This window comes from Bufo bufo, chromosome 7, assembly GCF_905171765.1.
Source record: "Bufo bufo chromosome 7, aBufBuf1.1, whole genome shotgun sequence".
Taxonomy (NCBI): Eukaryota; Metazoa; Chordata; class Amphibia; order Anura; family Bufonidae; genus Bufo; species Bufo bufo.
Window position 1 is genome coordinate 206,690,512 of NC_053395.1, and position 60,948 is coordinate 206,751,459.

The 60,948-nt window shown below is 45.7% G+C and overlaps 1 protein-coding gene across 1 annotated transcript; it reads right to left on the reverse strand.

The window, feature by feature from the left end:
• Positions 1 to 12,658: 12,658 nt before the first annotated feature.
• Positions 12,659 to 58,361, reverse strand: LYPD6B (LY6/PLAUR domain containing 6B). The gene is made up of 6 exons (XM_040441377.1): positions 58,358 to 58,361; positions 58,094 to 58,162; positions 17,468 to 17,629; positions 16,981 to 17,079; positions 15,472 to 15,602; positions 12,659 to 13,639 (listed from the first exon to the last, which is right to left on the reverse strand). The coding sequence occupies exons 3-6, from the start codon at positions 17,577 to 17,579 to the stop codon at positions 13,472 to 13,474; spliced, it is 510 nt and encodes a 169-aa protein (XP_040297311.1). The 5' UTR covers positions 17,580 to 17,629; positions 58,094 to 58,162; positions 58,358 to 58,361; the 3' UTR covers positions 12,659 to 13,471.
• Between the last annotated feature and the right edge of the window lie 2,587 nt (positions 58,362 to 60,948).

Consider the following 60,948-nt stretch of genomic DNA (forward strand, 5'->3'; position numbering starts at 1 on the left):
CCTTCTTAACAAGAATTGAACCTTTCCTTGAAGTTCTTGATGATCCTATAAATTGTTGATTGAGGTGCAATCTTAGTAGCCACAATATCCTTGCCTGTGAAGCCATTTTTATGCAACGCAATGATGGCTGCACGCGTTTCTTTGCAGGTCACCATGGTTAACAATGGAAGAACAATGATTTCAAGCATCACCCTCCTTTTAACATGTCCAGTCTGCCATTTTAACCCAATCAGCCTGACATAATGATCTCCAGCCTTGTGCTCGTCAACATTCTCACCTGAGTTAACAAGACAATTACTGAAATGATCTCAGCAGGTCCTTTAATGACAGCAATGAAATGCAGTGGAAAGGTTTTTTGGGGATTAAGTTAATTTTCATGGCAAAGAAGGACTATGCAATTCATCTGATCACTCTTCATAACATTCTAGATTATATGCAAATTGCTATTATAAAAACTTAAGCAGCAACTTTTCCAATTTCCAATATTTATATAATTCTCAAAACTTTTGGCCACGACTGTAGTTGGTTGCTATGGGCCAAAGACCTTGTGTCCTCTGCAAATTTTTACACAGATCTGCCCAGACCAAGACTGTCTCTCTATCGCTCAGTCTCTGTCTCTCTATCGCTCAGTCTCTGACTCTCTATCGCTCAGTCTCTGACTCTCTATCGCTCAGTCTCTGACTCTCTGTCTCTCAGTCTCTGTCTCTGTATCTCTCGTTCTCTGTCTCTCTATCTCTCGGTCTCTCTCTTTCTACCATCTTGAAATTTCAGACAGAACAACAACCACCCATCAGGCTGCCATTGTCCTCCATGACGAGTGAGCGACAGACATTACACATGGTGAAAGAGCGGAGGAGGTAGATGTCAGGACACAGGTCCCAGCATTCCTGCCTCTGCAAACAGTGCGCCGGTATAATACGTCCCTGTAGCTGCGCAGGTTGTATCCTGCCCGGCAGAGCTGACACATCCATTCCTCAATGTGATCCCCACTGTGTCTGTGCTCATGCTGGTGGACACTGATAGACAGACAGTATCATCTGAATTTAAAGGGGTTGTTCCATCACTGACACTGGTGGCTTATCGCTGGGATGTGCCACCAATGTCAGATAGGTGCAGGTCCCATCTCTGAGATCCACTCCTATCTGCAGAACAGGGCATCCATTCACTGCTACTGGAATTCCAAAACTAGCGAGCAACACTGGTTGGTTATTTTTGGAAGTTCCATAGCGGTGAATGGAGAGTGCACCGTGCAAGTGCAGCCACCTCTCCATTCACCTCTATGGGACTGGCAACATTTTTCTGAACTCCCATAGCAGTGAACAGAAGATAGCTGCACATACACAGCTGCTCTGCTTTTACTTTGGGGATCCATTCTGGAGATAGGTGGTGGCCTGTACCTATCTGACATTGATGGCATATTCTAGCAATGTCAGTAATGGGAATATGCCTTTAAATTTCTTAAATTAACTATTGACCCTCATTATCAATTGCATTTCCAACAGAGGCATATGTTAAGGCACCATTATTACTTAAAGGGATGGTTTTGGATTCTGCTCATACATTATACAGATAATGTATTAAAGGAATTGAACAGGATTAGAAAAAACCCTGGATGCCTTTTTTGCAGAAACAGCGCCACACTTGTTCATGGTTTGTGTCTGGTATTGCAGCCCATTTCCATTAAAGTGAGTTGCAATACCAGATGTAAGCCATGAATAGGTGTGGCGCTATTTCTGGTGGTTTATTCCAATCCAGTACAACCTCTTTTAGGCTTTGTTCACATCACCGTTCAGCCTTTCTGTTCTCCTGCTCCTGTCCATTCTCCTGTGTGGTGTAGTATAGAGGATCTGTCGGCTCTCCTGTGTGGTGTAGTATAGAGGATCTGTCAGCTCTCCTGTGTGGTGTAGTATAGAGGATCTGTCAGCTCTCCTGTGTGGTGTAGTATAGAGGATCTGTCAGCTCTCCTGTGTGGTGTAGTATAGAGGATCTGTCAGCTCTCCTGTGTGGTGTAGTATAGAGGATCTGTCGGCTCTCCTGTGTGGTGTAGTATAGAGGATCTGTCAGCTCTCCTGTGTGGTGTAGTATAGAGGCTCTGTCAGCTCTCCTGTGTAGTATAGAGGATCTGTCAGCTCTCCTGTGTGGTGTAGTATAGAGGATCTGTCGGTTCTCCTGTTCGGTGTAGTATAGAGGATCTGTCGGCTCTCCTGTGTGGTGTAGTATAGAGGATCTGTCAGCTCTCCTGTGTGGTGTAGTATACAGGCTCTGTCGGCTCTCCTGTGTGGTGTAGTATAGAGGATCTGTCAGCTCTCCTGTGTGGTGTAGTATAGAGGATCTGTCAGCTCTCCTGTGTGGTGTAGTATAGAGGATCTGTCAGCTCTCCTGTGTGGTGTAGTATAGAGGATCTGTCGGCTCTCCTGCGTGGTGTAGTATAGAGGATCTGTCAGCTCTCCTGTGTGGTGTAGTATAGAGGATCTGTCAGCTCTCCTGTGTGGTGTAGTATAGAGGATCTGTCGGCTCTCCTGTGTGGTGTAGTATAGAGGATCTGTCATCTCTCCTGTGTGGTGTAGTATAGAGGATCTGTCAGCTCTCCTGTGTGGTGTAGTATAGAGGATCTGTCGGCTCTCCTGTGTGGTGTAGTATAGAGGATCTGTCGGCTCTCCTGTGTGGTGTAGTATAGAGGATCTGTCAGCTCTCCTGTGTGGTGTAGTATAGAGGCTCTGTCAGCTCTCCTGTGTAGTATAGTATAGACGATCTGTCAGCTCTCCTGTGTGGTGTAGTAGAGGATCTGTCAGCTCTCCTGTGTGGTGTAGTATAGAGGATCTGTCAGCTCTCCTGTGTGGTGTAGTATAGAGGATCTGTCAGCTCTCCTGTGCGGTGTAGTATAGAGGATCTGTCGGCTCTCCTGTGTGGTGTAGTATAGAGGATCTGTCGGCTCTCCTGTGTGGTGTAGTATAGAGGATCTGTCGGCTCTCCTGTGTGGTGTAGTATAGAGGATCTGTCGGCTCTCCTGTGTGGTGTAGTATAGAGGATCTGTCGGCTCTCCTGTGTGGTGTAGTATAGAGGATCTGTCGGCTCTCCTGTGTGGTGTAGTATAGAGGATCTGTCAGCTTTCCTGTGTGGTGTAGTATAGAGGATCTGTCGGCTCTCCTGTGTGGTGTAGTATAGAGGATCTGTCAGCTCTCCTGTGTGGTGTAGTATAGAGGATCTGTCGGCTCTCCTGTGTGGTGTAGTATAGAGGATCTGTCGGCTCTCCTGTGTGGTGTAGTATAGAGGATCTGTCAGTTCTCCTGTTCGGTGTAGTATAGAGGATCTGTCGGCTCTCCTGTGTGGTGTAGTATAGAGGATCTGTCAGTTCTCCTGTTCGGTGTAGTATAGAGGATCTGTCAGCTCTGCTGTGTGGTGTAGTATAGAGGATCTGTCAGCTCTCCTGTGTGGTGTAGTATAGAGGATCTGTCGGCTCTCCTGTGTGGTGTAGTATAGAGGATCTGTCAGTTCTCCTGTTCGGTGTAGTATAGAGGATCTGTCGGCTCTCCTGTGTGGTGTAGTATAGAGGATCTGTCAGTTCTCCTGTTCGGTGTAGTATAGAGGATCTGTCAGCTCTGCTGTGTGGTGTAGTATAGAGGATCTGTCAGCTCTCCTGTGTGGTGTAGTATAGAGGATCTGTCGGCTCTCCTGTGTGGTGTAGTATAGAGGATCTGTCAGCTCTCCTGTGTGGTGTAGTATAGAGGATCTGTCAGCTCTCCTGTGTGGTGTAGTATAGAGGATCTGTCGGCTCTCCTGTGTGGTGTAGTATAGAGGATCTGTCATCTCTCCTGTGTGGTGTAGTATAGAGGCTCTGTTGGCTCTCCTGTGTGGTGTAGTATAGAGGATCTGTCGGCTCTCCTGTGTGGTGTAGTATAGAGGATCTGTCAGCTCTCCTGTGTGGTGTAGTATAGAGAATCTGTCGGCTCTCCTGTGTGGTGTAGTATAGAGGATCTGTCGGCTCTCCTGTGTGGTGTAGTATAGAGGCTCTGTCAGCTCTCCTGTGTGGTGTAGTATAGAGGATCTGTCAGCTCTCCTGTGTGGTGTAGTATAGAGAATCTGTCGGCTCTCCTGCATGGTGTAGTATAGAGGATCTGTCAGCTCTCCTGTGTGGTGTAGTATAGAGGATCTGTCGGCTCTCCTGTGTGGTGTAGTATAGAGGATCTGTCGGCTCTCCTGTGTGGTGTAGTATAGAGGCTCTGTCAGCTCTCCTGTGTAGTATAGAGGATCTGTCGGCTCTCCTGTGTGGTGTAGTATAGAGGCTCTGTTGGCTCTCCTGTGTGGTGTAGTAAAGAGGATCTGTCGGCTCTCCTGTGTGGTGTAGTATAGAGGATCTGTCGGCTCTCCTGTGTGGTGTAGTATAGAGGATCTGTCAGCTCTCCTGTGTGGTGTAGTATAGAGGATCTGTCAGCTCTCCTGTGTGGTGTAGTATAGAGGCTCTGTTGGCTCTCCTGTGTGGTGTAGTATAGAGGATCTGTCAGCTCTCCTGTGCGGTGTAGTATAGAGGATCTGTCAGCTCTCCTGTGTGGTGTAGTATAGAGGATCTGACGGCTCTCCTGTGTGGTGTAGTATAGAGGATCTGTCGGCTCTCCTGTGTGGTGTAGTATAGAGGATCTGTCAGCTCTCCTGTGTGGTGTAGTATAGAGAATCTGTCAGCTCTCCTGTGTGGTGTAGTATAGAGGCTCTGTCAGCTCTCCTGTGTAGTACAGGGAGTGCAGAATTATTAGGCAAGTTGTATTTTTGAGGATTAATTTTATTATTGAACAACAACCATGTTCTCAATGAACCCAAAAAACTCATTAATATCAAAGCTGAATATTTTTGGAAGTAGTTTTTAGTTTGTTTTTAGTTTTAGCTATTTTAGGAGGATATCTGTGTGTGCAGGTGACTATTACTGTGCATAATTATTAGGCAACTTAACAAAAAACAAATATATACCCATTTCAATTATTTATTTTTACCAGTGAAACCAATATAACATCTCAACATTCACAAATATACATTTCTGAGATTCAAAAACAAAACAAAAACAAATCAGTGACCAATATAGCCACCTTTCTTTGCAAGGACACTCAAAAGCCTGCCATCCATGGATTCTGTCAGTGTTTTGATCTGTTCACCATCAACATTGCGTGCAGCAGCAACCACAGCCTCCCAGACACTGTTCAGAGAGGTGTACTGTTTTCCCTCCTTGTAAATCTCACATTTGATGATGGACCACAGGTTCTCAATGGGGTTCAGATCAGGTGAACAAGGAGGCCATGTCATTAGATTTTCTTCTTTTATACCCTTTCTTGCCAGCCACGCTGTGGAGTACTTGGACGCGTGTGATGGAGCATTGTCCTGCATGAAAATCATGTTTTTCTTGAAGGATGCAGACTTCTTCCTGTACCACTGCTTGAAGAAGGTGTCTTCCAGAAACTGGCAGTAGGACTGGGAGTTGAGCTTGACTCCATCCTCAACCCAAAAAGGCCCCACAAGCTCATCTTTGATGATACCAGCCCAAACCAGTACTCCACCTCCACCTTGCTGGCGTCTGAGTCGGACTGGAGCCCTCTGCCCTTTACCAATCCAGCCACGGGCCCATCCATCTGGCCCATCAAGATTCACTCTCATTTCATCAGTCCATAAAACCTTAGAAAAATCAGTCTTGAGATATTTCTTGGCCCAGTCTTGATGTTTCAGCTTGTGTGTCTTGTTCAGTGGTGGTCGTCTTTCAGCCTTTCTTACCTTGGCCATGTCTCTGAGTATTGCACACCTTGTGCTTTTGGGCACTCCAGTGATGTTGCAGCTCTGAAATATGGCCAAACTGGTGGCAAGTGGCATCTTGGCAGCTGCACGCTTGACTTTTCTCAGTTCATGGGCAGTTATTTTGCGCCTTGGTTTTTCCACACACTTCTTGCGACCCTGTTGACTATTTTGAATGAAACGCTTGATTGTTCGATGATCACGCTTCAGAAGCTTTGCAATTTTAAGAGTGCTGCATCCCTCTGCAAGATATCTCACTATTTTTGACTTTTCTGAGCCTGTCAAGTCCTTCTTTTGACCCATTTTGCCAAAGGAAAGGAAGTTGCCTAATAATTATGCACACCTAATATAGGGTGTTGATGTCATTAGACCACACCCCTTCTCATTACAGAGATGCACATCACCTAATATGCTTAATTGGTAGTAGGCTTTCGAGCCTATACAGCTTGGAGTAAGACAACATGCATAAAGAGGATGATGTGGTCAAAATACTCATTTGCCTAATAATTCTGCACTCCCTGTATAGAGGATCTGTCGGCTCTCCTGTGTGGTGTAGTATAGAGGCTCTGTTGGCTCTGCTGTGTGGTGTAGTATAGAGGATCTGTCAGATCCTCTGTACTACACCACACAGGAGAGCCGACAGATTCTCTATTCTACACCACACAGGAGAGCTGACAGATCCTCTATACTACACCACACAGGAGAGCCGACAGATCCTCTATACTACACCACACAGGAGAGCCGACAGATCCTCTATACTACACCACACAGGAGAGCTGACAGATCCTCTATACTACACCACACAGGAGAACTGACAGATCCTCTATACTACACCACACAGGAGAGCCGACAGATCCTCTATACTACACCACACAGGAGAGCCGACAGATCCTCTATACTACACCACACAGGAGAGCTGACAGATCCTCTATACTACACCACACAGGAGAACTGACAGATCCTCTATACTACACCACACAGGAGAGCCGACAGATCCTCTATACTACACCACACAGGAGAGCTGACAGATCCTCTATACTACACCACACAGGAGAGCCGACAGATCCACTATAATACACCATGCAGGAGAGATGACAGATTCTCTATACTACACCATGCAGGAGAGCCGACAGAGCCTCTATACTACACCACACAGGATAGCTGACAGATCCTCTATACTACACCGCACAGGAGAGCTGACAGATCCTCTATACTATACCACACAGGAGAGCTGACAGATCCTCTATACTACACCATACAGGAGAGCTGACAGATCCTCTATACTACACCACACAGGAGAGCCGACAGATCCTCTATACTACACCACACAGGAGAGCTGACAGATCCTCTATACTACACCACACAGGAGAGCCGACAGATCCTCTATACTACACCACACAGGAGAGCCGACAGATCCTCTATACTACACCACACAGGAGAGCTGACAGATCCTCTATACTACACCACACAGGAGAGCCGACAGATCCTCTATACTACACCACACAGGAGAGCTGACAGATCCTCTATACTACACCACACAGGAGAGCTGACAGATCCTCTATACTACACCACACAGGAGAGCTGACAGATCCTCTATACTACACCACACAGGAGAGCTGACAGATCTTTTTTTCATGAGCATAATGCAATGATGTTGTGGGGACTAACACTATCTAAGAGAAGTATAACATCAAATTATTATACAGCTCACTGATGACGCAATATGAAGTGATTCTCCATCTTTTAACACCATGTTATTTTAGTTCCAAAATTCCCTGCCTTTGGACCTTTTTTTTTTTCCTCTCAGACAACCAATAATAAACTTTTTGACTACCTGCAGCCACTAGAGGGAGCCTTGAACAAAAATAATGCAGTAAGTTCCTAGGCTCCCTCTAGTGGTGGCTTCAAGTAGAAAAAAAAAAAGTTAAAAGCTTTGCAGAGGATTTGGAGTTCTGTATCAGGTCTAAACACTATACAGGTTTACTACAGAATTAATTGTTGCTGAATTTTTGCTCTATTAAGATATATAAAAATAGTTATTGTGGCTGGATATTAAGTAGTGTCCTCTTCTAGCGAATTTACAATACAGGCACCATCTATACCCCAAGGCTGTCTAGCTCAGCTCTTAATTATGCTTTTTATTATACTAATTACCTACCTAGCATGCAAACCTGTCTGTCCAAATAGCTACTTCTGGCTGCTTCCTGGTGCCATGGGGTACAAAGAGTAACCTATATATATCTGTTCATGGTTCTCCCCTAGATGTATTGCTTGTAGGGGAGAATAGCTTTGTAGATAGGGCACCTCATGATACCGGTATGGCAGCACAATAAGGCTACGTAGTTCCATACCAGGGAGCCATACACTGTCTAAAATCCCTAAGACAGTCTCTTAACAGTGGGAATATGTAAAAAAAAAAAATAATTATCATTAAATATTGCATGTCATTAAAAATGTTCTATCTGTATAGCGCCACCTGCTGTTTGTTCTTTTCTGTAGTGTTCAGTTTAAATCTTCCCCTGCCACCAGCCATGTGTTCTGTTAGAAGCTGTGGCAGTTAAAGGGAAAGAGCTGCCAGGCTTAAAGGGAACCTGTCACCGGGATTTTGTGTATAGAGCTGAGGACATGGGTTGCTAGATGGCTGCTAGCACATCCGCAATACCCAGTCCCCATAGCTCTGTGTGCTTTTATTGTGTAAAAAAATAATAATTTTATACATATGCAAATGAACCTGAGCTGAGTCCTGTATGTGAGATGAGTCAGGGAAAGGACTCATCTCAGGTAAATTTGCATATGTATCAAATAGTTTTTTTTACACAATAAAAGCACACAGAGCTATGGGGACTGGGTATTGCGGATGTGCTAGCGGCCATCTATGTCCTCAGCTCTATACACAAAATCCCGGTGACAGGTTCCCTTTAAGATAATCTAGCAGAGCAATTGGAGTAGTGAATGGTGATATATCCTTACACTATGTGGCGCTTATACGGAAGTACATGGAAATAATACAGAAACATGCATCACACACATGATGCCCTAGAGAACCTCAGAAGTGCAGTCTGTGCATCCATACAGCGCGCACAGATTTTGGATACGTTTTTTGTAACAAGCCCGATGAACAGACCACAAATGACCCATAACTTCATTGCCTGGAGGCTGTTTTATTCATATAAATAATATACAAAAATATAACAAAAGTGAGTTTAGATAAAGAAATCTGAACTCTGATTGGATGCTGTGGTTGATGAGGCCACTCCTTTTCTGCGAGGGGTTTAATACACAAGGACATGACTATCCATCGTACTTGCATCATACCAATTACTAAAATGGCAATAATCAATCTATAAGGGCTTATGCACACAAACGTATTTTCTTTCCGTATCCGTTTCCGGTTTTTCTGCGAACCGTATATGGAACCATTCATTTCAATGGGTCCGCAAAAAAAAAACTGAAGTTACTCCGTTCCGTGTGCATTCCGTTTCCGTATTTCCGTTTTGCAAAAAAATAGAACATGTCCTATTATTGTCCGCATTACGGACAAGGATAGTACCGTTCTATTAGGGGCCGGCTGTTGCGTAAAATACGGAATGTACACGGACGTCATCCGTATTTTTTGCGGACCGCAAAATACATATGGTCATGTGCATGAGGCCTAAGACTGATGTTTTCCTAGGAATGGAAGACAAATGACACCGTCCAGGAAATCTTACAGGGTATGTCCATCTTTAAAGGGAACCTGTCACCTCTACTCTGCTGTCCTCACCAAGAGCAGTCCAGTGACAAACCGGTCCGGCAGCGCTGTGAGAGAGATGAGTCTAATGAGACGCTGGTCTCCACCCTACTGCACTGTTACACATAGGAAATAAACCTGCCAGGCAATGGTAGGAGGCAGAGGAGGGCGGAGACAAGCGTCTCATTAGACTCATCTCTCTCACAGCGCTGTCCGTAATGTAAAAGTACTGAATACCAGCCCAGAAGTTAAGCAGGTCTGTCACTACACTATACTGTCCTCAGTGATGGCATTATAGTAGAGACGACAGGTTCCCTTTAAACACCCTTTTACATAGGATTATTGTTAATAAAAAGGTGATATTTGCTATTGCATTATGTTACTCATCTTGTACTGATCTGGTGCTACACCCTGTTTTAGGCTTCCGGCAAAATCTGAAAGAAATAGATATTAATAGCCGATATCTCCCACAAGCCTGTATTCTACTCAAGAGCTGTATTCACAATTCTGCAGGCTTCATATTATATATATATATTATATTCATATTATACTGCAGAGCTGCATTTACAGTTCTACAGGATTCAGAGGGCTGCTGGGTCAATGTCTGCACAGAGCACAGTCCAGTCTCTACTCTTGGCACATGCATCATAGGAGCACAGCCAAGTTTAGGTTTGATTGTCACAAGCTTGTTGATGGTTTCTACCAGCAACCAACAAGATTCTGAAAACAGGTCTGAACTAATATAATACTGGGTGAAACGCTGGCCATATCCATGAGATAATGACTGCAGTCGATCAGTCATCCATAGTATGAACAATCCCAACAGAAGGCTACTTTCACATATGCATTTTTGAGATCCGGCATAGGATCTGAAAACCACAGCAATAATACAACCGGCTGCATCTGTTCAGAACGGATCCAGTTGCATTATATCGAAAATGAACATGCCGGATCCGTCACTAAAACCATTTTAAGTCAATGGGCGCCAGATCCAGTGTCCGAAAAAAAACAACAAAAAAAAAAGAACTGATCCAGCACCATTGACTTACATGGTTTTTGGTGTCGGATCGGGCATGTTCATTTTTCCATGTCCGGTGCAAGGAACGCAACAAACCAGAATGGAATGCATTTTAGTGTACTCCGTTCCGGTTTGTTCAGTTTTTTATCCCCATTGACAATGAATGGTCACAAAACGGAAGTATTTTCCTCCAGTTTTAAGATCCTCTGCCGGATCTTAAAATCGGAAAGGAAAAAGCAGATGTGAAAGTAGCCTAAACTGGCTGACCAGGAGTCACTTTTACATAAAATGTGACTGCCACCTCCTTGGGCAAAATGGCACATGACTGGCAGAATACAGCTATACATGTTTAATCTTGGTCAAGAAGAGGTAACATTTTGAAATGTGACCAATGAGGCCGTGAAGCATGGCCGCCTTTACTCAAGATCAGTACAAGAGAAGTAACGCAATGTATTTGTAAGGTCAATATTCTATATACAGTAGATTAAGTGGACATGGCAGAGTTACACAGTAAGGGGTCTGTGGCCTGTAGCTGTCCAGGTGTTGTGAAACTACTACTCCCAACATGCCCCGACAACCAAAAGTTGCACATTTCTGCTATAAAGTGTGCAGGCCCTGGTGCCAGGAGGGAGGGCAAAGGCTCCTTAGTAACAAAAAATGACATCAGGATATCAAGTGGCGATATAAACGCGTGGGCCGCTCTCTCCCATTATGCAGATTAAAATGAATATGATTGTTAAGGATCAGGCACTGATGTTCACTGACATTTTGGGTCCGATAAGTGCATTTCTACAGGCACTACTGCTTACTGATATATAAAAAAAGAGTGCAATCAAAATGTGATGGGAAACTGTTGCTTTCGTCCAAAAACAGCGCCACCCCTGTCCACAGGATGTGAGTGGTATTGCAGCTCAACCCTGTTCAGGAACTGCTAGAACATGGGAAGTCTAGGTTAAAAACAAGTGAACAGGCTGGCAGAATTCTAAATGCAGCTTTGGATGTAACTTAAGAACAGTATAAGTGCTCATGCACACAACCCTTGGATGTTTTGCGGTCCACAAATTGCGGAACTGCAAAACACGTGAGCATTCTGTATTTTGTGCAACCGTGCTGCTGGCCCCTGATAGAACAGTCCTAACCTTGTCCGTAATGAGGACAATAATAGAACATGTTCTATTTTTTTACGGAAATGGAATGCATATGGAGTAATTTCAGTTTTTTGTGGCCCCATTGAAGTGAATGGTTCCGCAGGTGGGCCGCAAAAAAAGGAACGGACACGGAAAAATAAAAATAAAATCCCCTAAGACAGGGATCAGCAACCTCCGGCACGCCAGCTGTTCTGAAACTACAACTCCCACAATCCTCCTTTCACTCCTATGGTATTTACAAGAACCGCTGAGCAAGTGTGCATGCTGGGAGTTGTAGTTTCACAGCAGCTGGCGTGCTCAAAGTTGCTGATCCCTGGTATAAGAGAAGTAATGCTATTTCAATTTAAAGAGCATGTCCAGGATTAGAAACACAGGGGTGCAACCTGTCCATGGGGTGTAAGGGATACTGCAGCTCAGCCCCATTCACTTCAGGAGCTGCAATGCCAGACGCAACCAAGGATAGGAGTGGCGCTGTTTTAGAAGCAACCATACGGTTCTCTTTAAAAAAAAAAATTAACCAAGATAAAAAAAATAAAAAATAACTAAAAATTGTCCACCAGTTTCCTCCCCCCGAAAAAAAATTAAAATTCATAGGGGAGGCTGTTGCTTTGGAACAATCGCCTATTATTATCTCCTGGTTTTTGAAACCACTAAAATAGACAATCGTGTTAGGGTACTTTCACACTATCGGCAAGGAACTCCGGCAGGCTGTTCCGGCGGGTGAACAGCCTGTCGGATCTGTACTGCCGCTAGTGCACGCCTGCCCCCGGAATACCGCTCCGGCCCCATTGACTATAATAGGGGCGGGCCGGAGTTCTGGCAGCAGCACAGCAAGCATGCTGAGAGGTGGCCGGAATAAAACTACGACATGTGAAACTAGCCTTAGTTAAAGGAGCACTCTAGACAAAAATTATACACTATGCTATATCTAGTGCCGGCGTTCAAAGGACACCAGAGAACCGCTATCCGCAAAAAATATGGATAACGTCTGTGTTGCATCTACTGTAACAATGCCCATTCTTGTCCACCAAATGGAATATGTCATGTTCCATCTTTCTTGTGGGACTGCGGAACAGACATACGGATGTGGACTGCATTGCGGATCCATCGAAATGAAAGGGTCCACATCCAATCTGCAAAAAATGGGGGTCGAATGTGGACTAAAAATACGGTTGTGTGAATAGGGTCTAACACGGATACATTTTGCCTGGAGTGCTCCTTTAACATTTTAGATGACGGAGACACCACTGATGACATCGATCATTGGAATAATAAGAACCATGAGGTGATCCACTATAGAAGACGGGCATCAATCATCACAATAAATATAATAAAAAAAAACACAATTACCGTACACAAAATTATACAAAATTCTCTAAAATTGCATATTTTGATGCCAGTCCTCATTCGCTCCTGCATGTACACTCCCTTTTGCTACATAACATAGGCTGGAGCTTAACCGTCTCCGCTTTATCCTCCTAGGTCCGTGCTGGAAATGTTGCGGCCGACATTCGTCGTGGTGCATAATAAGTTGATTGCATAGGAACCACAATAACATGGCTGATTGTCCATATTTCCTGGGTCAGAATCCCAGGGGTTAACACATTCCCGTGAAAACACGGAAATCATTTCTGTCCGAAGGCGGCGCCTTTCGAAGGTCGGTTCGAGGTCATTCGACCAAAGTGTTACCTCCCGATCGTTCTGCCAATGAGAGGACTTCACCATCGTATCGGCATACGCCGCCCTCTGAGGAGTCGATGACTCCTGACTGCATGACTCCTGAATGACAGTATGAGCCCAATGATGCTAGAGGATCACCAGAATGAGTACGGCAGCTGCCACGGCAGGCGAGAAAGCCACCACCCTGTGGGCATCTGACTTCCGATGCGATCTCGTGAGGCTCAATACCGCGTTTGTGTGATTTGAGGGCACGTCCACGTTGCAGATCATCCCGTCACAGCAGGAAGTGCACTCCTGGAAGAAGGAAACACCATGTAAGTGGCAGGAAGAAGAAGAAGAGATCGCCATAGCCTTCTTCAAGGTACTGGAGGTAAGTGAGGGGAAGGGGCTGGACTAGAATGACTTCCAAATAGGAAAGAATATACACAAAGGGGGTCATTTATCAAACTGGTGTAAGGTAGAACTGGCTCAGTTGCCCATAGCAACCAATCAGATTCCACCTTTCATTTTCCAAAGGAGCTGTCAAAAATGAAAGGTGCAATCTGATTGGTTGCTATGGGCAACTAAGCCAATTCTACTTTACACCAGTGTGACAAATGACCCCCAAAATGTCCAGTTATCTGGCACCTGATAATCCAGAGCTGCAGCAGTAAAGGAATGGGACCGTCAGGAACGGAGCTTTCACTTCTTTACTTTTTTCACTAGTGAAATTCTTGTTTCGGAATGATTAGTGAATGGAAAGTCCTATAGTCCAGAATCACGGAGGTTGATGCTGAACTAAGGAGCTTCCCTCGAGTTCCCTGACTATATAAATTGTACTGTTTAAAGAACACTTAAAGGGGTAGCGCATGCAAATAGGCAGCGGGCCTTTATGGACAAGGCGGTCATGTGAGTACATCACGTGACCGCCGTGTCTATAACGCGGCATGGATGGCGTTTGGTGTGTCAGCAAGTGTTTCCGTGTTGTCTTGCTGCGCAGAGTGATTTCCTCACCTACTACAGGGGAGATTTATTAATACTGGCACACCACCAAAAGGGGGCGTCATTCTTCCTCACATGACCCAGGGTTAAAGGGGTTTTCCCACAGTGGACATCCACAGGATGGGCGATAAAGGTCTGGTCAATGGAGGCCCCAGATATCACGTTCTCAGGGAGGAGGCACACAAAGTCTATGGGGAACAGCCGAGTACCGTGCTCTACAGTGAATGGGGCGCCAGGGTCTACACCCGTCCACATTCAGTGAGGAACAACTGGGGGAACTCAGGACCACCATTCTAGTGATTAGTGGGGGTCCTAATGTTGAAATATCTGCCCCATCACTTATTATTTGGCAATTTATTGTTAACTGGCCGACCCCAAAAATGACCAGGGCTTTCCAAAGCTTTCCGATTGCTGGGGTCCGGTCAGTAGACCCCCTGCAATGAGCTGGTACTGGTCCACTTTACTGCAGGACGTGAAGTATTACAGAGGGCTTAAAAGGGTTTTCTGACATTTTACTACTGATGACCTATCCTCTGTATCTGTTCAGTGGGGTCCGACAGCCAGGACCCCCACCCATCAGCTGTTTGCGAAGGCAACCAGTGCTTGGTATTCACTTCAATGGGACTGAAAATTAGGAAAAGCTGGAGAAGGCCGCGGCGCTACTGTGAGCGCCACTAGCTTCTCGAACAGCTGATCGGCGGGGGTCCTGGGGGTCCCCCCCCCCCCGATCAGATACTGATAACCTATCCAGAGGATAGGTCATCAATAGTAAAATCTTGGAAAACCCCTTTAAGTCTCCATAGAAATGAATGGAGACACTTGACGCCGCTCATCCATTCCTATTGACTGGGACCCGTGGCAGTCCAGTGGAGCAGCAGTCACACTTCATCACTGTCGACTGAAGGAACTGGATTTAGATAGATAGATAGATAGATAGATAGATATAGGATGGATAGATATAGGATGGATAGAGAGATACGAGATAGATAGATATAAGATAGATAGATAGATAGATAGATAGATAGATAGATAGATAGATAGATAGATATAGGATAGATAGATAGATATAGGATAGATAGATATAGGATAGATAGATTAGGTCTATGGTGAGTGCAGCGTCCGTAGTCAGCATGGGACCTCCTTACCGTATGACCCGAGTCCCGATGATGACGACACCCCAGGTTGTGACATTCCTCTCTCGTCGCACACTTCTTAGTGACTGATTTACTTTTTCCGTGGCTGGTGAAGTGGTGAACTGTTTTACAGTAATGTGTATCTGCAACACAAGCGTAATAATGTAAGCTTAATACGCACATGACAAAGTAATCCAGCAACCAGACGAGACTTCTTGGCTGTTGTGGAAATTCATTGCATCCAGTAAAGTAGAACATGTTAAATAAAATAAAGTTGAGTTTTGTTTTTGGCCTTTTTGAAAAAAAAAAAAAGGTTTTGTTTGGAAGCTTTTATTCCACCATACAGTGAAATTCCTTCAATCCGGCATCCAATTCCAGAATTGCAATTATAATTGGAAGGGACCAATTTGAAGATTCCTCTTATTGCAAAAATACAGTTCTAGTCGTGTATTGTGTGTTAATATTTTATTTCGAATTTTCTTAAAGGGATATTACAGGATTTTAATATTAATGGCCTATTTTCAGGATAGGCTACTAATATCTGACAGACAGGGTTCCGACGACCTGCACCCCAGCCGATCACCTGTTTCAGAGCAGGAAGTCAGCGCTGGGACTGCCCAGCTCAGTCCATTGTCTAGTGGACGGACCTGATTACTATTCACTTCAATGGAAGCAGCGCTGCGGTAACCAACTCCATAGGTAATAAAATCCTGGAACACCCCTTTAAATGTACGGTTACATGTGGAGGGTCTGCTGTGGATTTTCTGCAGTCAATCTGGCAGAGATCTACTCCGGCAAAAAGTGCACCAAATTGTGACCATCTTCCTTTGGATTTGATTGCAGAAATTCTGCAGATTTGCATTGGATTTCACCCTCTGCGTGGCAAATAATATAAATTCTGCAGATTTTCTACATGCAATTCTTGCTGTATGCCACAACTATGACCCCAGAATTGCAAAAAATCCAGCAGTGCTGGATTTCTGGGTGGTTCTGGGGTCGTTGTAGCAGCACACATGCGACTTGCTCTGCGGCCCCATTTATTTGTGTGCTAGCACCGTTACAATGCAATCCTTAGCCACAACCCAAATCACCGTGTAGCCGAACCCTTATACCACATGCCCGTACCCCAAAACGTAAATTCAGTTTCATATACTTTTCTATAAAAATCCAATATTCAAGAATATAAAATAATCCAGTGTCAGTCAGATCCTATTTACGCTGGAGTGAAGAAATTTGACTGCGCTTTATTGAGGCGTTGTCCTTCCTACAACTGCCACTAGGGGGATGAAGCTCTTCTGCAATACCATATAGAACCAAGAGTGGCGCTGTTTCTGGGGGGAAAATGGCTGATCTTTTTTCCTAATCTGACACAACCACAATTCTAGAGTTTAAGTAGTCACCGGCCTGATCTCATTAATTTTATCTCTCTCTGCTTCCGGTATTTATATTAGCAAGAATATATATTAGAGAAGACAAGTAACTGCCTGAATACTGCACATGAGGGAGCGTGTGGTTACTTACTCGCTGGACACCACTTGTCTTCGGCCCAGCGGTTGCAGTTATAATTGTCAGTCGATTTCTCACATGTGAAGCATTTGAAGCTGTTAGGGAATGGGGTGGCTGCAAACAAACAAAACAGTCAGCTGAGACGATCTGCGTATGAATTACCCACTTATACAACACAATCACTAATTCATTGTACAATATGTATTCAGAGATCTATTTTTCAGATGCACAACATCAAATCCCTGCCTGGAGTTATGAGATAAAATTTCTGTCTGCAGCCACCACTAGGGGGAGCTCACCGACCACTGTTTTATTATTGAGAACAATTTATAAAATGTATGCAGTAAGAAAAGCTCCCCCTAATGGTGAATGTTACCAGCTACAATATTTAACTCTGCTGATTGCAGGGAGTTGGAAGTTAGCCATGGAATATTACATTAACCAAGGAATATAACACATATAGTCAAAGACCGCTTTAAAGGTAATACCGGATGGTACTTACGGTCCAAGGGAGGCCTCACATTATCGAAATTGACATTTCTGGCGCAAGCGCCCCCTTTAAATGTGATGAAGAAGTTGATGGTGCACAGAAAGAGTAGATGTGAGGTCATCATGGTGTCTCGTAGGATCGTGCACAGCTTGCCTGATTCCTGGACGGTTTTACCTACAAATGATAGAATATGACGTATAAGACCTCATCACAAAGATCTGCTCGTTATATTACGCAAAGATGAGTCTTACGGATACGCTTTAGAACATGTGACCCATCAAAGATTACGTGTATTATTAGATTACTAAAGAGGACCTGCCCCCTCTCCTGATATGTCTGTTTTAGTAACTTCTTGCATTTCCCATGTAATAACAATTCTGGAGCCTCTATTCTTATGACTCTATGTTGTGCCATTACTCTGTTATTCCTTTTGGAAGTCTATGAATGAATTGCAAGCAGTTTGCAATGAAGGTCCAGATGGGAGTTACCAGTCGGAGGGGTGTTCTTGCGCCACCTGACACTATCCAATCAGTGCTACCAGTGTCACTGTGCAGGGACACCCCCCCAAGTGATAACACCCCTGCTGGACCTTTATTGCAGACTGCTTGCAGGTCATTCATAACTTGTGCAAACGCTTGGACATGGGGTGGTGTAATACCGCCCTTAGGAACTCTGCTCAGATGAGATTTCTGCAGGCCATTTTCCCCCATTAGATATAACTGAAGCCCTGAGACATTTCTATTGTTCTCTCAGTTATCCTTTTAGAACTTTTTTTTTGTCCCAGCTTGTAGCTACACGACCAGCTTTACTGCGTTCCCAAACACGGAGGTCTAATGTTACCTCAAGTGATAGTAATGGACAGGTCAGGTACTTCAGGATGACAAACAGAAGATCTTCTGAGACGACCAACGACTTAAAGGGTTTGCCATTAGAAAATCCGTTCACAAGGAGCTAATCACAAATGGTCTTGCTCGTAAGTGGACACCAGTAATCAACTGTAAGGCAGTAAAGGGCTTAATATCCCCGAGAATGCGGCTAATTTATGACGAGGTGCGGGCCTCCTCCGGCAGTCTGTGCACCCACTTGCCACTCCTGCTTTAGGAAAAGTGACGAAAAAAAAACGGTACTTGCAACTGCCTTCAAAAGTTGCATTTGAAAAGCAGCAAACACGCAATTTGTGACTTTTTATCGCCACTTTTCTGGCGCAAACTAAGCGATAAATCTCCTCCTAAGTGTTCAGTTTTCCTGCAGTGCCACCACAGGGGAAATAAGGTACTACACCATGCTCATTCAAATCAATAGAATGTCTGTATAATGCAGAACAGGACAAGTCCTCCAGAGAGAGAAATGCTCTTTGTAATAGCTCTTCAATGTAGCTAAAAGATATCTAACCCTATATTAACTAAGAGTACCCTAATAGATTATATAAAACTGTGGGGTTTTTTTTTGTTTTTTTTTAAATAGACAACCCCTTAACTTGTGTTTGCAGGTAGGATATATAATAAATGCTATGTGCATCTTTGCATTTTTTTTTATTATCCTAGAACATAAATAATAAATTAAAAAAAAAGCAACTTTGCAAACAAAAAAATTCCTATCATTTTCTGTCTACAAATTTGTCTCCATGGAAACAGACTACAAAGAAGCCCTGTGCGTAGTCTGACTCTAGCCATACTCCCATTTTTGTAAGTACATGACAGTATGAAACATTATATAAACCCCTGAAACCAATGGTATAAATGATAAGATACGTCCCGGAGCTTGTTTGATTGCAGATTACTGTTGAGGAAGCAGGGTATAGACCGATCACAACTTCTATAGGAAAAGCTTATAGCTGAGAGCCTCACAAGAGCACGTATACAACACACCCAAAACGAGACCTGACCACAGAGCACACAGCAAACAGGAACCGGGTGAAGTGAGGGTAAACAGTAATATCATCGAGTACATGGAGATTATATCACTAAACCCTCACCCTCTGTTCTGGTAGGCTCTGTAATGTTCCGCCGCCTGTCTTCTGGGTCCTCGTGCCCCCTCTGTACCTGGTCAAGGGATCCGAAGCAACAGTTTTTACAGTAGACCAATCTGTCCAGTTAAAGGGGTTGCATGAAATTAGAAAAACATGTTAGTCCTGCCCAGTGAATAGGACTGAGCTGCAATACAAAACACAGTCCATGGACAAGAGGGGCGCCGTTTCGGGATGGAAGCATCCACGTTTTTCTAATTGCATACCACCCCTTTAAGGATGCTTGACGTAGGGAAAGGCAAAGTTGATCAGCTCGACTAATGAACCACTCGGTTAACTTATCAGCAGGGGGTGCCGAGAGTCGGACCCCCCACTGATCCGATATTGATGACCTGGCAGGGTATCAATATAAAAGTTTCGGAAAACCTTTTTTAAGATATTCCTCCCAGCTCCACCAGTCGATCAGGGGTGTTGTTTCATCGGGGAGTGGGCAATAAGCAGGGGGTCCGGCAGCGGCTTAGCTCCCACAAAAAAATGGGAAATAGGAAATGTAAAATCTAACACCAGGAGAGAGTCAGGGGACCCTAATGCTGGTTTAGCCAAAATGTATCTAATGCATATGGACCACCTTAAGAGTGACCTTAAAGGAGTTGTCCAGAATTTCACAATTGATGGCGTATTCACACCCTGACCGATTAGATGTTCTGCAGCAGCTCCGGCGCTGGAAGTATGCAGCTCCGAAGCAGTTCAGATACCAGAGCTGCTCAGGAACAGTGGAGTGGTTGGGGTGCGGGTTGCTGGACCCCCACCAATCAGATACTGATGGCCATCAATAGTCAATTCCTGGACTATCCCTTTAAGGTGGTAATTTGGTACCAGGATCATTGCAGTCTCTCAGTTCTATGAAAATACATTTGGAAAAAAAAAAAAATTGATCAGAGAAAGACAAAGTAAAAAATTAACCATATATTAAAATGTCAGCATTTCCTGGGCAGTAGGGGCTAAGGATTTCTGCCATAACACAGTCACTAAATGTGAATAGAAGCCTCAGCACAGGGGGAATAAAAAACATCCAAAAACACACTGCATGTCCCGACCTAATGCAAGTCTCCTCAACACAAAATGTGCATTGTCCTCAGCGGAACATAATGCGTCCTTACCAGGTTCTATTCACGTACAGCGTCTGTCACCATGACGGGCATTTGGCACAGCGGCTATTTATGTTGCTAACAAATGCACCAACTGGTCTGATATTTCTCGAGTTTCGCCGCAGTATCTGGTGTAACACTGACTACTTCCACATTCCTTCTCCGAGCAGCCGTTCGAGCATAGCCTGCCATTGTGCTGCCCATATATTCTTAGATTTTCTGCTTACTGAACCCAGACAGCAGATCTCAAACTAATAACCTGGGTGTTCTTGTTTGGTCAGCGGGAGTAATTTAGGAAACTCAACCCATGACACCTTGATACCGCGCCAGGTTAATCAGCGGATATCTCACAGGAATGCAGTGGCCGGTGGGATTCATAAAGAAAAAAAAAAATACAATAGTCGCCCTGCGGTCAACTATGTCCAAATGTATGAGAAGAATAGTCACGGACCAAAATCAGATGAGTTTACGAATGCATATTAGGAGCCCCCAACTTTATACACTGTACTAGTACAAGAGCCTAAAGAGGGTCCTATAGAGAATGACCGACTCCATCAGACCTCCGAAGGCAGAAGATATTCTACTTAGTCCAATTTCTTAAGACAGAAATGTGCCCTGGGCGGTTGTTACTTCCGTTTTCCTTTGGGGGTTCAACCAACATGCACGGCCCAGTAGGGGGCGACAACAAGCACAGGAGAAAGCTGTTATCAGAAGATATAGATGGCCTAACCTCAGGATAGGTCATCAATATCTGATCGGGGGGGGTCCAACTAACGATACCCCCGCCAATCAAATGTTTGAAGAGGCCACAACACTCAGGTAAAGCATGGCTTACCACAGTGCCATCATCACCGCTTACGAAGCACAGCACCATACAACATATAGTGGCTGTGGTTGGTATTGCATCCCATGCCCTTTCACTTGAATGGGACTGAACTGCACCTAGGACATAAGACCGATGAACGTGACATCACTGGCCTAGGGAGAGGCTGTGGCCTCTTCAAAAAGATGATTGGTGGGGGTGCCCGGAGTCGGACCCCCACCGATCAGATGCTCATGACCAGTCCTGAGGATAGGCCATCAATATTGAACTCCAGAACACCCCTTTAATTCTTGCTGCACCAAAAGGCCCCTCTGACACATAAGGAAACACAAGCATTAAACTGCCACATGTTAGGTTACGGGCCACAAATAATCCACTGATTTTAGTAGACACTGTAATACTTAAAGGGGTTATCCCATGACTACTGTAAAAAATGAAAATCAGACATCATATAGTACAGGGATGCTCAACCTGTGGCCCTCCAGCTGCTGCAAAACTACAACTCCCAGGATGCCCAGAAACCTACAGCTATCAGCCTACAGCAGAGCATGATGGGATTTGTAGTTTTACAACATCTGGAGGGCCGCAGATTGAGCATCCCTGATATAGTACATGATATTCTAACAAAGCTAGAACCAGCCCTGTACCTCACATGGATCCAGAGATCTCCACATTCATTGCTCTGCTAGATTAATATCAAGCTGGCAGCTCAGGGGAGTGTCTTTTCTACTGAAGATCAGGGGGCGTGTCTTTTCTACTGAAGATCAGGGGGCGTGTCTCAGTTCTCCCTATCACAGCTCAGGAGGCGTGTCTCAGTTCTACCTATCACAGCTCAGGAGGCAGTTGAAGGATGAAACTGAGCATGTGCGGTCTTCTCAGTGAGCAGGACAAAGAAATAAGAAAAAAAAACAAAAAAAAAACAGCAGGTGGCGCTGTACAGATATATTTTATTGGATAACTCAATGGCTATGCAAAATTTTTAATTACATGCAATTACAAAAGTATTCAGATCTAGGGGCTGGTTTGAAAACTGTAGAGTATTTTTCGTGGGACAACCCCTTTCATTTTTTATTTCTCATGCGGTGGTATTGCAGAGAAGCTGAACACTTACTGCCAGGTTTTGTCCCGCAGATTACAGCTGATCGCTTGGGGTCAAAGGACCCTTAGATTGTCCAAAGCGGAGAACCTCTTTATGTCAGGTCATTTGCCTCTGTACATGACTGTTCAGCTCCATGCAATGTTTCCCACGCGGCAGCTCTTATTCCATAAACGAGGATCCTCAACGTGAGATTCCACCTCACAGGAGATTTGAAGCCAAGAAAAATCATCCAAGCGAAGCTTCAATTGTTATTGTGGGGAGATGGTAATGAATTCCTGTGCCCTCTGTGAACACACCTTGCAGCGTCTTGGCACCATGCTGGGTACACGTCATGAAGATTACAGCGGTTGGAGGGACAAAACAATGGAGTTGGCAGGGGAAACCCAACTACACAATAGGAGAATGGCAGCCATGGATGAGTGGATGTCCAAACACTGATGGTCGTGGAGACATCGGCCCTGAGGGACACGAGTACTTCAGGGTTTGGGTTTGAACCTCATCTATGAGGAAATGGGGGTTGCCCAAATATTTCCTACACGTAGAAAAATTTTCAACTACACATCGCCAAATCTTGTGCGGTTAGGTGAGCGGGTGCAACTTTGCAACGTTTGGGACATATATTTCGCTATTAGTTAGCAATGCTATGCTGGAGCGTGTGCCGGATTATCAGAGTTTGCAGATGAATGGCGTTTTTATCTAACTATATGACTGCGTGTGTTCACATGGCGGATAGGCTGCAGATAGCGGTCAAAAAATCTGTTGCGTATTTTACCAAATCTCATCCACATGTAGCGGGGGAAAAAAATACCCAGCTGTTCCAAAACTACAACTCCCAGCATGCTCCATTCACTTCAGTGATAGGCCTCATGCACACGACCGTTGTTTTGGTCCGCATCTGAGCCGCAGTTTTTGGATGTGGACCCATTCACTTCAATGGGGCCGCAAAAGATGCGGACAGCACTCCGTGTGCTGTCCGCATCCATTTCTCCGTTCCGTGGTCCGCAAAAAAATATATAACCTGTCCTATTCTTTTCCGTTTTGCGGACAAGAATAGGCAGTTATATCAATGGCTGTCCGTGCCGTTCTGCAAATTGCGGTCGTGTGCATGAGGCTTTAGACCGGAAAGCAGCCCAGCAAATGTGCATGCTGGGAGTAGTAGTTTCACCATAGCTGCAGTGCCGGAGGTTGCTGATCCTTGATCGGCTTCATTTATTTCCCATGTGGATATTACCTACATTGCGTGTGACGTGTGATTTACCACATGCAAATCCACACTATAAGGTCTCCTGCCCACGACCGTATCCATTTTGTGATCCGCTAAATACAGATGCGGTTCGTGTACATCCCACAATTTTCGCGGGATCCACTGTAAAAAGGCCTGTTCTTGTCTGCAACACAGACAAGAATAGGACATGTTCTATCATTTGTGGTCTGGCTACACAGATGCGGACAGCACATGGGCGACATCCGTCTGCTGTCTGTTTTTTTTTTTGCGGACCCATAGAAATTAATGGGTTCGTGTGCGATCCGCAAAAGTGCACATTCCAAAAATACGGTTGTGTGCATGAGGAATGAAACAGAACCAGCTAAGTAGATGAGATTTTCAAACTGCCATGAACACGATGATTTTGAAATTCGCAGCATGTCAATTTGTTCATGCGGATTTTCAGTGCAGATTTCACCCTTTGCAACACAAAGGGTAAAATCTGGGACAAATCTGCGTCAGAATCCGCACGTAAGGCCTCATGCACACGACCGTTGTTCTGGTTCGCATCCGAGCAGCAGTTTTTTAGCATTTCTACAATGGGCCGCCTGTTCCGTTCTGCAAATTGCGGAAGGCACACGGGCGGCTTCCGTGTTTTGCGTATCCGCAATTTGCATGAGGCCTAAAACATGCAGATTTGGTGCTGAAACCTCCACAACTACACTGCCGTGTGCATTTGCCCTAAGGGTACGTTCACATGCGGCAAAATGCAAAACATCTGCAGCAGAAGTAACTGCATTAAACTGTTCACCTTTTTTCTTTCTTGCGGATTTCATTGCTGAAATGCTGCAGATTAGAAGCAGATTTCATTCTGTGCGTTGCAAAGGGTGAAATCTGCAATGGAAGCCTGCTGCCGAACATTGACATGAAGCAGATTTAAAATCCGCACCACAGGTCAATTTCCGCTGCAGATTGAGTGCATGCAAAATCTCATTCACTTGGTTGGTGCTGTACAACGCTGCGGATTTTCCGCACACAATTCTGCAATTCGCTATGTGTGAACGTACCAGAAAAATCTCATCTACAAGGAGCGGGAACTTTTCCGTGTGTAACCTCCCCTGCGGTGTGGATTGTGAAATCTGCAGCATCTCAAGTCTCACATTCTTTGCAGCGCATTGGGTGAAATCTGGGGCAAATCTGCAATGAAATCTGCATGCAACACATTTGGATTTTGCTGCGCATTTGTTGTGCATTTATTTGGAGATTTGCACATGCATGTACCCTTAAGGCCTCATGCACACGACCGTTGTTGTGTTCTGTTCCGCAAAATGGGGTTCCGTGATCCGTGATCCGTTTCCGTGTGTCTTCCTTTATTTTTGGAGGACCACCAGACATGAAGGAAAGTAAAAAAAAAATCTAAGACAGGTTTGCCATGCAAATGATAGGAAAAAAACGGACGCGGACGACAATCTTGTGTGCCTCCGTGTTTTTAAGCGGTCCCATTGACTTGAATGGGTCCGCAAACCGTTTTCCGCGAAAATAATAGGACAGGTTATATTTTTTTGACGGACTGGAACCACGGATCACGGACACGGATGACAAACGGTGCATTAGCCGAGCTTTCAACGGACCCATTGAAAGTCAATGGGTCCGCAGAAAATCACGAAAAACGGCACAACGGACACGGCATAAAACAACGGTCGTGTGCATGAGGCCTAAAGAGAAGAGGCCCCTACACTTGGACCGCCATCCTTGAAGGAAGCTGCTTACCTCTACCTACCTGGATCCTCGTACGCAGCAGCCTCTCCAACCACCACACCCTGTTCTCCTATCAAAGGTATCAGCCAGAGATCTCAGCTGAGCAAATACACCTCCGAACAGGAAACGTATTATCACTCCACAATTAATCAGCTCCCTGCACCTATTCTACTGTTCACAGGTCGTACGGGCGGCATAATGTGCGTGTTAATTCCACTTAAGCGCAATTCAAATGGTTGTCATAGTTTGTGCACTTAAAACGCTGATAATAGATTCGCATTATCTCATAAACCAGGCCCTTAAAGCGCTCACTGCAAAACAGAGCAAGCCGCTGCCTTAAAGGGGGTGTCCATCACCAACATTTTGGTCGAAATAAAAATTTACCATTCTGTGTCAATTTTTCATAAATCATTATAGAAGTCACAGTTGTGGTTTACTGATACAGAGCACCAAAGCCCCTGCATAGACATACAGTTAAATTAGAACATTGTGACTACTGCGTTCACCACCAGGGGGCGCTTACAAGCTTACCGTGTACTAGATATATATTGAATTTAAAGGGGCTGTCTGTGAACATTCAAAGTCTCAAATACTCATCTTCTCTCCCCCAATCGCCTAAAATAAAAAATTACGTTATACCCAACCCTCACTCCATTGGTCTGGTCCTCCTGACGCTGCTTGTTTGCACAGTGCAGTGCTGAGGACAGAGACTGGTTACAGCTGTCACATGCCATAGAGATATGTACGTCACGTGACCGCGGCAGCCAATCACTGACTTCAGCGATTAATTGGAGCAGCCGCATGCCATATACTTTTTCTTTTTCAATTTTTGCCAATTGGAGGGCTTGTTGGAGATTTTGACAACTCCTTTAATAAATAGTATGCAGTGAGCTCTCAAGCTCCCCCTAGTGGCGTAAGCATGCAATCAGAATTGTATTATTTCACTTTATTTCTCTTGATGTCTCTTGTAGTTTCATGCTTGCTTGATCATGGGATGGACCCTAAAACGTTGCACCTGCGTGCCATCACTCTTGATCTGCCTCCATCGTGTCTCCCTATGGATTGTCTTCATGCAAGTTGAAGCTTTGTTTACTTGGACTGGAATACGTTGCACTTTTCTGGTACAGAGATCTTATTCACTGTGTGCTAATGCTGTATGCCGGGTCATCTATAAGAGTTCTCATCTAGCAGTCCGTGCAACTGAAACTCAAATCTACGTCACTGTGTCCATGCTAATACTGATGACGCATCATCAGGATAGGTCATCAGTATCTGATTGGTGGAGTCTGAAACCCGCCCTCCCTGACGATCAGCTGTTTGAAGAGGCCGTGACCCATTCTGCGGCCAGTGATGTCGCGTTCATCGGTCACATGGCCGAGGGTGCAGCTTAGTCAAGTGAAAGAGGCTAAGATGCAATACCAAGCACCGCCACCAACCAATGGTCGGCGCTGTGCTTTGTGAGCAGTGAGGAGGCTGCAATGCTCCCGGGGAATGGCAGCCTTTTTAAACAGCTGCCCAAAGTCAGACCTCCACCGATCCTGAAGATAGGTCATCAGTATAAACACTCAGAAAGCCCCTTTAAAATGACCAACTACTGGATTTGCAACCAATAGAAATCTGTTTCATTGGTTGGAAAAATTTGTAAAAATTGTCTTGGTTGCTTCTCATTTCTGGACTCACCCCAACTCTGACTACAATTCTGTTAGCAGATGCCAGAAGACTAAACTAGCACCAAAAGCTCCTTTGATTCCTCTCCTGACTCTCCATATACATGCATGCTCAGTTTGGCAGAGTATGCATGTGTTGTCAAAAGGGAGAGTAGAGGCAGCTGCTGCCAGCGGCTTTTTTCCTGTGATAACATAGAATAGGGCATGTTGAAATCCAACAGCCCAATCCTTTTCCGCGACATCTGCTATTGGGGGAGAGTCAGGGATAGGGCTGCAGCTATCGACTATTGTTGTAATCAAGTATTCTACCGATTAATCCAATGATTAATCGAGTACTGTAATAACAAAAAACAAATCAGCTTCCCCCCATGCCATCAGGTTCCCCCCAGTGCCATCAGCTTCCCCCCATGCCATCAGGCTGCCCCCAGTGCCATCAGCTGCCCCCCCCCCCAGTGCCATCAGCTGCCCCCCCCCCCAGTGCCATCAGCTGCCCCCCCCCCCAGTGCCATCAGCTTCCCCCATGCCATCAGGCTGCCCCCAGTGCCATTAGCTGCCCCCCCCCCAGTGCCATCACCTGCCCCCCCAGTGCCATCAGCTGCCCCCCCCAGTGGCATCAGCTGGCCCCCCCAGTGCCATCAGCTGGCCCCCCCAGTGCCATCAGCTGGCCCCCCCAGTGCCATCAGCTGGCCCCCCCAGTGCCATCAGCTGGCCTCCCCCCAGTGCCATCAGCTGGCCTCCCCCCAGTGCCATCAGCTGGCCTCCCCCCAGTGCCATCAGCTGGCCTCCCCCCAGTGCCATCAGCTGGCCTCCCCCCAGTGCCATCAGCTGGCCTCCCCCCAGTGCCATCAGCTGGCCTCCCCCCAGTGCCACCAGCTGTCCCCCCACGACGGGGAGTTGCAGCGGCGGCTGTGTGGACATCAGAAATAACGTGGGTGCTGGGGAGCGAGGTAAGTATAACCTGTATGAGGGGCCCGGGCATTTTGGGGGCCATTATAGGGGTTGGATAACCCCTTTATCTAAGTGGATCCCCTCTCTCTGGGCATTCATGTGCTGACCCAAGTGAAGATACTCTTAACATGTTTTTAAGTACAATATAATAAAATATAGCATACAGAAAACTAATAAAATCCCATATATCCTCAGCAATCATAGTATTAATGTGCACCGTGAGGCCGGGCAACAGCCATTCTGTGGAGCGTTGCCAAGTCAAACACACAAGATAAAGCTAAATTATCAGAGTAATTACCAACTAATAACGAGTAAGTCAAGTTTCCCTCTGCAGATCTAATCTAGGAGCACGGTAATGGTACTGGTCCCATATATATACACATTATACGGGCTCCATATGAAGCACTCACTGTCTAGGGAATGACTTACACCTCATTGACAAGGGGAAGGGTAACATTCACTTGTCAAGTTATTCATTTATATTCATTTTCCAGGAGGAATAACAGAGGAACAGAACAACTAAGAAAAGATGCTGCAGAACTGAACGCCAGCATTTACTAAGACATATCCAGGGTCCCTCTGCGGTATAATATAACGATAAGAAATGGCCCCCGCAGAGATTTGACAGCGCCAGGAGGACGTTGCGTGCGTTTTTTGGAGTTAACAGGCGCACTTTGGGTTATCAGCTACAATAACCTGAGCTTTTGGAGAATCAATGATAATGTATCTAAATCCTACCTGAGTCACAGTATAATATACAGAGGGCTGAGCACTGGGCGTGAGCCCGCAGCGCTGGCGTCCATAGAGCGACGCAGGATTATCGGATTACCCGCGAACAATACTCGAGATTAGAAAAATAAACATTTCCATCGTCGCTTCATCGCTGATTACTTATCAAGCAAAGTCATCAGTTCATTATCTAGACTCCCCCTACGGAGGATTTATATCAGCAATGCTTACACGGTATGTCTGATGGGAGGCGCCTACAGAGGGGTCCGGGACTTCTGCAGTGGTGTACTGTAACAAGCCCTGCGTCTGGGGGTCCGTCACATGCAACATTTTAAACAGTGAAGGTTCCCATTCAAAGACAGCAAGCAGAAAACATGATGCTGATACCCTGCAGGGTCATGTAAGGCTAGCCACTGGCTGCAGCGGCGCATGTGACCTCGTCGGTGCCAGAAGTTTACATGCAGGGACTGAACAGAGCGGTGGGGAGAAGGCGAGTATGCTTCCCGTCACAGGACTGGCGGAGGGGTGAGGGGGGGTGAAATTGTCTGAGACGGGAAAAACCCCTTTAAGATACCTATATACCTTTAATTATCGTTGGCCAAACGAGCTTGCACGGCTATTCTTCCCGATTCTCCCATGTACATGCATGCTCCGTTAGGGTGGGCATGTGTGGTTTTCAATAGGGAGTGGATTTTGTTGCAGAATTTTCCACGGCTGAGAATCCGTTCCATTCACCATCCATGTGCTTGCTGTTCCATTTAGGCCTCATGCACACGACCGTTGTTTGCTTCCGCGTCCGTTCCACCGATTTTAGCGTTTCAGGTGCGGACCCATTAATTTCTATGGAGCAGTTGAAAATGCGGATAGTGCACCGCTTGCCATCCGCGTCCGTGGTTCCAGTCCGTCAAAAAAATATAACCTGTCCTATTTCTGCTGAAAACGGTTCGCAGACCCATTCAAGTTAATGGGACCGCTAAAAAACGCGGAGGCACACAAGATTGTCATCCGCGTCCGTTTTATTCCTATCATTTGCATGGCAAACCTGTCTTAGACTTTTTTTTACATTCCTTTATGTCTGGTGGTTCTCCAAAAATAAAGGAAGACACACGGAAACAAAAACGGATCACGGAACAACGGAACCCCATTTTGCGGAACGGAACACAACAACGGTTGTGTGCATGAGGCCTTAGGCTACATTCACACGACAGTTGTCTTCCTCTGCGCCCGTTCGTTTTTTTTTTTTGCTGATCGGGTGGTTACCCATGCATTTCTATGGAGCCGTTAAAATTGCGGTGTAGTCAACCATTTGTTTTCCGCATCCGCTGTCCGTGTTTCCCGTCCGCAAAAAAAGTATTGCATGTCCTATTCTTGTCCGCAATAAACGTTTTGCGGACCCATAGAAGTCAATGGGTCCGCAAAAAAAATGCGGATGACCAACGGAAGTCATCCGCATCAGGGTTTTTTTTTCCGGATGGTTGCTGGGAAACCTGTATATATTACATTTCAAGAATTACAGCCTTCAGGTTTTTTTTGCGGACCGCAAAAAAAAAATCTGAAGACACACGGAAACACAACCTTGCGGACAAACAGAACGGATGTGGATGTAAAAAAAAAAACAGGAACACGGATCCGCTATTTGCGGACCGCAAAAAACAACTGTCATGTGAATGTAGACTTAAGTGAATGGAACTGATTTTCAGTCGTGGTAAATTTAGCAAAAAAGAAAAATCTGCAGCGTGTGAAAGCACCCTTAGAAAACAAAAGGATTGGGTGATGAAATTCAACATGCCCGATCCTCCTTAGAGAACAAAAGGATCTTGCCCAGTCCCATCAAAATCAGCAGGTTCAGCCATCTTTCCTCTTATACACTGCGTGCAGAATTATTAGGCAAATGAGTATTTTGACCACATCATCCTCTTTATGCATGTTGTCTTACTCCAAGCTGTATAGGCTCGAAAGCCTACTACCAATTAAGCATATTAGGTGATGTGCATCTCTGTAATGAGAAGGGGTGTGGTCTAATGACATCAACACCCTATATTAGGTGTGCATAATTATTAGGCAACTTCCTTTCCTTTGGCAAAATGGGTCAAAAGAAGGACTTGACAGGCTCAGAAAAGTCAAAAATAGTGAGATATCTTGCAGAGGGATGCAGCACTCTTAAAATTGCAAAGCTTCTGAAGCGTGATCATCGAACAATCAAGCGTTTCATTCAAAATAGTCAACAGGGTCGCAAGAAGCGTGTGGCAAAACCAAGGCGCAAAATAACTGCCCATGAACTGAGAAAAGTCAAGCGTGCAGCTGCCAAGATGCCACTTGCCACCAGTTTGGCCATATTTCAGAGCTGCAACATCACTGGAGTGCCCAAAAGCACAAGGTGTGCAATACTCAGAGACATGGCCAAGGTAAGAAAGGCTGAAAGACGACCACCACTGAACAAGACACACAAGCTGAAACGTCAAGACTGATTTTTCTAAGGTTTTATGGACTGATGAAATGAGAGTGAGTCTTGATGGGCCAGATGGATGGGCCCGTGGCTGGATTGGTAAAGGGCAGAGAGCTCCAGTCCGACTCAGACGCCAGCAAGGTGGAGGTGGAGTACTGGTTTGGGCTGGTATCATCAAAGATGAGCTTGTGGGGCCTTTTCGGGTTGAGGATGGAGTCAAGCTCAACTCCCAGTCCTACTGCCAGTTTCTGGAAGACACCTTCTTCAAGCAGTGGTACAGGAAGAAGTCTGCATCCTTCAAGAAAAACATGATTTTCATGCAGGACAATGCTCCATCACACGCGTCCAAGTACTCCACAGCGTGGCTGGCAAGAAAGGGTATAAAAGAAGAAAATCTAATGACATGGCCTCCTTGTTCACCTGATCTGAACCCCATTGAGAACCTGTGGTCCATCATCAAATGTGAGATTTACAAGGAGGGAAAACAGTACACCTCTCTGAACAGTGTCTGGGAGGCTGTGGTTGCTGCTGCACGCAATGTTGATGGTGAACAGATCAAAACACTGACAGAATCCATGGATGGCAGGCTTTTGAGTGTCCTTGCAAAGAAAGGTGGCTATATTGGTCACTGATTTGTTTTTGTTTTGTTTTTGAATGTCAGAAATGTATATTTGTGAATGTTGAGATGTTATATTGGTTTCACTGGTAAAAATAAATAATTGAAATGGGTATATATTTGTTTTTTGTTAAGTTGCCTAATAATTATGCACAGTAATAGTCACCTGCACACACAGATATCCCCCTAAAATAGCTAAAACTAAAAACAAACTAAAAACTACTTCCAAAAATATTCAGCTTTGATATTAATGAGTTTTTTGGGTTCATTGAGAACATGGTTGTTGTTCAATAATAAAATTAATCCTCAAAAATACAACTTGCCTAATAATTCTGCACTCCCTGTATGTACGAGGGCCTTGACAAACGGAAGGAAGCGGGTCCCATAAATTCGCAGTCTGGATAGGACAGGCACATGGGGACACCCGTTCCCTGTCATACACCCCTGCACGGATGACACACGCGGTCCATCACCTGTCATCACACACTATGAGCGGGTGTGCGGATGTTACTGTGCGGTTAATGAATGAAGCGTAATTGGCTTCTTCACGTCCTATTGTTATTACAAGATGATTATTACAAGACGATTATGTACCGCGCGGTCACAGCTGATATCATGACATGTCAATGGAGGGAAAAACCAACACCTGTAGGGCACGGATTAAAATGAGAGCGCAGCTTAACCACAGCGCTGCTTCAGGAAAAGCCTCTGTACGCTGAGCCGCCATAACATGAATTATCCTGGGACTATGGCACCTGTCGAGGGGTTAGGAAGCAAGTCAACGGTCAGGTCTTGAAGTCGTTGTGTTGGAAGCGGGGTGTTCATGCATGCAGTGGTTAGTACCTACCAAAAGTGGTCCAAGGAAGGGCAGCCGGTCAACTGGTGACAGGGTTATGGGCGCCCTAGGATCACTGATGTGGGTGGGAGGCTTAGGCTCGATGCCACAGAAGAGCTACTGTAGGACAAACTGTTGAAAAAGTTACTGCTGCCCAAGACAGAAAGGTGTCAGGACGCACAGCTTGTTGGGTGAGGGGCTATGTAAGGGGTCAAGTATGGGCCGCAGACTGGTCAGAAGAACAATTCTGAGTCCTGTCTACTACTGAAAGCATCTACCATAGGCAGGTGAGCATCACAACTGGACCATGGAGCAACGGACAAAGGTGGCCTGGTCTGAAGAGCCATGTTTTCTTTTACATCATGTAGACAGCAGAGACCCGGAGAAGAGATGGTGCCAGAATGCCATATGGGAAGAAGACAAACTGGCGCAGGCTAAGTGATACACTGGGCAATGTTCTGCTGGGAAACCAGGGGTGAACAAACCAAACATTCAACCTGGAGAACATGGAACCATTCCGTTCACCACTGGCTTAAAAGCCCCTTCCTGCTTTCTACCAGATTGCCTGTAAGGGCCGTCCTAAATCAACGGGTCAGTTGTCCCATCACCAGGGTCGTCTGCTGCCACCAGTCATTGGGACTAAGATATCCATTCACTTCACCATGGCACCATATAATGCTGCATGCATTCACCAGAACAGCAGGATCCTCCCCACAACCTGGAGGACCAGCACTAATAGAAGGGATGTCCATCTCCATTAACGGTCTGTGGCTTGGTCATTAGTGATGAGCTAAGATTGTGCTGTGGTAGGTTTATCTCAGACCTAGGTGAAGCTACAGAGATACTGCATTGTGAAATCACAGACGTCAGCTCTGCTACATCTCTACAAAGGGGTAGACATGTAGCCGAACAGCTGTGGTGGGATACAATCAGCGGGTGCCGGTCATCCAATTCAGTTCTTTAGGAAGCAATAAACCTTTATGACAGGAACAGGGCCATACAAAGGCCTCAGAATAAAGGCTCCGTTGCTTCCTCAATTGATGAAAATAGAGGAGTAAATTGTGCAAACACGAGAAAGAAAGAAGAAAGTCCCTCATATGCCACTTAAAAATACCCAAAGACACCCCCCCCACCTCCATACAACACCCAAAGGCAAACAGCGAGACTTGCGTTTTCACTGACCAGTGCAGATGACCCCCCATTGTGCTTACATTCCTATCTGCTTACCATGTACTATAGTAAGTAGATAGACCTGGCATGCGTCCATCATTAAAAGGGGTTGGACCCCAGAGTAGCGTGGATTATGCAGATGGGTTGCAATGGGCACTGTGTAATGCTTTACTTCACCTGTGGAGGCGCTGCAGGAGACCTGATCGCCTTCTGAAGGAATCCTTCACTACCTGTAGATGACCACTGAGGAGGGATTGGTTTTAAGTCACAGGACACACAAAAGGGAACAAAATTCCTTTAAAAACAGCTTCTTCCCTTTGCCTAATCCCAACTTGTTCGAAGAGTTTCTCAACAATAAGATGATCACAAGTTGTGCCGAAGCTGGAACCTCCGGTGACCACCTGTAATCTGTGGGGTATAGGAAAGTAAGTATTCAGTTTCCCTGCAGCGCCACCACAGGAGAAAAGAAGCATTACACAATGTGCTTTCATTCAATGGCACAGGTCCTCCAGAGTGTTCTTCATAACCGCTCTCTACTCTGGTCAAGAAATGAAGATCCTGAACAGAGGAGCACACCCCTATTAACTCAGAATATACTAATACATATATACCTACTTATACACTATGTGGGTTGTTATCATCTATACACTGCCCTTTGCAGGTGACCCTTCACACTTCGGAGTGGCCGTCTTAAAGGCCATGTCTAGCCTGAAGCAAGTTTCAAATCAGGACTATAGTCAAGAGCAGAACAGGTTGAAAGCTATGTTAACAGGTCAAAGCAAAGTCAAAATGGGGTCACAGCCAAAGGTCAGAACACAAGGAGCATCTCCGACTGTTCTGCAAAATTGTTGCTGTTTAGGTGCTACAGTGTCGAAAATGTTAAAGGGGTTGGGCCCATGTCGCACTTTGGTGGCATATCACTAGGATAGGTGTGGGAACCATAGGTGGGTCCAGCACCATATTTTAAAGGTACGCACCTTTTGTTCAACATGCCATAGATACCTCCACCATTTGCTGCCTTCAGAACTGAGTACGGCCAATAAATGGCCGTGATGGCCCTTTAAAAAACTGCCGGTTTTCACTGTCATGTGAATAAGTCTAGCAAATGGAGTCATGTGCTGTTGTGCAAAATAATAGTGCAAATGAGACCTAGCGGAGTGTCACCAGTGTGCTGTCAGTTTACGGCATCCATCAGGGTAATTGCTCCTGCCTGCAGAGAATGGCCTGAAGCTGCACAAGTCCAGTGTCCAGATTCCTTCAGAAGTATCCGGTTACTCATGCTGGCCACAAGCATCAGAGGTCATAAATTACAATGTCTTCTAGGGCTTGACAAATGGCCCCATGTGGATGATCACACTCCGCCCCACAATAGGTAGGAGATCAGGAGGCTGCTGCCTGTCAGGGGGCTCAGGATAAATAGGCAGGAGGTTATAAGTTATCAGTGGTGAGTCCCACCTGGATTCAGTGGTGCAGCATGGAGGAATCTGAAGGGGCAGTTGCCTGGGGCGGCAAACTGCAAGGGAGAACTGGAGTTGGCTGGCAGGGCGCAGGAGATGATGGTTCAAATCCATACCGTTCAGAGTCCTAGGCAGAAGACCACTAGGCCTGAAGCCTATAAGACGGTGAAAATGTGTAGAAGGTTCACTATGACATCATATCAGAGGGCACAACGGGGGGCATTATATGTACAGAGGGACCAACTGGGCCATTATATATACAGAGGGCATAATGGGGGCATTATATGTACAGAGGGCACTACAGGGGAGCATGATAACTACTGGGGCCTAAATGGTAATTACTACCGAGTAGGACTGGAGTCTAAATGCGGATGAATACTGAGTGGGGGCATAAAAGTAGGCATTATTAGTAAATAACACAGTGCAGCACAATATACCGCCCCAGCAGAACCAAATACTACAGTGCAGCACAATATACTTCCTCAGCATGACAAAAATACCACTAAGTAGCACAATATACTGCCTCAGCACAAGTAAATAGCACAGTGCAGCACAAAATACTACCTTAGCAGAACCAAATACCACAGAGCAGCACAAAATACCCCGTGGCAGTAGTCAACTGATGCTCCTAGCATTAAATGCGGAGCAGGGCCCCAGGTGGCCCCTATGGGCATCAGTCCACCGGAAAATTTCTCTGAGGGGTCTATGGGCAGTCCGCCCCACGGTGGGGTAGTTGCATAACAATTTCAAGCTGGACAACCCCTTTAACGATCAGTGTTCCAGTTCTGGAAGCTATTACAATGACAGCTATTTATTTTTTTAATTACTGGTTTTATTGAAAATTTTGGATAAAGCAGGCAGCCCCAAACCAGGCAGGACTCATACCCTGTAGTGATAATAATTTGAATGGTCGGTGTGTAACACAGCATTTCACCTGCAGACACTTCTATATCTATGCACATGAAATCAATATCCCAACACCTCATGTTCTTACCTTAAAAATAAGCTACTACAACTCCAAGAGCATTGCTGACTTGAAGTACTTAGCCAACGCCGTCCATACCCCAGATCTGCCCTGACAAGTATTCTCCAGCTACAAACGTCCTACGGGAAATGTGTCCCCACTTAACCTGCTCCGTCTCCAGCAAAGCCCATACGTCTCTCCGGGGCTCCTGTAACATCATTACAAGAGGAGATAGAAACGGGGTCACCTTAATGAGATGCCCGATTACATCTCCTGCCCTCCGCTGGAAAATTTGTTAAGCCACCAACCATAAAGTGACCATTTCCTACCTTTCTCCCAACAAGCTGGTCATTGTGCGCACCTGACAGTAAGCGAGACGCTTTCAGCCTCTTGCTAATATGCCTGGAAGAAAAAGTCTCGGATGTCGGCCCCGGCAGCATACCTGTGCGGCAGTGAGGTTAGCTGACGGCGGTGGCACTCGTCCAACGCGGCAGAGCTTGTTTCTATTGCTAACTAAGCACAATCGACAGCTCGGATAGTGTGACTTTCAATCCACTTATAGTAGCACAGTCTTAGCCGAGGGAAAAACACAAAAACACTGGAGCTTCTCAACGAGGACGTGAAGCCGAAGCAGGTTTTTGGCTTCAGTTTTGGATTGTGAGAACTGCCTCTGCTTCTCCTGGTTGTCCAAGCACCTATGTCTAAAAGTAACACAACTATCACAACGATCTTAGCATTGTCAGGATAGTCTCAGATTCCAGATGCTGTCCCAAAAAGTTGGTTCCGACTCATCACGGAATGACCCACTGCCTGGTCGATCTATTCTAATTACCACTGGGCTCTCAAACTCTTTGGGTGTCTGATCTTGGGGCCAAGTTGGCTGAGGATGCATGTGTTTTCAGCCAGACTCCCATCTTCTTTCCCTCTTTCTACTGCGGCTTACCTCCCAGAGAACATAAGGATTGAGTAAATACTTTAAAGATCATCTGTCAGCAGTTTTGTACCTATGAAATTGGCAGACCTGTTACATGTGTGCTGAAGACATCTGTGTTGGTACCATATTCATATGTGCCCGCACTGCTGAGAAAAATTATGTTTTAATATATGCAAATGAGCCTCTAGGAGCAACGGGGGCGTTGCCATTACACCGAGAGGCTCTGCTCTCTCTGCAGCTCCTGCGCCCTCTGCACTTTGAATAGGAAGTGTCATAGGTAGAAATCTCCTGACAGATACCCCTTAAATCCGCAGTATGTCAATTTATGCTACAGAATTTCTCCGCATATTTCACCTTTTGCAGCGCATAGGGAGAAATCTGCCGAAAATACGCAGCAAAATCAGTAATGGAAATTCCGCTGCAGAAAAACCACCCCTTGTGGTCATACGCACAGGGCATCCCATCCGCCCAGTGTGGACCAGTAAGGCTGGGTTCAGACCTGAGCGTCTTTGATATGCGCGTTTAACGCGCGTTTTTGACGAGCGTTTTTGACGAGCGTTTTTTGCAATAGTAAACGCGCGTTTGACGCGCGTTTGTGTGATTGACTGCAATGTCCTATGGCCACAAACGCGCGTCAAAACGCCCCAAAGAAGCTCAAGTACTTGTTTGAGCGTAGGGCGTTTTACAGCGCGTTTTTCAGCGCTGTAAAACGCTCAAGTGAGAACCAGGGCCATAGGGAAGCATTGGTTTTCATGTGTTGAGCGTTTTACAGTGCGTTTGAACGCGCTGTAAAACGCTCAAGTGTGAACCCAGCCTTAGATGCATGAACTGGGCAGGCTGATGTCTGGAAACGAGCATCTCCTTCTGGGTTTAGGAAAGTTATGGGCACAAGTTTTCTTACATCAGAAAGAGGTATATTTTTATACTCATTGTCATAGAATTTTTGTCAGTACTTCCTTTTCATTTTGGCAGTGCTATACCACGGAAAATTAAAAACAAAAAAACTGTTCTCTTCTGTTGCTAGATAGATAGATAGATAGATAGATAGATAGATAGATAGATAGATAGATAATCCATTGTCAGTTTACTGCTGCTGTGAGGGGAAAACTGTTACCTGATGGGTAATCCTCATGACAACAGTAGTTGTAGAATTGGGATAACAGGATGACAGCTCTGTTGTGCTATTGATAGGCCTAGATAAAATGCCCACAGAAGAGCACTGCATTGATTAGTGTAATGTGTGCTGCTCTAAAGGAGTCAATACTTTCTCCAGCCGCAGCAACCGGTCTCACTGAGAGAGTTAAGCAAGACCATCTGCCGTGTTACAAGACCAAAGAAAGTGGAAGTTAAAGAGCCAGGACAGGAAGCAGAAAACAATGAATGCCTTAAAAAATGTTATCCAAAAAAACATCTACGCATTTTTATTGTTATATATATATATATATATATATCCCTTTAATAGAGTTCCCCTTTGGAACAGAAGAAATTTCCTAAGTACAGAAATCGACCATGTAAAAAAAATAAAATAAAAAAAATAAAACTCTAGAAATATAGACCCACCAGCCTGACAGTCAGATGCCAACATCAGACTGTGAAGAGGAGGGCGCAGCGCAGGAACAGGGCGCACCTGAGAGGGATTAAATGGAACATTTAAATAGACGATGAATTATTCATTCTATAAGGAATGTTCCCTGCGCGGTGACCGAGCTCGCACACAATACAAGATGGATTACGGGCTTATAAACACACTTGCCGCTCGGCAGAAAATCGCCTATATTTACAGATGCAGCCCAAGTGAATTTTTGACCCTTGTGTTATTTGTGGTATAAGGATCTCTGCCAGAATTTCATGCTGAATGAAGCAGTCACACTTAACCAAGCCCTCGTGTATTAGGTTACCACACTGATTAATACTCGAGTAAGAAATCCAGCTTTTGTAAGACGACTAATCCAGAGGCTGTAAATATTGGGTATGAACACGTAACAGTCACGGCTCACACAAAGCCAGTAGGTTCTCATCCGCCAGTCTCATATTTAGAATATGTCATCAATGACTGATCGACGGGGGTCCATGGACCCCTGCTGCTTAGACCATGGGAAGGGCCACAGTGCATCGGCAAGCTCCGCCCCCAGCAGAATGAGCAGCTATGCCTGGTACCGTAGCGTGGCCCTCCATTGTACAGAATATCAGGGTTCCCAAAGGTCTATCCAAAAGTGACAGAGCTACTTTAGAAACATAGAAACATAGAATGTGTCGGCAGATAAGAACCATTTGGCCCATCTAGTCTGACCTACCACTAGCTCTTAAAAGGGTTTTCAAGGATTACTATGTCTTTCAACAGAAATGCTCATGTAGTTACTTACCTCATGTACATCTTCCCCATGTTTTTTCTTTTTCAATTTGGACTCTCCTGACCCATTTTCACCATGCAAACCAATCCCTCTGGTTTGTTTCCATCCTGTATGAAGCACTTCCTGTTCCTGCATCCAACCAAACCCATGATGCACTTCTTCCTGTGTCACAGCTCCAGCCCCGCCCCTAACAACGCCCAGCTAGTTTATAACTCCTCCCATCCAGCTAGTTACATAGACACTCCCCTATCACTGCCCCGCCCATGGACATAACATCACAGGAAATAAGAAAGAGCTGCATGGACATGGTCATGTGACCACAGTGCAAAACGAGAGCTGGGAGCCATAAAAAGCACATGAAAACTACAATGTGTAGGGGACAATCTATATTTAAAAGGGCTGTGCAGGCCATATACATTGATGACCTATTATCAGGATAGGGCATCAATATCAGCTCCGCCGCTTCCTGGTCATTACACTGCCCGTTGTCTGGGAAGTGCAGCATAATGACGAGTACTTGTACTTACACTAAGGGAGACGACGAGCAGTTTAATGACGAGGAAGCAACATTCTCATGGAGCGCCGCTTCCTTGTTAAACAGCTGATAGGTGGGGGGTGCCGGGTGTCTGACCCCTGCCGTTCTGATATTGATGACCTATCCTTTATTATTCCTGCTAGAAGTTGTTAATGAATTGCCAATAATTTGCAATGAAGGTCCAAGCTGGGTGTTACCAGTTTGGGGTCGGGGGGGGGGGGGGGGGGGGGTGCCCTTGCACAGTCTGACACTGCCAGCACTGATTGGATAGAGTCAGACTGTGCGGGGACACACCTGCAACCGGTAACACCCAGTTGGACCTTCAATGCAAAATGCTAGCCATTTCTAGCAGGAATAATAAAGGAATGGCACAATACAGAGTACAGTTGTTATTACATGGGGGATGCAAGCAGTTACTAACACAGACAAGTCAGGAGAGGGGACGGGGTCTCTTTAACCGTGGAGCTCCCATACTGCACTTCTCTCTGGTGGCCTTCTGACCTAAATCAAAAAAATATGGAAGTGAACACATTTTTTCACAGCTCCCTCCATTTACCTGCAGAACATTACACCAGACGGACTTTGTTCTAGCGACCGTTGTCGACAGGGGATATATTGTCTTGGATACACACAGGAGGTCATTGTTTTAGGCCCCCTCCCGCCCCTCATTACGCAGACAACACAACACCTAATAAGACCTTTTTTTCCTACTGATATTTTATACTTTAATAACAGGTTGGAATAATTTGACTTAAAATCTGACTATTGCGCTGCATTGTTGAGGGGGAGGAATGAAGGGGGGCTTAAAATACTGGAAAATTCCCATGGCCCATTCATTACGGCTTTCATATCTGAAAAGGGTGAAGTTATTGTGGGCCGGGGAGCAGCGAGGTCCTGCAGATCTATATCTCAGTACTACGGTTCATGCCGGATGCTAAAGGCGCTTGCACATGAAGAATCACCTGCCTAACCAGGAGAAGACCGCTACTAAGGGCTTATGCACACGACCATGTGCCAGCCGTGCATATATTGTGGCCCTCAAACAATGGGTCCGCAATATACGGGCCCCAGCTGTTTCTGCCCCGCATCACGGATGTGGACCCATTCACTGTTCCGGTATGGAACAGAGGTACGGAAACCCACGGAAGCACTACAAAGCGCTTCCGTGGGGTTTCTCTCCGTGCCTCCGCACTGCAAAATTTCAGAAATTGATTTATACTCTAAAAAGCCATTTCCCAAAGATACCACTCGAAACCAAACCAGAGTTCGGGTTTTTTTACAGAACAAATCAATTTCTGAAGTTATTATGCGAAGTCCCGCGAGACTTCGCGAAGTAATAACTTCGGCTCATCGGAGCCAATACATTCTAATACTGTACAGAGCGCTCGGTCCGTACAGTATTGAAACATAGTTTTATGCGAATCGACTTCGGATGTTTCATACAGGCTCCATGTCTGGTACCCTGCCATCTGAATGTCTGCGCCCCCCGCAGGTAAACGCCACCTCGTCCTAATTGGTGCGCTGAAGCGAATTTTAGAAGGATTTTAATGCACGCGCCTCGTAAAGCGAAGCGCCTAAAAAATGGAGGGAGATCTATGTAATAGTGAATTCCTAGGGTGCGAAAGAAGAATTTCTAGACCCCAAGTAACTGACTCTTATCCTCTAAAGAAAAGGTCAAAAAGTTCTAGAATAACAAGGCGTGTCTATCATCTCCGGCCGCACAAAAGAAAGGGGATTTTATTACCAGAAATCAGACCACAAAGGGACACCAACAAAAAGGTATTGAAGGAGAGGCATAACTGCAGAGCACTTCCCCATTATAAAGGGCGATTTTCATTTTCTTTCAGAAAAGCGGGCAAAGCTGAAAAAAGCCTGAGATCTCATCCAGGCACAGTCTCACCGGCCAGCAAGTCTGCACACATCTCAGCTTACTGCTTCCTTCAAGGTGAGATGGTGTGTGAGGGTCAAGACCTGGAGAAGAGTTGCCTCAAGTGTGATCTATGACCTCTACTCCATCATCTTCTAATGTGAGATCGTAGATCTGGATCATGTGAAAAGGTTTAACCATGAAGAACAACCAAGAAGTGACGGTCATTAACCTGGTCCAAGAGGTTCTGAAGATTCACAAAAACACAAACCTAAGGCCTCATTCACATGTCCATGATAAGTTATGTTGGGTCCGTGTGTCCTTTTTTCTGCCCTCTATGTGTCATCTGTATTCCACGCTAGATTGAAATTTAATTTCCAGAGCTTCTCCTACCAATGGTCAGTAGGAACCATGGACATACAGTGCCCTGAAAAGCTAGTCATATCGCTTGAACTTTTCCACATTTTTTCATGTTCTCCCCCCCAAACTTAAAATGTATTTTATTGGGATTTTAGGTGATAGATCGGGGATCAGCAACCTTCAGCACTCCAGCTGTTTTCGGAAACTAGAAGTCCTAGAACACTCCATTCATTTCTATGGTAGTTAGAAGGACAGCCAAGTATGTTTGCATGCTGGGAGTTGTAGTTTCACAGCAGCTGGAGTGCCGAATGTTGCTGATCCCTGTGATAGACCAACACAAAGTACAAGTATGTGTGAAGTGAAAAGGAAATGATACCTGGATTTCAAAAATTTTTATAAATAAAAATCTGAAAAGTGTGGCGTGCATTTATATTCAGCCTCAGCATCCCCCCCCCCCCCCCCCCCCCGGGCCCCGAACCAATACTTTGTAAGACCACCTTTCGCTGCAATGACAGCTGCAGTCCATTGGGGTCTGTCTCTACCAGGTTTGCACATCTAGAGGCTGACATTTTTGTCCATTCTTCTTTTCAAAATAGCTGAATCTCAGTCAGATTGGATGGAGAACGTCTGTGAACAGCAATTTTCAAGTCTTGCCACAGATTCTCAATGGGATTTAGGTCTGGACTTTGGGCCATTCTAACACATGGATACGCTTTGATCTAAACCATTCCATTGTAGCTCTGGCTGAATGTTTAGGGTTGTCTTACTGGAAGGAGAACCTCCACCCCAATTTCAAGTCTTTTGCATGTTATCCTCTAGGATTGCCCTGTATTTAGCTCCATCCATCTGCCCATCATCTCTGACCAGCTTCCCTGTCTGTGCCGAAGAAAAGCACCCCCTTAGCACGATGCTGCCACCACCATGCTTCACTGTGGGAATGTGTGTTCAGGGTGATGTGCAGTGTTAAGGCTCTTTCAAACAAGCATGTGCAGTCCGTAAATCACGGTCCGTATGTGAGCGCGATCCTCCGTTCTGGACACTGCTCTGTGCCTCTGCATGACCTTATTGCTACAGAATTATACTGACATAAAGCTGTCACTATGATCCTGTAGCAATAAGGTCATGCAGAATCACACAGCATTATAAATCACATACGGAGCATGATTTCTGGACTACACACTCGTGTGAACCCGCACTTAGTTTTTCGCCACATATACAGTTTTGCATTTAGGCCAAAAAGTTCAACTTTGGTCTCATCTGACCAGAGCACCTTCTTCCACATGTTTCCTGTATCCCCTACAAGGCTTGTGCCAAATGGGACTTCATGTGGCTTGCTTTCAAAAATGGCTTTCTTCTTGCCACTCTTCCATAAAGGCCAGATTTGTGGAGCACACAACTAATAGTTGTCCTGTGGACAGATTCTACCACCTGAGATGTGGATCTCTGCAGCTCCACCAAAGTGACTAAAGGGCTCTTGGCTGCTTCTCCAATTACTGATCTCCTTGCCTGGGTTGTCAGCTTAGGTGGACAGCCAGGTCTTGGTAGGTTTGCCGTTCTGCCATACTCCTTCCATTTTCAGATGATGGACCGAACAGTGCTCCGTGAGATGTTGAGAGTTTGGGATATTTTTTATAACCTAACTCTGCTTTACACTTCTCCACAACTTTATCCCTGACCTGTCGGGTGTGTTCCTTGGTTTTCATGATGCCGTTTGATCACTAATGTTCTCTACCAAACCTCTGATGCCTTCACAGAACAGCTGTAGTTATACTGAGAATAAATTACACACAGGGGACTCTATTTACCAATTAGGTTACTTCTAAAGTCAATTGGTCACACTGGGTTTTATCTAGGGGTATCGGAGTACAGCGGGCTGAATACAAATGCACGCCACACTTTTTTAGATTTTTATTTATTAAAAATGTTGAAAACCATGCATCATTTTCTTTTCAATTCACACATACGTGCTACTTCACTGTCATTACATAAAATCCATATAAAATACATTTAAGTTTGTGGGTGTAATATGAAAAAACATGGAATAGTTAAAGGGGTATGCATACTTTTTTAAGACACTGTAACATGGGTATTTTAAAGAGAGCAAACCTGGCCTTACAGTACATATCACTTTGTAGTCATAATACGGTTCTTTTTGGTAATTCAAGCTGTGCTCCACCTCACAAGTAGCCACGGCAAACCCATCGTCTACTTCCCCAGTAGGCCCAGTAGCCCCTCCTCGACTACCCTTGTAGTCACAGCAGGCCCCTTTCCCAGTTGTCAAAACAGCTAAAATTTGGTCCTGTAAATGCTTCTTAGGACCCTTGCAGACGAGCATGTCCGGATTAGGTCCAGATGCGATCAGGGAAAATCGTGTGAGTAGGTACGCAATTGCAGTCAGTTTTGAATGCGATTGCGTTCCGATGTTCAGTTTTTATTGTGCGGGTGCAATGCGTTTTGCACGCGCGTGATAAAAAACTGACTGTGGTACCCAGAACCGAACCCAGACTTCTTCACTGACGTTCGGGTTTCGGATCGGTGTTCTGTATATTTTATTATTTTCCATTATAACATGGTTATAATGGAAAATAATAGCATTCTTTAATTCAGAATGCAAAGTAAAAGGTTCATTGTGGGGCTAAAAAAATATAAAAATATGTAACTCACCTCATCCACTTGAACGCGCAGCCGGGCTTCTTGCAGGACCTGGCTGGAAAAGGACCTTCGGTGACATCAGCGCAGGTCGTGCTGAATGAAGCTTCATTCAGCAGGACCTGCGATGACGTCACCGAAGGTCCTTTTCCAGCCAGGTCCTGCAAGAAGCCCGGCTGCGCGTTCAAGTGGATGAGGTGAGTTACATTTTTTTTATTTTTTTAGCCCCACAATGGACCTTTTACTATGCATTCTGAATTAAAGAATGCTATTATTTTCCATTATAACCATGTTATAATGAAAAAACAATAAAGTAAATGGGGTCCCGGGTAACTCATCCCTCGTCTCCTTAGCAACCATGCGTGAAAATCGCATTGCATCTGCACTTGCTTGCGATTTTCACGCATCCCCATTCATTTCTATGGTGCCTGCGTTGCGTGAAAAACGCAGAATATAGAACATGCTGCGATTTTCACGCTACGCACAAGTGATGCGTGAAAATCACTGCTCATCTAAACAGCCCCATTGAAGTGAATGGGTCCGGATCCAGTGCGGGTGCAATGCGTTCACCTCACGCATTGCACCAGCGCGGAATTCTCGCCCGTGTGAAAGGGGCCTTACCCTTTCCACACACACACTGACATCATCAGCCAAGAATTCCATGTGTATGGCGGACAACCCAAATTTGAACCCTTCCAATACTTTCCGCCTAGGGCCGCTGTCACACAGTCCGTGTTTGGTCAATGATTTCCATCAGTGATTCTGAGCCAAAACAAGGTGCAGGTCAGAAACACAGGTGCAAATCTTTCCATTATACCTCATATCTATGTAGCCTCCATACCTGGTATTGGCTCACAATCAATCACTGATGAAACACTGACCAAACACTGAATGTATGAAAGATAAGAAATGCTACTTATCTCACTCCCCTACTGAAATAACCTGCTCGGTTATGGGGATGTCAAGGCCACTTTCCTGTATGTTTTATTTGCCACTAGGTGAAAAAAAGCAGCATAAGGCCTCATGCACACGAACGTTTTTTTTCACGGTCCGCAAAAACAGGGTCCGTAGGTCCGTGATCCGTGACCGTTTTTTCGTCCGTGGGTCTTCCTTGATTTTTGGCGGATCCACGGACATGAAAAAAAAGTCATTTTGGTGTCCGCCTGGCCGTGCGGAGCCAAACGGATCCGTCCTGAATTACAATGCAAGTCAATGGGGACGGATCCGTTTGACGTTGACACAATATGGTGCCATTTCAAACGGATCCGTCCCCATTGACTTTCAATGTAAAGTCCGGAGTCCCTTTTATACCATCAGATCGGAGTTTTCTCCAATCCGATGGTATATTTTAACTTGAAGCGTCCCCATCACCATGGGAACGCCTCTATGTTAGAATATACTGTCGGATATGAGTTAGATCGTGAAACCTCATTTCCGACAGTATATTCTAACACAGAGGCGTTCCCATGGTGATGGGGACGCTTCTAGTTAGAATATACTACAAACTGTGTACATGACTGCCCCCTGCTGCCTAGCAGCATCCGATCTCTTACAGGGGGCCGTGATCAGCACAATTAACCCCTCAGGTGCCGCACCTGAAGGGGTTAATTGTACTATCATATCCCCCTGTAAGAGATCAGGGCTGCCAGGCAGCAGGGGGCAGACCCCCCCCCCCCTCCCCAGTTTGAATATCATTGGTGGCCAGTGCGGCCCCCCCCCCCCTTCCTCCATTGTAATAAATCGTTGGTGGCACAGTGTGCGCCCCCCCCCTTCCTCCCTCTATTGTAATAATTCGTTGGTGGCACAGTGTGCCCCCCCCCTTCCTCCCTCTATTGTAATAATTCGTTGGTGGCACAGTGTGCGCCCCCCCCCCCCCCCTTCCTCCCTCTATTGTAATAAATCGTTGGTGGCAATCATTGGCCCCCCTCCCTCTATAGCATTTTCAACATTGGTGGCCAGTGTGCGGCCTCCCATCTTGCGCCCCCCCCCCCCCCCCCCGATCATTGGTGGCAGCGGGTTACTAGCAATAGTACAAGATTCATACTTACCTGGGAGCTGTGATGTTCGTGTCCGGCCGGGAGCTCCTCCTACTGGTAAGTGACGGTTCATTTAGCAATGCGCCGCACAGACCTGTCACTGTCACTTACCAGTAGGTGGAGCTCCCGGCCGGACACGAACATCGCAGCAGCAGGTAAGTATTAATCTTCTACTATTGTACTATTGCTAAGTAACCATGGCAACGAGGACTGTAGTAGCGTCCTGGTTGCCATGGTTACCGATCGGAGCCCCAGCGAATAAACTGGGACTCCGATCGGAACTCCGCTGCCACCAATGATGATGGGGGGGAGGGGGGGGGGAGATGGGAGGCTGCACACTGGCCACCAACGTTGTTAATGCTATAGAGGGGGGGGGGGGGGGGGGCAATGGGGGGCGCACACTGTGCCACCAACGATTTATTACAATAGAGGGAGGAAGGGGGGGGGGGCGCACACTGTGCCACCAACGAATTATTACAATAGAGGGGGGGGGGGGGGGGGCCGCACTGGCCACCAATGATATTCAAACTGGGGAGGGGGGGGGAGGGTCTGCCCCCTGCTGCCTGGCAGCCCTGATCTCTTACAGGGGGATATGATAGTAAGATTAACCCTTTCAGGTGCCGCACCTGAAGGGGTTAATTGTGCTGATCACGGCCCCCTGTAAGAGATCGGGTGCTGCCAGGCAGCAGGGGGCAGTCTTGTACACAGTTTGTAGTGTATTCTAACTAGAAGCGTCCCCATCACCATGGGAACGCTTCTGTGTTAGAATATACTGTCGGTTCTGAGTTTTCACGAAGTGAAAACTCAGCTTTGAAAAAGCTTTTATGCAGACGGATCTTCGGATCCGTCTGTATAAAAACTAAACTACGGCCACGGATCACGGACACGGATGCCAATCTTGTGTGCATCCGTGTTCTTTCACGGACCCATTGACTTGAATGGGTCCGTGAACCGTTGGCCGTGAAAAAAATAGGACAGGTCATATTTTTTTCACGGCCAGGAAACACGGATCACGGATGCGGCTGCAAAACGGTGCATTTTCCGATTTTTCCACGGACCCATTGAAAGTCAATGGGTCCGCGAAAAAAAACGGAAAACGGCACAACGGCCACGGGTGCACACAACGGTCGTGTGCATGAGGCCTAACTGATAAAAAAAATACCCCCTAATTGCTGTAAAACGTAATTTACTTCAAAATTGTTCCAATTTTACAAATCCTAAATGTCAGCTCCAGCTATTTTCTGCAGAAGCCCTGAGCCGGGCGGGTCCCTTACAGCTCCAGGGTTACGGAGATCTTGGGATACTTTGTGCATCTCAATTATCCTCAGCAGAAAACATGTCACATTGTGATGGAAAATATGATCCAGGATGTGCTTGGAAAATGGATGAAGGGAGGAAAGGTCAAAAGTCGTCAGGGTTGATCCTCACTCTGCTACAGGGGCTTTTAAGGAAGCAACTTACTGCCCTGGAGTCTAATGTATGTGCCGACTACGAACAGGGCGAAGAGGAAAAAATAGAAGCAATGGAATGTGTGATCCGCCTCGTGTAAGACCGCGATCACACCGCATGGAAAAATCTTTGTTGCAAAATCTGCACTTTAGACACTTGGATCTGTGGTGAAAATCTGCAGTTAGTTTTCTGCAGATGATAAAATCTCATCCGCTTCGCTGCAGCCGTATTCTGCTGTGGATTTTCAACCTGCAAATTGAATGGCCCAGGGCCTGCGTTTCCTTGGAGCCTCCTCCCAAGGACTGGACCCAGAGGCCAATCCCTCCGTGCACTGAATCCCCCATTTGGATAAAGAATTTAAAAAAGTATTCTCTCTTGGGAACAGTTCCCGCAATGGATTTTCACAAGACAGAAATGGTTTTAAATCAGCGTGATCGACCCTACAAGACTGTACGTGTGGTTTGAAGGGGTTGATCCTGCTGATGGGCACTCCTAAATAACCGTACTGAACTGCTACATGCATACTTCATCTCTATCTGCTGTGACAATCAGAAACCTAATAGATATGCAATGGATTTCAGAATCTGCAGCATGTTCTTCTGCTACACGTGTTTTTTCCTACATAAAAGTGAGATCGTCAGCAATCCTGGGCCTCAGTTATTAACACTGTCCAACGGGAAAACACTCTTAGGGCTCATGCACACGACCGTGGCGTTTTTTGCTGTTCGCAAATTGCGGATCCGCAAAAAAACGGATGCCGCCCGTGTGCCTTCCGCAATTTGCGGAACGGAACAGGAGGCCCATTATAGAAATGCCTATTCTTGTCCGCAAAACGGACAAGAATAGGACATGCCTCATAATTTTTGCGGGGCCACGGAACGGAGCAACGGATGCGGACAGCACACAGAGTATTTTGCGGACCCATTGACATGAATGCTTCCGTATACGGAATCAAAATACGGGCCGTATACGGAACGCAAGAAACGTTTGTGTGCATGAGCCCTTAGTTGCCTATAGCAACGGGAGCTCACCTTTCATTTCTTAAAGTGCTCCATTAGGGTACTTTCACACTAGCGTTAGAAGAGTCCAGCAGGCAGTTCCGTTGCCGGAACTGCCTGCTGGATCCGGAAATCTGTATGCAAACGGATATCTTTTTTTTCCGGATCAGTTAGACTTTTGCATTGAAATACCAGATCCGTCTTTCCAGTATCATCCGGAATAACAAAGCTAGAAAGAACTGCGCATGCGCAGACCGGAAAACCGGATCCGGCGGTGCGACAATTTGCGGAACACTTGGTACTGGATCCGGCATTAATATATTTCAATAGAAATTAATGCTGGATCCGGCAAGTGTGGTAGTGTTCCGGGACTTTGTCCGGAAAAAATACCGCAGCATGCTGTGGTATTTTGTCCGTTCAAATACCGCACAAGGGACGGAACGGAAGATATCCTGATGCATACTGAACGGATTGCTTTCCATTCAGAATGCATTGGGACAAAACTGATGCGTTTTTTCTGGTATTGAGACCCTTTACCGGATTTTAATACCGAAAAAAAATAAAAAATATAACGCTAGTGTGAAAGTACCATTTCTACAGTTTTGATAAATGAGGCCCTCTATGATTTTTTTTCAGAAGAGGACAGATGCTTGCTGACAAGTGGGCCTCATTAAACCAGCATCGTACAATTAGTGCGCTTGGGTTTAACAGAGCCAAGATACATAACTCATCGTCAGGGCGTTGCGCTCGCTGAACGTTCAGCAGCTGCAAGATATCACGGCGGCGCGGCCAAGAACATTGGAGGAAATTTCACTAAAGATACAAGGTTATTCAGCCAGGAAATTGGAAGATCCTAATTAAAACAGGAATCCAAAAACATCAAAATCAGTCTCATACAATGAAGTTACATTTTTTATTTTTTTCTGGAGGATAGGTCATCAGTATCTGATCGGTTGGGGTCTGACCCCTAGCACCTCCACCGCTGTGTGACGAGGCTGCGGGGCTCCAGTGAACACTGCAGCCTCTTCCGATGTCACGTTCATCGGTCACATGGCCCGCGTGCAGCTCAGTTTCTTTCAAGTGAATGGGCCTGGGCTGCAATACCAAGTACGGCCACTATAGAATGTATGGCGCTGTGAGGAGGCCGCAGTGCTCACAGATCCTTCAAACAGCTGATCGGCAGGGGGTGCCGGGAGTCAGACCCCCACCCATCTGATACTGATGACCTATTCTGAGAATAGACCATCAATATTTTAATCCAGGGAAACCGCTTTAAATTTAACGTTTTTTGGTAGCATTTTTGTTTATATTGCTTTTTGTTCCTTAACCGTTTCCTACCTCCCTTATATAGGATATCCAAAAAGCCAGTGCATCGTAGAGCTACAGTTTAAATCTACAGCCTCCTCCTAGCACAAGGCTTTGCCATGGATTTTCCTTTTTCGCACGGTATTATAAAAACAGCAAACATATGAATCACACTTTTTTTTTTACAATTTTCCTGAGAAATCTGTGCTTTAAAGAGGACGGTTCTGATTAGTAAATACCTGTATCCCCCATGAAAAAAAAAAACTATTGTGGCCCTGCATCATCGCACAGTCCCTCTCTTATTCCTCCTGGAAACGTATAACAAACTTGACAGTGACCAATTGGATAGCGTCAGTGTATCGGGACATATCCCTTTGGCAAGAGGAATGGTAACACCCAGTTGTCAGTTTAGTCAAACATTTCTAAGAGGAATAGCAGAGGGATGACCAATTTAGAGAGTCAAAATGCTTTGCCGATTTGTTATTTTATGGGGAATACACGTATGTGCGCAGACACAGCTGAGCGGACTGAAAGGCACAAAGTGGAGGGAAGACGTCACAGCGGGGGATCATGGGAACTTTCAGCCTCTGTATTTGCGGAGTGGGCCGGTGACACATCTTGGAGGAATGTATTATTGCTCGGTGACTGCTTGTTTGTATCTGAATAGATTCCAAGGAGCTTTACAGTATTTACAGGAATCAATAAAATGGGACACAGGACAAGGGGAGGACACTGGATCTGCGGAACTGGGGACCAGTGCAGAATCTCCATCCACTGGAGAAAAATAGCCGAACCCAACACGGCTCGGACCATACCATGAACCAGCGTTCGGCAGCCGACAGCTATCATTCCCAAAATGTCCTTTTATATGCATGCTCGGCTCAGCATATAAGGTGAACAGGGAGAAAGCTGCAGCAGCTTATCTCCTTGAGAACAATAGGATCAGGAGATTGAAATCCAACATGCCCGATTCTCATCTCCCGTCGGGAGGAGGCCATACACATTAGCCGGTCAGTCGAACCCAGCGGGCTGGGAAATGTAAAAAAATTCAGGTCAATGTATATTGAAATTCCATTAATCCGGCATGTGATAATCCAGAGTCTGACAATCCTGCACTTGTAGGGATGTGCCCGGACGCCACACGCATTCCTATGGCGGCAGGACCACCATGGTCTTTCTATACCTATGCTTACCCTTCTCCGTCTCCCGCCGCCAGATCACCCAGGGCTGCGCTGTCTCTTTAAGGCCCCTCTTGTTAACTGTCTGATTGCCCTAAAGAACGCAGAGAAAGACAAACATATTCCGGACGGAGAGCAAACACAGAACGCGAGACTGCAAGCTGATCTAAGAGGGCGCTTTAACAACTGTCGCTGCGCATTGTCTGCCATTGTCCTGGACGCAGAGGCTCGCAAAACACCTGCACGCGGTTTACTCCCCTCTTCTGTCTGCATTTCAACACTTACTACAAAATTAATGATTTCTGACTCTTAAAAATTCCTTAAAGAGGACCCGTCCCCTCTGCTGACAGGTCTGTTTCAGTAACTACTTGCATTTCTTATGTAATAACAATTCTGGAGCCTCTATTCTTATGACTATGCTGTGCCGCTGCTCAATTATTCCTACTAGACGCTTATAAATAAAGGTCCAGCTGGAGGTGGGTCCTTGTACAGTCTGACACTGGCAGCAGTGAACGGATAATGTCAGACACGCTCCCCCAACTGGTAACACCCGACTGGACCTTTATTGCAGACTGCTAGCAATTCATTCATAACTTCTAGAAGGAATAATAAAGGAATGGCACCACATAGAGTCATAAGAATAGATGCTCCAGAATTGGTATTACATGGGGGATACAAGCATGTCAGGAGAGGGGACGGGTCCTTGTAGCATCAGTCCTGTCATCTGTGCACCGACAGCTTGACGCCAATAGATTCCAGCAGTGCAGGTCCTGAAGGTTTTGGGGTCCACACAGATATTTCCAGTGACGGACAATCACGTGATTTTCCCAGGACTATCTTTTGTTGCAGGCTGGGCTACTGGGTGCCAGATTAATGGGATTTTACAGTACGGTTGTATTCACACATGCAGATTTGAAACTGTCCTATACATCTGAATGGTGCTTGCAGAAGTCCATGTGCATGTTGCCGAACTCTGCATCCAGATGGAAGGAGCTCATTTTGATTTGCAGAAGTTTCTGCACCAAATCTGCTGCATGTGAATATACTCCGATCATCAGGCAATCCATTCATTGTATATGATGTAAACCCGTAAACCCCAGGGCGCGCTCCGGGTCGGGGAGGATTCCGCAGCAGGGCGCGCTCCGGGTCGGGGAGGATTCCGCAGCAGGGCGCGCTCCGGGTCGGGGAGGATTCCGCAGCAGGGCGCGCTCCGGGTCGGGGAGGATTCCGCAGCAGGGCGCGCTCCGGGTCGGGGAGGATTCCGCAGCAGGGCGCGCTCCGGGTCGGGGAGGATTCCGCAGCAGGGCGCGCTCCGGGTGGGAGTGGCAGGGCACACACCATTAAGGGAGGATTCCGCAGCAGGGCGCGCTCCGTGTGGGCATGGCAGGGCACACACCATTAAGGGAGGATTCCGCAGCAGTGCACCCGCAGTTCGGAGATGACATTTGGCTTACTCTCAAGAGCTTTTTTTTTTTTTTAAATCTGCAGTGGAAAATTATGTATACTGAAATATTTTTTAATGTCCAATTGTAAGACACACCATACTTATAAATGACGGAATAAACCCATTTCTAATACTCAGGAAACTAATGCAAATCCTGAGGAACCAAACAAAAAACACCTAAATTACCGGGCGCACCCAGTTATACACACAGCATGGCTATGATACAGTCACCATTACACGCACCCAGGAGACTCCCGAGACCCCGATAACTGCATGAGAAAACTGCATCTAGAGGAAGTCTCCGTTTATCGGCTGCATAGAATTTTCCACAGTATGGCCAATTACAGGCCTGCGAGCTACAATAAGTAGCCTCTTCTCATTCTAGTCACTCCCGAGCGTACATAATCGCCCACAATGAGCATGGTCACAAGTGTGACAGTGAATACACACTGACGGTAATGGCCGCCTAATCTCACACTAGCTTTTGACATCAGGCGTGTCGGGATTGTTGGTGTCTGCAGTGGCAAATCCTGCACGTCGCTCAATGGGCTTCATGAGTACAGTAAGTGGGAAAATCCTGGGCTGTAAATACATTAATTAGCACAGTCTGGGTAATTAGGACACAAGTAACCAATTAGAACATTATCCGACCATCTAATACGGCGGAGCAGAGAAAGTCCACCTGTCAACGAGAGCCAGACATGTTGAAAAACCCGGAACATAGACCATTAGGGTAAATGCACACTTTCAGGATTTATGTGCGGACAATCGGCACTGAAATCCGCAGAGAAATCCGAAATCCATCAATTGGTGCGGATTTAAAGCAGATTTTACTCTCTCATTGAAGTGAATGGAGAAAATCCGGACAGGAAAAATAAAATAAATTGACACATGCTGCAGATTTTAAAATCCATACCGTAGGCCAAAATCCGGCTGAAAAAAATCTGCATCGTGTGCATGAGAATTTCAAATTCTCATAGAATACATTGTATATGACCTACGGTCCAGATTTTCCACGCGGGAAATCCGCACACAATCCTGATCGGGTTATCCATGATTAATGTAAAAAATAAAAATCAACCTGGCTAGGTACAGGTGAATACACCTGGACTTCTTGATATGTTTTCTAGTCATCCTTCCCCTTCCCTCCTTCCTTTCCCCCCCCCCCCTTTTTCCCCTTCCCTTCCTATTCTTTTGTATGTCTATGTCGTACCCCTGTTTGTTTCCCTATTTATGTCAGTTGTTGTTTTGTTATTTTCTACCATGAGTCATATATTAATAGCCCTAGGCTTGCCTTACTATTAGTGTGCAATTTAGGAATCCGACCTGAGTGCTTGTTACATTCCCCTCACACATACTTGGCTCTGAAATTTGCACTTTATGTTTCTTCGATTGCTAAGCCACTTGGAATGTCCGCGCTAAGCGATTCCCGATCACTTTATCCCTCATAGTCTCTGATCTAAAGGGTTATGCTGTAATTTATGTCAGTCTAATCATTGATACTTCTTTTTGGGACATGGAATTAGGGGACATTTACTGTTTATATTGTCTTTGACGTTATGTTCAATTGCTTTGTCTTTCTTTACAATAAAAAGAGATTCAACAATAAAAATAAAAATCAGTACGTGACAACCTCAGAACCAGCCCTGTACCTCACATGGATCCAGAGACCTCAGTACGTGACAAAGCTAGAACCAGCCCTGCACCTCACATGGATCCAGAGATCTCCCCATTCATTGCTCTGCTACTTTTATATTAAGCTGGCAGCTCAGGGGGGCGTGTCTTTCTGCTGCAGCTCTCTCCCTATAACAGCTCAAGGGGAGTGTCCTTTCTGCTGCAGCTCAGGGTGCGTGTCCTTTCTGCTGCAGCTCTTTCCCTATCACAGCTCAGGAGGCAGTTGAGGGATGAAACCGAGCATGTGTGTCCACCTCAGGGAGTCGGACAAAGAAATAGGAAAAAGAACAAACAGCAGGTGGCGCTATACAGATAGATTTTACTGAATAACTCAGTGGCCCTGCTAAATTTTGAAATTACATGCAATTACAAAAGTATTCAGATCCAGGTGCTGGTTGGAAAACTGTAGAATATTTTTTGTGGGACAACCCCTTTAAAATTTAAAGACATCCTTACAAAAGTATCAAAAAGTGTGCCCCCCACCCCTCATCCCCCCGTGGGCCTCATGTATAAAAAGCAGTGGCATTATATAAACTGGAGGTGTTGCCCATAGCAACCAGTCAGCTTTCATTTCTCTAAAGCAAAATGAAAGAAGAGATTTGATTGGTTGCCATGGACACCTTTTCGCCTCCATAGCTTTCGGCCTAGTGTCCGAGTCCGAGGTAGAGTTGAGTCTGGTCTTAAAACACAGCGACCGCGTAGACGGTTATAATATTCTCCCATACGAGCCTCTGGCGCCAGCAGCAAAGGAGAAGTTAAATATGTACTAAACAGTATAAAATACACAGCAATACACAGAGCATACAACCCCCATCCTCCCAGACTGTTTGGTAATAGGGAGGGTCAGGCACAAAGGAGGTTTCCTCAGCGCCTTGTGTGTACTTGTACAAATGACAATTAACCCCTGAGCGGCAGCCGCACTAGCATCCTCGGCCGAACGTAAGGCGCCATAGCAGGTCTCCCCAGATCAGTGGTCAACAATGGGACACGGCCACATTTACAGATTCTGCTGCATTGTGACCGCTGCTGTGTTTGTAACGCATTTATTACCCAAGAAACACAACCCTACCAGCCGCACGTGCCTTGTACGTAAATGACATGGCCCTCACAGCTGATTGGCTGACAGGAACCACATGGCACCACACTTTATAGGGTTCACGCATCGCTATTTTTCCCCGTCACTGACACCCCCTCCCCCACTTTATAAGACACGGGGCGTCTGTCCAGGGAACCTCTACACCATCATCCTCAGCGGGAAAGTATGTCACGGCTGGGGCAAAGAAAAAAAAATGGAGTAGTTGCCCATAGCAACCAATCAGGTTACTGCTCTTAATTTGCCAAGGCCCTTGGGCAAAATAATTAGGGAGAATCGGATCGGTTGTTATGGGCGAGGAAGCCAGATTTAATTTGCGCCAATTTTCATACATTGTCCGCAATGATTGTGCGTGTGTGAATTAGTACTACAGTACAGGAGAGTGTGTGAGGGAGAAAGAGCGTGAGAGAGTGCTCAAGAAAGCGCACACAAGACAGAGCTTGAGAGAAAGAGCGAGAGAGCGTGCACAAGCGCCAAGCTAAACGAGTAATTCACTCCGTATAAAATCACCGGTAAAGGTCAGTTTGCACATTTCTGACACTTTTGTGCAGCCTCAGGGCTCAGGCCTCTTTCACACGAGCATGACGGATTAGCTCCGGGTGCGTTCAGGAAAACTCGCACCATTTTGCAAGCAAGTTCGGTCAGTTTTGTCTGCGTTTGCGTTCAGTTGTTTCCGCACGGGTGCAATGCGTTTTGATGCGTTTTTCCACGCGTGTGATAAAAAACGGAAGGTTTACAAACAACATCAAGCAAGTGCGGATGCAATGCGTTTTTCACTGATGGTTGCTAGGAGATGATGTTTGTAAACCTTTTTTTTTTAGTTTTTTATCACGCTCGTGAAAAACGCATTGCACCCATGCGGAAAAAACTAAACGCAATCGTAGACAAAACTGACTGAATTTGCTTGCAAAATGGTGCGAGTTTCACTGAACGCATCCGGAGCCGATGCGTCACGCTCGTGTGAAAGAGGCCTTAGAATTCTCATAAGAAAAACACCTTCCATGAGTCAATCCCTGACTGATCTCTGGATCCGCTGGCGCAGAGAGGAAGGGGCTCAGTAACCTGCGAGTACCTCCTACATCCGGGCTCCCACCAAGTGAGAATTTACTGTAAATACTCCCCAACCCCCCACACCGCCTGAGCCAGACGCAAGCAATAAATCCCCTAAACCTAAGCACAGCTCACAGAATTATGTCGCTGACTCGAGGAGATCCCGAGAATGGATTCCCAGGAAAACTCCAAGAAGACAAGTCGCTGCCACCTGGAGGCAAAATGTGGAACAACACAATCCAAACTGAAGCAGGACGGGAGGGAAACAAGTGCATCTCTGTTCCCAGTTCACCCAGTGGCTTGATTTTAAACTGGTTTTAGACGTTGTCCTGTGCGATCACAGCAAATGATACCATGAAGTAATATAGATGAAATAGCCATAAAGAAAAATAAAAATAAAAACTTGTTTAAATAGCGTGCGCGCCAATTTTCCTTCGCTAAATGAAAGAATTCCATTGGACGCTCCTCAAAGTGGGGGAACGACATAGTCCGCTCTCTAATTTAAACGACTATTAGATATATTATGACATTTTCATAGTTGTTTGCATTTTGAAGACCATTCATTTCACGCTAATTCAGTGACCTCAAACCAGTGACTCTCCAGCTGTCGCAGAACTACATCTCCCAGCATGCCCTGACACATGCTAGGAGTTGTAAGCAGAACTACATCTCCCAGCATGCCCTGACACATGCTGGGAGTTGTAGTTTTGTGACAGCTGGAGAGTCACAGGTTGAAATGATCCCGGTGGTTGTTTATTCACATTAAAGTCAATGCAAATTTTATATTACACTATTCAAAAGGCACAAAAACTAAAAGTTCAATGAATATCTGGAATCCCAACTAGTTGTACGGAAAAAAAACGAAAAAAAAACTGCGACACTTACTGTAAATGTTCCTTAGAGGCGCCTCATCCCCAGGACGGCAGCTGTCACACCACAGGATTAGTCTCCGGGCTGACAAAATAACAAGTGAAAAGATGACAAATGCAGAAAAAAAAAAAACACAAAAAATTATATATCTCCTAGCATCAGGGACCCTACTGTAAAAGCATGCTGTCATGTAAACTAAGAGAATTTGCTGGAACTTGTAGTCCTACTGTCACTAACCCTACTGTAAAAGCATGCTGTCAGTGAATGAATGCACATTACCTGTAAACTAACAGGACAGCCGCAGGGGCCCCTGTTTATAATAGGGCCCCGTCTAATGCACCACCCTCCAGACTCACCCCAATACTAGAGCGGCGGGGGCTCCGGCAGCTCCAGCAGCTCCAGCCTCCAGCGGCGACTAACCTGCGATCCCCGGGATCCTCTGCTCTGCCAGCAAGGGGGAGGGGCGTCTGCACGGACACACCCCTAATTGGGCGTGGCTGCCAGCCGCTGACTGCTGCACCCAGAGATCTAGTTTCTAGTGCTAGAGAGCGAGCTGAGATACAGTGAGATACACCGCCGGGCAGGCTTAGATACAAGGCTGTTATCTGCATTGCAGTGTATCTACTCAGCACCCGAATGTATCTAAACTGACAAGGCTGTTTTCAGCATTCTCATGGAAGGTTAGAAGCCTGTCCTCTGCATTGCAACGTATCTAACTGTATCTAAGTTTACAAGCCTGTTTTCAGCAGGTGCAGTCTATCTAAAGGAAGCTTACAAGGCTGTTATCTGCAATTCTGTTTTGCAATGTATCTAACTGTATCTAAACTCACAAGGTTATGTGGAATGGAAGGTTACAAATCTGTCTACTGCATTGCAGTGTATCCAACTGTATCTAAGCTCACAAGCCTGTTTTCAGCCGTCCAATGTATCTTATGGAAGCTTATAGATTTGTTCTCTGCATTGCAATGTATCTAACTGTATCTACGCTCACAAGCCTGCTTTCCCCTGTGGTCTAATGGAGGCTTACAAGGTGTTCTCTGCCTTGCAACGTATCTAACTGTATCTAAGCTTACAAGCCTGTTTTTCAGCAGTCCAGTGTATCTTATGGAAGCTTACAGGTTTGTCCTCTTACATTGCAATGTATCTAACTGTATCTAAGCTTACAAGCTTGCTTTCAGCAGTCCAATGTATCTTATGGAAGCTTACAAGGTGTTCTCTGCCTTGCAACGTATCTAACTGTATCTAAGCTTACAAGTCTGTTTTCAGCAGTCCAGTGCAATCTAACAGAAGCTTGCAAGGCTATTCTCTGCACTGTGATGTATCCAACTGTATCTAAGCTCACAAGCCTGTTTTCAGCTGCCCAATGTATCTTATGGAAGCTTATAGATTTGTTCTCTGCCTTGCAATGTATCTAACTGTATCTAAGCTTACAAGCCTGCTTTCCCTGTAGTCTAATGGAGACTTGGTGTTCTCTGCCTTGCAATGTATCTAACTGTATCTAAGCTTACAAGCCTGCTTTCCCTGTAGTCTAATGGAGACTTGGTGTTCTCTGCCTTGCAATGTATCTAACTGTATCTAAGCTTACAAGCCTGCTTTCCCTGTAGTCTAATGGAGACTTGGTGTTCTCTGCCTTGCAATGTATCTAACTGTATCTAAGCTTACAAGCCTGCTTTCCCTGTAGTCTAATGGAGGCTTGGTGTTCTCTGCGTTGCAGTGTATCTAACTGTATCTAAGCTCACAAGCCTGTTTTTCAGCAGTCCAGTGTATCTTATGGAAGCTTACAGGTTTGTCCTCTTACATTGCAATGTATCTAACTGTATCTAAGCTCACAAGCCTGCTTTCCCTGTAGTCTAATGGAGGCTTACAAGGTGTTCTCTGCGTTGCAATGTATCTAACTGTATCTAAGCTCACAAGCCTGTTTTCAGCAGTCCAGTGCAATCTAACAGAAGCTTGCAAGGCTATTCTCTGCACTGTGATGTATCTAACTGTATCTAAGCTGTTTACAGCACTCCCATATTTGCAATGGAAGCTATCTGATCAATTTGGCACAAATGACAGCACCGCAGATTGGGGTCCACATGGGGGGATATTGGGAGCTGTCCTGTCTCCCCTGCTCAGCAGATGCCGTATAGAGCAGGCTCTGTATATTACTGCCATATCCACACTCACTACTTCCACATCGGCAAACCAGGCTTACCACGATGGGAGCAGTAGTTCTAGTTACAAACAAGAGATACGGACAATTAACCCTCCATTGTTTCCGCCGTCCTCCCCAAGGGCATGAAGTCATTTTACTGGTTTCTTGCACATGACCCTTCGTTCACATCACATAATCCTGTGGTCATTGCTAAGTGGTTGAGCCCCTTTAACCCATTCCCCACCACTGGCACAAGACCCGGCTATCAGTGGTCTCCAACCTGTGACTCTTCAGTTGTTGTGAAACTACAACTCCCAGCGTTTCCTGACAGCCACTTGTGACCCATTTACATCAGCTAGAGCTACACCATCCAGTGGGTTCAATCCTTGTGATATAAACCAGGCACTGTTTGTGGTTTTACATAGGACTGCTGCCAGACCTAAAGGCCATAGACCATAACAGCATCTTAGGATAGGGACACTCAGGCCTCATGCACACGACCTTTGTTGTGTTCCATTCCGCAAAATGGGGTTCCGTTGTTCTGTGATCCGTTTCCGTTTTTGTTTCCGTGTGTCTTCCTTTATTTTTGGAGGATCACCAGACATGAAGGAAAGTAAAAAAAAGTCTAAGTCAAGTTTGCCATGCAAATGATAGAAAAAAAACGGACGCGGATGACAATCTTGTGTGCCTCCGCATTTTTTCACGGTCCCATTGACTTGAATGGGTCCGCGAA

What these genes read in the sequence shown, in the direction of transcription:
- LYPD6B (XM_040441377.1), bottom strand. Translation starts at nt 17,579, where the DNA reads ATGATGACCTCACATCTACTCTTTCTGTGCACCATCAACTTCTTCATC. An exon ending in AGACAAGTGGTGTCCAGCGA is followed by an intron (nt 15,603 to 16,980) that starts GTAAGTAACCAC and finishes CTTGTGTTGCAG; the next exon opens with ATACACATTACTGTAAAACA. An exon ending in ATCGGGACTCGGGTCATACG is followed by an intron (nt 13,640 to 15,471) that starts GTAAGGAGGTCC and finishes TCCTTCTTCCAG; the next exon opens with GAGTGCACTTCCTGCTGTGA.